Below are 72,089 nucleotides of genomic sequence, written 5' to 3' on the forward strand. Positions count from 1 at the left end.
CTTTCGAAAGCCGTGCCCGCGGTTTTGGGCAGATGGGAATTTGTTAATGTCCGGTTGTAGAAAACTTGAAGTTTATCTTAATTAAATTACATCAACCGCGTGTGTAGCCATGATGGTCTCTTCTCGGCGAGGTCTGGGAAGTGAACACGGTGTTGGAGTAATGTTTGACGTAGGTTGCTCTAGGATCACTTCTTGATCATAGATTCTCGACCGTGCTTTTGCCTTCTCTTCTCGCTCTCATTTGCGTATGTTAGCCACCATATATGATAGTCGCTTGCTGCAGCTCCACCTCATACCTTTTACCCTACCTATAAGCTTAAATAGTCTTGATCGCGAGGGTGTGAGATTGCTGAGTCCCCGTGACTCATAGATACTTCCACAACCAGCTTGCAGGTGCCGTTGAACCATGCAGGTGACGCAACCAAGCTCAAGGAGGAGCTCGATGAAGTTTTTGTTCGCTATATTGTTCCGTTTCCAGTTGATCAGTAGTGGAGCCCAGTTGGGACAATCGGGGATATGTGTAGCATTTGGGGTAGTCTTCTTTTATTTTTGGTTCCGTAGTCGGTCCTTGATTGTATCTGGTGATGTAATGCTCTATTCATGTAATTGTGTGAAGTGGCGATTGTAAGCCAACTAGGTATCTTTTTCCCTTATGTATTACATGGGTTGTGTGAAGATTACCTCACTTGCAACATTGCTTTCATTGCGGTTATGCCTCTAAGTCGTGCTTTGACACGTGGGAGATATAGCCGCATCGAGCGCGTTACAACGATGATTATCTAGATGTTTTCATGAAGACCGTGAAGGTTGGGCAGTCGGCCATCACAAGGGGTTGGACTAGAGTCGTGCGTGCCTTCTGCATGGAGGAGGGCACAATATGGGCATTCCTCTTCACCTTGTTCAGCAACCGAAATATATTTCGCCTCTTTCCTTACCGTCTTTAATAGTACAAGTACACAACTGTGGTTCATCATTCTTTATTTGGTTCTTATGTAATTCTTGAACATATGTACCTATGAATCAAATAATGCATTGGTTGTTTGATCCTGATGGATATGAATAAAGCTGTAGCATATATTCAAATTCAAATCCAAATTTGGTACAAATTGGAAAAGAAGCAATTAAATTATGGTGAAATTATGCTCTCTAGGTTGTTACAACACACATGGTTGGTAAAACAAAAACTTTTGTGATATGCACCATAATCCGAGATGGTTCACAGAGAGGAAACATGTGCAAGCATGCGCACAGTTGCTGTTTGCAAAGCGTGTGCGATGTCAGACAATATCACAAACGGTGCGGGCAAACTAAACATTTGTGTTAGTTGCCTTATCATGCACGATTTGCAACCATGAACTGTTTCTGATGAAGTATGTATCGTAAATGTTGCACCACAGAATAGCATGTGAGATAGTTGTCGTGTACAACGATGTTACGACGGTTCAATGTTCCATAATCCTGTCCAACACTCGTATGACGATGAGCTAATCTTCTTAAGGGTGAACCGTTTGTGATGGGCCGCGCATCATACACGTTCTGTAATAGTGAACCGTTTGTGATGGGCCGCGCATCGTAAATGTAGCACCACAGAATACCGACTGCGATGGCAATGCGAGCAGAAATGAGTAGGAGTACTGTAGGGGCCCTATCCCCAACGGTTTCTGGGTCGTGTGGGAAGGACCCCCCTATCGCCCACACTCACTTGGCGACGGTTCCAAATGCCGTCGCGGAAAGGGGTTTTAAACCGTTTTTTAGGACCGACGCTCACTAGTGTGAATTCTATGATGTTGAAATTAATTTGCATTCATATCTGATTCAATAATTGATGTTGTGAAAATTCATCTTCATTTGTAGTGTGTTCACATTGTGGAAAACTAAACCAGGGAACCTGTTCAAGAGGGAACTACCTCTGCAGCACGAGATCATTTCTCCGGTAACATACAGAAATCCGTTATTTTTGGAAAATGTATCCAATAGTCTGCAAATACCTTTTCTTACGCTAGACAAATGTTCAAGGTTCTAAATAAACCTCTTTCTATTTATGTCCAAAGAAAAAAAAAACATCTAACACCGGTTAGCTTGTCCTAACAGGATAAATACATGACTAATTCTGTACAAATAATTTTAGTGTCCTCAGCAACAAGCAGGGACCAACCTTTGTGGATACTATCTTTGCAGACACATGATCTCCATCTGGAAATATGCTGATAGTTGTGAAGATGCTCGCGAATTAGTACCAGTAAGTCTATCTTAATTAATATCTTCTACTCCACTCATATGGCACATACTGATCTTAAAAATACTGCATCTCATCTTAGAACCAAGGACCCCTGAACCTCTCCCCACTGGTGAATTGCTGATGGTTCGGAGATTTATCAGCGACTTCTTCTTGAATCACTACATCAATCCCACTGGTGATAATGAAGATTTCAGCATGCCTTCTCCTGAAACATTGAGTAAGAGTTAGCCGCTAAACATAAACACATGGATCCATTGTTTTCCATTTGATGAGATCTTTGTATTTTGTACACTATGATTAATTATGTAATGCATATATATGTCGACAAATCATCGGAATTTAGCTACCATTTGTTCAATTGCAATTGTTGCAAAATCTGATGAATGTTCTTCCCGTGGACACTATTTGTTCAATTGCATATTGTGGCAAATTTGCTTTTTGCATGCCGATTGAAATGGGATATTTTTTCTTTAACCTTGCAACTGCTCCGCACACGGTTCAACGAAATGAGTGTGTACGATCCACATCGAAAAGCATACGTCAATCATAGAGGAACCAGCGGTGATACACATCAGACTTCAGACGATTTGCAGCACTACTACGTGTGCATATGGGCTCCAGAACCGTTTGTGATACCACATTATCGCACACGAGAGCTCAGAGTAAACTGTGCCCAATGTAAAATACAATCTCAGTCATAAAATTGTCAGGAAACGTGTGGGATCCTAAATGAAAAGCACACGTCACTCTTATCACAATTGTCGGTGATACACAAAAAATCAAAAATGGTCTGTGACAGTTGTATGTGTGCGAAGGGGCTCTTGAACCATTTGAGATAGAAAATTATCGCACATGGTAATTGTTCGGAAACGTGTGCGATGGAGTCATGCATGGCAGACAAGTTCCACAGAAAACTCGTGTGCGATGGGGCACATATCACACACAGTTCATATGTTGGCCCGTGTGCCTTAGATACTGTTTCCCAAACGATTCATTATGACACACCGTTTGGTTTCACTGCATCATTAGAAACATTTAATCACCGATCCCACATGTGTGACGGAATTTGGTGTGTGCTGCATCGCAGATGATTACATTTTGGCCAAGTGTCTGCATCATGGCTCCCTATCCCCGACGGTTTTGGGTCATGTGGGAAGGACCCCCGTATCGCACACACTCACTTGGTGTCGGTTTAAAATGCCGTCGCAGAAGGGGTTAAAAACCGTTTGTATAGTAGCTCGCTATACCAGTGCTTGCTTCTCTTTAAATATCTTGAGCTTCACATGCTATGTTCAAGTCAATTACTCTAGTGGTTGTATTGTATGTTTGTTCGTTTAATTGATCGGCTATACTGACATCGCATACGTGGAAATTCAAAACAGAATAAAAGGGTTCAAGAGTGGTAAGTTATGTGAAGTTCTAATTTTCTATGGTAACTATGAACTTTGGTTAATCATTATAATGGCGTTCAGCTTTGCTGAAACATGTTGACTCAATTTTCTAAATGACCAGAGTTTCTTTTACCTTTAGCCAAAGAAGTCTTCGACTTGTTCAAGTTGAATACTTGCAATCTGCAAGAAAGTCCAAAGTGCATGCTCTCAGCTTTGGTATTATGAAACATATTGCGTATACTTGCATAGACGTATACCCCCTGTGTGAGCTCGAGGTGCCAGTGCCGGATCCCATGGCCCCCTCTGCTGTGCTGCTAAAGACAAAGGTGCCATCTCTAGCAATCCTACTTTTCCGTGACAGGGAGGACGACGTTGTGCTTGGCCATAGGCCTGCCCTTTCTCCCACCCTTTGGCTCGAGGAGCAACAACTGTTGGCCTGCAGTGCCGCCGTATGAAGACAGAGGAGATGGCTGTAATCCCCTTATGGTAATTATGCAGGCGAGGAACCTCCCGAGCACAAATGGCAGCCTCCTCCATCCAAGTTGAGCACTCGACGCCGTCTGAGTAGAGCATTGTGCCCCATCCAAGTTACCTTCTAGCATGTTGGATAATATACCGCTGAGCACCCTACATTTTTTTGCTTGAGTGCTATTGATAATCAGTTACATCTTCCTTTCGTGCAGCGCATGTGAACTGAAAACTATAGAAATGAGAATTTAGTATGTTTTGGAGAGCTCAATTTCCCAAGTGGCAAATTTGATCTATACCAGTAGGTACATGATTAATAGTTTAGGGTATGTGCGGTTCCAGTAAGTAAATGAGTACTATTTAGCATGTTTGATTGCTTTCGAAAACTGAAAATGTCAGCATGAACTAATGTGTTTCAAAATTGTGATGTGTGTTTTCAGGAAAAAAATATTTTTCAGGTTTTTGGTGGCCAAGTGTCATTTATATGGAGATGAATAACTATGCGGATGTGCTCCGCTGTTTTTGCATCTCCTTGGCGATGATGTAGTGCGTGCACATGAACAAAAGAGAAAAGCTCGTGTTGCAGCCTGAGCTATTCATTGCCTCATCTCATTGGATCAGAGTTTATGGAAATAATGTTTGTCATCCTATAGTAGTTATAGTCCTTAAGTTACAACAGTTTGATCACAAAAAATACATCTGTACAAAAAGGATGGAGCTTCTAATGTTGTAGCAATCTCATGTACGGCCACAAGGATCCTTCCTGGAAGGTGGTCGGTGGGTTGTGTGCGTGTTGTGCATGCATCCATGCTTGCCTACTGCGTGCGTGTATCCTTCATGTGTGTTAATCTCTACGAGAGAATAGGATGTCTAAATGAAGTTGTTCCATAAAATGTCATTGTGTTAAAAAATGTGCAAACTATTCTATTTTTGGGTACCTAAATGCTAATGCATGATGTTCTTTGGTACATGTCTTCAGTAAGAGTTTGGAAGGCCAAGGAGTTCTACTGCTAGCATATGCCAACGGAGCATTGGTCGAAGAAGGCCAAGGCGCCTCGTGCTAGCTCCGGGCGCTGCCAGAGGCCCTAACAGCTCTTCCACCTCCCTTGTGCACTCACCATCGAGCCTCTACATGCACAGCCCTGGCAGCCCGACATCACAACACACAATGGCTGGTGGAGCAGCTCCCTCCTCTCAGCTGCTCTATGGCTTGCAGAGGCATGAGATTGCTAGTAGTTCGACATGCAGAACCATGCATGTCCATGTTCCGGCACCTCCAAGCAAACTCCAGTGAAGGTGTGGCCAGCTCGGTGATAAAAAATAAGGATTTTTTAGATTATTAATTCTATGTAGTTTTGTTTGAATACTATAGTTCAACTTTTCTGTATTTGTGGACTTCTATGGTCGAAAAAGTTTAGGTTTGGGATATTTTATTGAATTGCAGTTTGAAAATGCCAAGAGGTGCCTGCCTACTTTAAAAAATTCAAATGTTTGCATTATTTAACATTGTTAGCATCCTGGGAACGGGGGTACCCAGACTTGCCTGCCTACGGCCCACGGCGTGGCTCCATCGACGTCCTGGTGCGGCCCACCTACAACATCAACAGCACAAGACCCTCGCGAGGGGCCAAGGAGGCAAGCACAGGCACGGAGTCCCGATGAATCAGTCAAAGGTTTCTATATTGGTATATTGGTGCAACGAGACCAAGACCGCCAGGACGACAGGACGGAGGTCATCACGGAGCCCACCACAATGTCACCACCAAAGCCTTTGTAGGCGAAGACTACTTTTGTCAGGATAACTTGTACTAGTTGTCTCCCTTGGAATTTGGCCATTGTGGGATCCGAGAGAGGGATCAGATCATTCAGACCATCCTCGCACCCACCAGCTCATCGAGCTCAAGAACACCTCACCTACGGAGGTTGTTCAACCACTGTACTAGTTCATCCTCAGCCCCTCGAGGCAATCCACCACAAAGCTGGAGTAGGGTATTACATCGCAAGGTAGACGGACCAGGATAAACTGCTGATTCTCTTGTCCCTTGGATTCGTCGAGCTAGGCTGTGGAATCGTTGGGCCAGCTGGTTGGGAAGAGGGAGTTCTTCGTACACACCCCAGTGTTCGAACCTCTCAAGGGTCTGCGGAGCCCAGCATTCGACATTTGCACGCCAGGTAGGGGGTGCGTCAAACTTCTCTTCCGTCGATCGACTCACCGCCGCTCCACCGTCTCCATGGCTGATGCTCGCCGAGCCCGTGCTGAGCGTCGAGCCGCTTTCGCCGTGCGCGTCTCCCAGACAACGCCCATCGGTGGGCCTCCCCATCATTCTCCATCACCTGCCGCGAACGCCATCACCGGCCCGACGAGGCACGAGCAGCAAGCTTCGTCACAACACCCCTCCGTGCGGCGGGACGGACGCACCGCTACCCCGTCGCTGACTCCGGCCGGCTCATCGTCCCACACTCATCACGGTCCGGTGAACGCGCAGGATGCGTTGTGTTGGCGAACGCAGTCATTTCAAAAAAATTCCTACGCACATGCAAGATCATGGTGATGCATAGCAACGATAGGGGAGAGTGTTGTCTACGTACCCTCGTAGACCGTAAGCGGAAGCATTATGACAACGCGGTTGATGTAGTCGTACGTCTTCACGATCGACCGATCCTAGTACTGGAAGTACGGCACCTCCACGATCTGCACACGTTCGGCTCGATGACGTCCCACGAACTCATGATCCAGCTGAGTGTCGAGGAAGAGCTTCATCAGAACTCCGGCGTGATGACTGTGATGATGATGCTACCGGAACATGGCTTCGCCTAAGCACCGCTACGATATGACCGAGGTGGATTATGGTGGAGGGGGGCACCACACACGGCTGGAAACAATCAACTTGTGTGTCCTAGGGTTCCCCTACCCCCGTATATAAAGGAGCAAGGGGGGAGGCCGGCCGTCCCTAGTGGCGCGCCAAGGGAGGAGGAATCCTCCTCCTAGTAGGAGTAGGATTCATCCTTTCCTAGTCCTACTTGGAGGAGAAGGGGAAGGAAGGAAGGGAGAGGAAGAGGAGAAGCAAAGTAGGGGCGCCCCCTCCCTAGTCCAATTCGGGATCCCTATAGGAAGGGGGCGCGGCTGCCCCTTGTGGGCTGCCTCCCCTCTTCCCTATGGCCCATGAAGGCCCAACTTTCCCCTAGGGGGGGGGTCCGGTAATGCTCCAACACTCCAGTTTCCTCCGAAATCACCCGGAACACTTCCGGCGTCCGAATATAGCTGTCCAATATATCAATATTTATGTCTCGACTATTTTGAGACTCCTCGTCATGTCCATGATCATATCCGGGACTCTGAACTACCTTTTGTACATCAAAACACATAAACTCATAATACCGATCGTCATCGAACGTAAAGCGTGCGGACCCAACGGGTTCGAGAACTATGTAGACATGACCGAGACACGTCTCCGGTCAATAACCAATAGCAGAACCTGGATGTTCATATTTGTTCCTACATATTCTATGGAGATCTTTATCAGTCAAACTGCATAACGATATACCTTGTTCCCTTTGTCATCGGTATGTTACTAGCCCGAGATTCGATCATCGGTATCTCAATACCTAGTTCAATCTCGTTACCGGCAAGTCTCTTTACTCATTCCATAATGCATCATCCCGCAACTAACTCATTAGTCACATTGCTTGCAAGGCTTATAGTGATGTGCATTGCCGAGAGGGCCCAGAGAAACCTCTGCGATGCTAAGAGTGACAAATCCTAATCTTGATCTATGCCAACTCAACAAACACCATCGGAGACACATGTAGAGCATCTTTATAGTCACCCAGTTACGTTGTGACATTTGATAGCACACTAAGTGTTCCTATGGTATTCGGGAGTTGCATGATCTCATAGTCATAGGAGCATGTATAAGTTATGGCGAAACCAATAGCAACAAACTAAACGATCATTGTGCTAAGCTAATGGATGGGTCAAGTCAATCACATCATTCTCTAATGATGTGATCCCGTTAATCTAATGACAACTCATGTCTATGGTTAGGAAACATAACCATCATTGATTCAACGAGCTAGTCAATGTAGAGGCATACTAGTGACACTCTGTTTGTCTATGTATTCACACATGTACTACGTTTCCGGTTAATACAATTCTAGCATGAATAATAAACATTTATCATCATATAAGGAAATATAAATAACAACTTTATTATTGCCTCTAGGGCATATTTCCTTCAGTCTCCCACTTGCACTAGAGTCAATAATCTAGATTACATTGTAATGATTCTAACACCCATGGAGTCTTGGTGCTGATCATGTTTTGCTCATGAGAGAGGCTTAGTCAATGGATCTACAACATTCAGATCCGTATGTATCTTGCAAATCTCTATGTCTCCCTCCTTGAATTGATCGCGGATGGAATTGAAGCATCTCTTGATGTGCTTGGTTCTCTTGTGAAATCTGGATTCCTTTGCCAAGGCAATTGCACCACTATTGTCAGAAAAGATTTTCATTGGACCCGATGCACTAGGTATGACACCTAGATCGGGTATGAACTCCTTCATCCAGACTCCTTCATTTGCTGCTTCCGAAGCAGCTATGTACTCTGATTCACATGTAGATCCCGCTACGACGCTCTGCTTGGAACTGCACCAACTGACAGCTCCTCCATTTAATAAAAACATGTATCCGGTTTGTGACTTCGAGTCATCCGGATCAGTGTAAAAGCTTGCATCGACGTAACCATTTACGACGAGCTCTTTGTCACCTCCATATACGAGAAACATATCCTTAGTCCTTTTCAGGTATTTCAGGATGTTCTTGACCGCTGTCTAGTGATCCACTCCTGGAGTACTTTGGTACCTCCCTGCTAAACTAATAGGAAGGCACACATCAGGTCTGGTACACAACATTGCATACATGATAGAACCTATGGCTGAAGCATAGGGAATGACTTTCATTTTCTCTCTATCTTCTACAGTGGTCGGGCATTGAGTCTGACTCAACTTTACACCTTATAACACAAGAAAAAACCCTTTCTTTGCCTGATCCATTTTGAACTTCTTCAAAACTTTATCAAGGTATGTGCTTTGTGAAAGTCTAATTAAGCATCTTGATCTATCTCTATAGATCTTGATGCCCAATATATAAGCAGCTTCACCGAGGTCTTTCATTGAAAAATTCTTATTCAAGTATCCTTTTATGCTCTTCAGAAATTCAGTATCATTTCCGATCAACAATATGTCATCTACATATAATACCAGAAATGCTATGGAGCTCCCACTCACTTTCTTGTAAATACAAGCTTCTCCAAAAGTCTGTATAAAACCATATGCTTTGATCACACTATCAAAGCATATATTCCAACTCCGAGAGGCTTGCACTAGTCCATAAATGGATCGCTGGAGATTGCACACTTTGTTAGCACTTTTGGATCGACAAAACCTTCTGGTTGCATCATATACAACTCTTCATTAAGATATCCATTAAGGATGAAGTTTTGACATCCATTTGCCAAATTTCATAATCATAAAATGCGGCAGTTGCTAACATGATTCAGACGGACTTAAGCATCGCTATGGGTGAGAAGGTCTCATCATAATCAACTCCTTGAACTTGTCGAAAACCTTTTGCAACAACTCGAGCTTTGTAGACAGTAACATTACCATTACCATCAGCGTTAGTCTTCTTCTTGAAGATCCATTTATTCTCTATGGCCTGCCGATCATCGGGCAAGTCAACCAGACGCCACACTTTGTTTTCATACATGGATCCCATCTCTGATTTCATGGCCTCAAGCCATTTTGCGGAATCTGGGCTCATCATCGCTTACTCATAGTTTGTAGGTTCGTCATGGTTAAGTAACATGACCTCTAGAACAGGATTACCATACCACTCTAGTGCGGATCTTACTCTGGTTGACCTACGAGGTTCGGTAGTAACTTGATCAGAAGTTTCATGATCATCATCATTAGCTTCCTCACTTACTGGTGTAGGAATCACTGGAACTGATTTCAGTGATGAACTACTTTCTAATAAGGGAGCGGGTACAATTACCTCATCAAGTTCTACTTTCCTCCCACTCACTTCTTTCGAGATAAACTCCTTCTCTAGAAAGGATCCATTCTTAGCAACGTATATCTTGCCTTCGGATCTGTGATAGAAGGTGTACCCAACAGTTTCCTTTGGGTATCCTATGAAGACACATTTCTCCGATTTGGGTTCGAGCTTATCAGGTTGAAGCTTTTTCACATAAGAATCGCAGCCCCAAACTTTAAGAAACGACAACTTGGCTTTCTTGCCAAACCACAGTTCATAAGGTGTCGTCTCAACAGATTTAGATGGTACCCTATTTAACGTGAATGCAACTGTCTCTAAAGCATAAGCCTAAAACGACAGCGGTAAATCTGTAAGATACATCATAGATCGCACCATTTCTAGTAAAGTACGATTACGATGTTCGAACACACCATTATGCTGTGGTGTTCCGGGTGGCGTGAGTTGCGAAACTATTCCGCATTGTTTCAAATGAAGACCAAACTCGTAACTCAAATATTCTCCTCCACGATCAGATCGTAGAAACTTTATTTTCTTATTACGATGATTTTCCGCTTCACTCTGAAATTCTTTGAACATTTCAAATGTTTCAGACTTATGTTTCATTAAGTAGATATACCCATATCTTCTCAAATCATCTGTGAAGGTGAGAAAATAACGATATCCGCCGCAAGCCTCAATGTTCATTGGACCACATACATCAGTATGTATGATTTCCAATATCTCTGTTGCTCGCTCCATTGTTCCGGAGAACGGAGTTTTAGTCATCTTGCCCATGAGGCATGGTTCGCAAGTACCAAGTGATTCATAATCAAGTGATTCCAGAAGTCCATCAGAATGGAGCTTCTTCATGTGCTTTACACCAATATGACCCAAACGGCAGTACCACAAATAAGTTGTACTATCATTATCAACTCTGCATCTTTTGGCTTCAATACTATGAACATGTGTATCACTACTATCAAGATTTAGTAAAACTAGACCACTCATCAAGGGTGCATGACCATAAAAGATATTACTCATATAAATAGAACAACCATCATTCTGTGATTTAAATGAATAATTGTCTCGCATCAAACAAGATCCAGATATAATGTTCATGCTCAACACGGGAACCAAATAACAATTATTTAGGTCTAAAACTAATCCCGAAGGTAGATGTAGAGGTAGCGTGCCGAAGGCGATCACATCGACTTTGGAACCATTTCCCACGCGCATCATCACCTCGTCCTTAGCCAATCTTCGCTTAATCGGTAGCCCATGTTTCGAGTTGCAAATGTTAGCAACTGAACCAGTATCAAATACCTAGGCTCTACTTCGAGTATTACTAAGGTACACATCAATAACATGTATATCAAATATACCTTTCACTTTGCCATGCTTCTTCTCCGCCAAATACTTAGGGCAGTTCTGCTTCAAGTGACCAGTCCCTTTACAGTAGAAGCACTCAGTCTCAAGCTTAGGTCCAGACTTGGATTTCTTCACTTGAGCAGCAACTGGCTTGCTATTCTTCTTGAAGTTCCCCTTCTTCCCTTTACCCTTTTTCTAGAAATTGGTGGTCTTGTTGACCATCAACACTTGATGCTCCTTCTTGATTTATACCTCCGCGGCCTTTAGCACTGCTAAGAGGTCGGGAATCGTCTTATCCATCCCTTGCATATTATAGTTCATCACGAAGTTCTTGTAGATTGGTGGCAGTGATTGAAGAACTCTGTCAATGACACTATCATCAGGAAGATTAACTCCCAGTTGAGTCAAATGGTTGTGGTACCCAGACATTCTGAGTATATGTTCACTAACAGAACTATTCTCCTCCATCTTGCAGCTATAGAACTTATTGGAGACTTCATATCTCTCAATATGGGCATTTGCTTGAAATATTAACTTCAACTCTTGGAACATCTCATATGCTCCATGACATTCAAAACGTCGTTGAAGTCCTGGTTCTAAGCCATAAAGCATGGCACACTGAACTATTGAGTAGTCATCAGCTTTGCTCTGCCAGATGTTCACAATATCTGGTGTTGCTCCTGCAGTGGGTTTGTCACCTAGTGGTGCTTCCAGGACGTAATTCTTATGTGCAGCAATGAGGATAATCCTCAAGTTACAGACCCAGTCCGTGTAGTTGCTACCATCATCTTTCAACTTAGCTTTCTCTAGGAACGCATTAAAATTCAACGGAACAACAGCACGGGCCATCTATCTACAACAACATAGACATGCAAAATACTATCAAGTACTAAGTTCATGATAAATTAAAGTTCAATTAATCAAATTACTTAAGAACTCCCACTTAGATAGACATCTCTCTAATCATCTAAGTGATCACGTGATCCATATGAACTAAACCATGTCTGATCATCACGTGAGATGGAGTAGTTTTCAATGGTGAACATCACTATGTTGATCATATCTACTATATGATTCACACTCAACCTTTCGGTGTCAGTGTTCCGAGGCCATATTTGCATATTCTAGTCTCGTCAAGTTTAACCCGAGTGTTCTACGTGTGAAAAACTAGCTTGCACCCGTTGTATGTGAACATAGAGCTTATCACACCCGATCATCACATGGTGTCTCGGCACGACGAACTATAGCAATGGTGCATACTCAGGGAGAACACTTATACCTTGAAATTTAGTGAGAGATCATCTTATAATGCTACCGCCAAACTAAGCAAAATAAGATGCATAAAGGATAAACATCACATGCAATCAATATAAGTGATATGATATGGCCATCACCATCTTCTGCCTTTGATCTCCATCTCCAAAGCACCGTCATGATCACCATCGTCACCGTCTTGACACCTTGATATCCATCGAAGCATCGTTGTTGTCTCGCCAACTATTGCTTCTACGACTATCGCTACCGCTTAGTGATAAAGTAAAGAAATTACATGGTGATTGCATTGCATACAATAAAGCAACAACCATATGGCTCCTGCCAGTTGCCGATAACTGTGTTACAAAACATGATCATCTCATACAATAAAATTTAGCACCATGTCTTGACCATATCACATCACAACATGCCCTGCAAAAACAAGTTAGACGTACTCTACTTTGTTGTTTCAAATTTTGACGTGGCTGCTACGGGCTTAGCAAGAACCGTTGTTACCTACGCATCAAAAACCACAACGCAATATAGTGATTGCTTTTTGATCTTCAGAAAGAACCCTGTTCATTGAATCCGATTCAACTAAAGTTGGAGAAACTGACACCCACCTGCCACCTGTGTGCGAACCACGTCGGTAGAACCAGTATCGCGTATGTGTATGCGTAATGTCGGTCTGGGCTGATTCATCCAACAATACCGCCGAATCAAGAATCAACTAGTGACGGCAAGCAATATGTATATACCCATGCCCACAACTCCTTTGTGTACTACTCGTGCATATAACATCTACGCATAAACCTGGCTCGGATGCCACTGTTAGGGAATGCAGAAATTTCAAAAAAATTCCTATGCACACGCAAGATCATGGTGATGCATAGCAACGAGAGGGGAGAGTGTTGTCTACATACCCTCCTAGATCGTAAGCGGAAGCGTTATGACAATGCGGTTGATGTAGTCATATGTCTTCATGATCGACCGATCCTAGTACCGAAAGTACGACACCTCCGCCATCTACACACGTTCGGCTCGGTGGCGTCCCACGAACTCACGATCCAGTAGAGTGTCGAGGGAGAGCGTCGTCAGCACGACATCTGATGACAGTGATGATGATGCTACCGGAACATGGCTTTGCCTAAGCACCGCTATGATATGACCGAGGTGGATTATGGTGGAGGGGGCACCGCACACTGCTGGAAACAATCAACTTGCATGTCCTAGGGTGCCCCTGCCCCCGTATATACAGGAGCAAGGGGGGAGGCCGGCCAGCCGTAGTGGCGCACCAAGGGGGGAGGAATCCTCCTCCTAGTAGGAGTAGGATTCCTCCTTTCCTAGTCCTACTAGGAGGAGAAGGGGAAGGAAGGAAGGGAGAGGAAGAGGAGAAGGAAAGGGGGGCGTGCCCCCTCCCTAGTCCAATTCGGACTCCCTATAGGGAGGGGGCGTGGCTGCCCCTTGTGGGCTGCCTCCCCTCTTCCCTATGGCCCATGAAGGCCGAACTCCCCCCCCCCCCGGGGGGGGGGGGTCGGTAACCCTCCGGCACTCTGGTTTTCTCTAAAATCACCCGGAACACCTCCGGTGTCCGAATATAGCCTTCCAAGATACCAATCTTTATGTGTCGACCATTTCGAGACTCCTCTTCATGTCTGTGATCATATCCAGGACTCCGAACTACCTTCGGTACATCAAAATACATAAGCTCATAATACCGATCGTCACCGAACGTTAAGCATGCGGACCCTACGGGTTCGAGAACTATGTAGACATGACCGAGACACGTCTCTGGTCAATAACCAATAGCGGAACCTCGATCTTCATATTGGCTCCCACATATTCTACGAAGATCTTTATCGGTCAAACCGCATAAAGATATACGTTGTTCCCTTTGTCATCGGTATGTTACTTGCCCGAGATTCGATCGTCGGTATCTCAATACCTAGTTCAATCTCGTTATCGGCAAGTCTCTTTACTCGTTCTGTAATACATCATCCCACAACTAACTCATTAGTCACATTGCTTGCAAGGCTTATAGTGATGTGCATTACCGAGAGGGCCCAGAGATACCTCGCCGAAACTTGGAGTGACAAATCCTAATCTCGATCTATGCCAACTCAACAAACACCATCGGAGACACCTGTAGAGCATCTTTATAGTTGATACGTCCATTTTTCATCTTGCTTTTATATCAATATTTATTGCATTATGGGCTGTTATTACACATATGGCACGATACTTATGGATATTCTCTCTTATTTTCCAAGGTTTACATGAAGAGGGAGAATGCCGCTAGCTGGAATTCCGGGCTGGAAAAGGAGCAAATATTAAAGACCTATTCTGCAAAACTCCAGAAGACCTGAAACTTCACGGTTGCACGGTTTCGAATATATAAAAAATACTGGCGAAAGAATTATCTAGTGGGGGCCCACACCCTGGCCGTGAGGGTGGGGGGCGCGCCCTACCCCCCTGGGCACACCCCCTGTCTCGTGGGCCCCCTGGCAGGCCTCCGGTGCCCATCTTCTGCTATATGAAGTCTTTCGTCCATGAAAAAAATCATAAGCAATCTCACGGGACGAAACTCCGCCGCCACGAGGCGGAACCTTGGCGGAACCAATCTAGGGCTCCGGCGGAGCTGTTCTGTCGGGGAAACATCCCTCCGGGAGGGGGAAATCATCACCATCGTCATCACAATAGATCCTCTCATCGGGAGGAGGTCAATCTCCATCAACATCTTCACCAGCACCATCTCATCTCAAACCCTAGTTCATCTCTTGTATCCAATCTTTGTCTCAAAACCTCAGATTGGTACCTGTGGGTTACTAGTAGTATTGATTGCTCCTTGTAGTTGATGCTAGTTGGTTTATTCGGTGGAAGATCATATGTTCAGATCCTTTATGCATATTAACACCCCTCTGATTATGAACATGAATATGATTTTTGATTAGTTACGTTTGTTCCTGAGGACATGGGAGAAGTCTTGCTATAAGTAGTCATGTGAATTTGGTATTCGTTCGATATTTTGATGAGTTGTATGTTGTCTCTCCTCTAGTGGTGTCATGTGAACGTCGACTACATGACACTTCACCATTGTTCGGGCCTAGGGGAAGGCATTGGGAAGTAATAAGTAGATGATGGGTTGCTAGAGTGACAGAAGCTTAAACCCTAGTTTATGAGTTGCTTCGTAAGGGGCTGATTTGGATCCATATGTTTCATGCTATGGTTAGGTTTACCTTACTACTTCTTTTGTAGGTGCGGATGGTTGCAAGAGGGGTTAATCATAAGTGGGATGCTTGTCTAAGGAAGGGTAGTACCCAAGCATTGGTCCACCCACATATCAAATTATCAAAGTACCAAACGTGAATCATATGAACGTGATGAAAACTAGCTTGACGATAATTCCCATGTGTCCTCGGGAGCGCTTTCCTTTGTATAAGAGTTTGTCCAAGCTTGTCCTTTGCTACAAAAAGGATTGGGCCATCTTGCTGCAACTTATTTACTTTTAGTACTTGGTACCCGTTACAAATTACCTTATCACAAAACTATATGTTATCGATAATTTCAGTGCTTGCAGAGAATACCTTACTGAAAACTGCTTATCATTTCCTTCTTCTCCTCGTTGGGTTCGACACTCTTACTTATCGTAAGGACTACTATAGATCCCCAATACTTGTGGGTCATCAAGACTCTTTTCTGGCACCGTTGCTGGGGAGTGATGCGCCCTTGGTAGGTGGAATCTGTTAAGGAAAAATTTATATACGGTGCTGAAATTTACTGTCACTTGTTACTATGGAACACAATCCTTTGAGGGGCTTGTTCAGGGTATCTTCACCCCGACCAGTAGAGAAAAGAGTTGATCCTCAACCTACTAAACCTACTAAAAAAATTACTTTGAAATTCCTTCGGGTATGATAGAGAAACTGCTGGTTAATCGTTTTACAGGAGATGGAACATTGCATCCCGACTTGCACCTAATCTATGTGGATGAAGTTTGTGGATTATTTAAGCTTGTAGGTATGCCTGAGGATGCTATCAAGAAGAAGTTCTTCCCTTTATCTTTGAAGGGAAAGGTATTGAAATGGTTTAGGCTATGTGATGATATGGGATCATGGAACTACAACCGATTGAAATTGGAATTTCATCAGAAGTTTTATCCTATGCATCTGGTTCATCGTGATCGTAATTATATATATATAATTTTTGGCCTCGTGAAGGAGAAAGCATCGCTCAAGCTTGGGGGAGGCTTAAGTTAATTTTATATTCATGCCGCAATCATGAGCTCTCAAGAGAAATTATTATTCAAAAAATTTATGCTCGGCTTTGTCTCAATAATCGCTCCATGCTCGATACTTCTTGTACTGGCTCTTTTATGACGAAGACTATTGAATTCAAATGGGATTTATTGGAAAGAATTAAATGCAACTCTGAAGATTGGGATCTCTATGAAGGTAAGGAGTCAGGTATAACACCCAAGTTCGATTGTGTTAAATCTTTTATGAACACTGATGTTTTCCATGAATTTAGCACTAAATATGGACTTGACTTTGAGATAGTAGATTCTTTACATGAATCCTTTGCTACTCATGTTGATCTCCCTAAGGAGAAGTGGTTTAAATATAATCCTCCCATTGAAGTAAAAGTAGTTGCACCTATTAAAGTTGAAGAAAATACTATCACTTATAATGTTGATCCTGTAGTTCCTACTGCTTATATTGAGAAACCACCTTTCCCTGTTAGAATAAAGGATCATGCTAAAGCTTGAACTGTGGTTCGTAAGAGTAATACTAGAACACCTACACCCCCTGAGCAAATTAAAGTTGAACCTAGTATAGCTATGGTTAAAGATCTCTTAGCCAATAATATCGATGGGCATTTTATTTACTTATGTGATGAAGCTGCTAGAATTGCTAGACCCGACACTAAAAATAAACATAGACCTATTGTAGGCATGCCTATTATTTCTGTTAAAATAGGAGACCATTGCTATCATGGCTTATGTGATATGGGTGCTAGTGCAAGTGCAATACCTCATTCCTTATACAAAGAAATTATGCATGATATTGCACCTCCTGAGATAGAGGAAATTGGTGTTACAATTAAGCTTGCCAATAGAGACACTATTTCACCAGTTGGGATTGTTAGAGATGTTGAAGTCTTGTGTGGGAAAGTAAAATATCCTGCTGATTTTCTTGTTCTTGGTTCCCCACAAGATAACTTTTGTCCCATTATATTTGATAGACCATTCTTGAATACTGTTAATGCTAGGATAGATTGCAAAAAGGATGTTGTTACTATTGCTTTGGGGGATATGTCTCATGAGTTTAATTTTGCTAAATTTCGTAGACAACCCCATGATAAAGAATTGCCTAGTAAAGATGAAATTATTGGTCTTGCTTCTATTTCCGTGCCTTCTAATGATCCTTTAGAACAATATTTGCTCGACCATGAAAATGATATGTTTATGAATGAAAGAAGGGAAATAGATGAAGTATTCTTTAAACAGGGACCTATTTTGAAACACAACTTGCCTGTTGAAATCCTAGGGGATCCTCCTCCACCCAAGGGTGATCCCATGTTTGAGCTTAAACCATTACCTGATACTCTTAAATATGCTTATCTTCATGAAAAAAAGATATATCCTATTATTATAAGTGCTAACCTTTCAGAGCATGAAGAAAAGAAATTACTGAAAACTCTAAAGAAGCACCGTGCTGCTATTGGATATACTCTTGATGATCTTAAGGGCATTAGTCCCACTCTATGCCAGCACAAAATAAAATTGGAGAAAGACGTGAAACCGGTTGTTGATCACCAACGACGGTTAAATCCTAAGATGAAAGAAGTGGTAAGAAACGAAATACTAAAGCTTCTAGAGGCAGGTATAATTTATCCTGTTGCAGATAGTCAATGGGTAAGCCCTGTCCATTGTGTCCCTCAGAAGGGAGGTATTACTGTTGTTCCAAATGATAAAGATGAATTGATCCCACAAAGAATTGTTACAGGTTATAGAATGGTAATTGATTTCTGCAAACTAAATAAAGCTACTAAAAAGGATCATTACCCTTTACCTTTTATTGATCAAATGCTAGAAAGATTATCCAAACATACACATTTTTGCTTTCTAGATGGTTATTCTGGTTTCTCTCAAATACCCATGTCAAAAGAGGATCAAGAAAAGACAACTTTTACTTGCCCTTTCGGTACCTTTGCTTATAGACGTATGCTTTTTGGTTTATGTAATGCACCTGCTACCTTTCAAAGATGTATGACTGTTATATTCTCTGAATTTTGTGAAAATATTGTTGACGTTTTCATGGATGATTTCTCCGTATATGGAACTCCTTTTGATGATTGCATAAGCAACCTTGATCGAGTTATGCAGAGATGTGAAGAAACTAATCTTGTCTTGAATTGGGAGGAGTGCCACTTTATGGTTAATGAAGGTATTGTCTTGGGGCATAAAATTTCTGAAAGATGTATTGAAGTTGATAAAGCTAAAGTTGATTCTATTGAAAAGATGTCGTGTCCTAAGGACATTAAAGGTATAAGAAGTTTCCTTGGTCATGCCGGTTTTTGTAGGAGGTTCATTAAAGACTTCTCAAAAATTTCCAGGCCTCTGACTAATCTCTTACAAAAAGATGTTCCATTTGTCTTTGATGATGATTGTGTAGAAGCATTTGAAATACTTAAGAAATCCTTGATTTCTGCACCTATTGTTCAGTCACCTGATTGAAATTTACCATTTGAATTTATGTGTGATGCTAGTGATTATGTTGTAGGTGTTGTTCTAGGACAAAGAGTTGATAAGAAATTAAGTGTTATCCAATATGCTAGTAAAACTCTAGACAGTACCTAGGGAAATTATGCTACTACTGAAAAAGAATTTTTAGCAGTTGTATTTGCTTGTCATAAGTTCAGACCTTATATTCTTGATTCTAAAGTAACTATTCACACTGACCATGCTGCTATTAAATATCTTATGGAAAAGAAAGATGCTAAACCTAAACTTATTAGATGGGTTCTCTTGCTACAAGAATTTGATTTGCATATTATCAATAGAAAGGGAGCTGAGAACCCCGTTGCAGACAAATTGTCTAGGTTAGAGAATGTTCTTGATGATCCACTACCTATTGATGATAGCTTTCCTGATGAACAATTAGCTATCATAAATGCTTCTCGTACTGTTCCATGGTATGCTAATTATGCTAATCACATTGTTGCTAAATTTATACCAGCTAGTTTCACATACCAGCTGTAACGCCCTCGATGCGGCTATATCTCCCACAAGTCGAAGCACGACTTAGAGGCATAACCGCATTGAAAGCAATGTCGCAAGTGAGGTAATCTTCATACAACCAATGTAGTACATAAGGGAAAGAGATACATAGTTGGCTTACAATCGCCACTTCACACAATACATGAATAAAGCATTACATCAACCAGATACAAGCAAGGTCCGACTACAGAACCAAAATAAAAAGAAGACTACCCTAAAAGCTACACAGATCCCCGATCGTCCCAAATGGGCTCCACTACTGATCAACTGACATGAAACACAACAAAGAACAAGATCTTCATCAAGCTCCTCCTTGAGCTCAGTTGTGTCACCTGCACGATATCATCGGCACCTGCAAACTGGTTTTGGAAGTTTCTCTGAGTCACGGGGACTCAGCAATCTCACACCCTCGCGATCAAGACTATTTAAGCTTACAGGTAGGGTAAAAGGTATGAGGTGGAGCTGCAGCAAGCACTAGCATATATGGTGGCTAACATATGCAAATGAGAGCGAGAAGAGAAGGAAAAAGCACGATCGATAAACTATGATCAAGAAGTGATCCTAGAACAACCTACGTCAAGCATAACTCCAACACCGTGTTCACTTCCCGGACTCCGCCGGAAAGAGACCATCACGGCTACACACGCGGTTGATGCATTTTAATTAAGATAAGTTTATGGTTTTCTACAACCGGACATTAACAAATTCCCATCTGCCCATAACCGCGGGCACGGCTTTTGAAAGTTCAAATCCCTACAGGGGTGTCCCTACTTAGCCCATCAACAGCTCTCATGGTCAACGAAGGATATTCCTTCTCCCAAGACATTCCAATCAGACTCGGCATACCGGTTACAAGACATCCTCGACAATGGTAAAACAAGTCCAGCAAAGCCGCCCGAATGTGCCGACAAATCCCGATAGGAGCTGCACATATCTCGTTCACAGGGCACACTCAGATGAGACATCCTACGAGTAAAACCAACCCTCAAGTTGCCCCGAGGTGACCCCGTAGTCTACTCGGTTCGGACCAACACTTAGAGAAGCACTTGCCCGGGGGGGTTAAAATAAGATGACCCTCGAGAGAGCGACTCCCAAGGGAAAAGTAGGTGGTGGTGAGGCAAATGTTAAAACCAAGGTTGGGCCTTGTTGGAGGAGTTTTATTCAAAGCGAACTGTCAAGGGGTTCCCATTATAACCCAACAGTGTAAGGAACGCAAAATCCGGGAACATAACACTGATATGACAGAAACTATGGCACCAAGAGTAGAACAAAACACCAGGCATAAGGCCGAGCCTTCCACCCTTTACCAAGTATATAGATGCATTAATTAAATAAGAGATATTGTGATATCCCAACAAAATATCCATGTTCCAACAAGGAACAAACTTCAATCTTCACCTGCAACTAACAACGCTATAAGAGGGGCTGAGCAAAGCGGTAACATAGCCAAATGATGGTTTGCTAGGACAAGGTGGGTTAGAGGCTTGGCTTAGCAATATGGGAGGCATGATAAGCAAGTGGTAGGTATTGTAGCATAGGAATGGAAAAAGAGAGAGCATCTAGCAAGCAAAGATAGAAGTGATTTCGAGGGTATGGTCATCTTGCCTTAAATCCCGCAAGGAAGAAGAACGAGTCCATGAAGAAGACAAATGGACGTAGTCGAACGGGTCCTCACAAACGTGACGTTACCGGATTACCGAGAAGAAGTACACCGGAAAGAAAGCAAACAACATAGTAAATGACCATCACATAAGCATGGCACGATGCACAAACAAGTATGATGCATGTCCGGTTTAATGAAGGATGGCATGGCAAAGTGCACAAACAATCCTACAAATTAAGTGGAGCACAATATGCAACTCCGTTGCATATTGACGAAACACCACGTGACTTATTTAGTTTGATCTTGTTTATGTACCCAACAATATTAAATGTTGTTAAACATGGCAAGAGGGTGAAGCAAAAGAAAACTACCTATCTTGGCAAGTTTAAATGAGGCCGGAAACAACGAACAACAATTCCGGTAAATCCCCATATGCATATATTAGGTTTGGTACTGTTCTTCCCTAAACACAATTTTATAGTTGTTAAACATCCAAAGCAAGTACACCATGTTAAACTAGGCATTTTTCTACCCCATTTTCATATAAATATTATTTACAACTGAGCTACGGTTATTTAGTTATAAAATAAAGCATTTTAATGAGTTATTTAAACAAACAACATTCTAAACATTTTAAACATAGATGAAAGTGGCAAATTATTAATCTACACAAAATTCTAAGCAAGTTTCATATATAATTTGTTTTAATCTGATGCACGGTTAATGAGGTATCATATGCATGAACTCCATGGACTTTTTCTGTAAAACTGGCAGCCTCTGGAAAAAAACAAAATCACCAGAGCCTAAAAAAAGACTCTGGGCCGAATCTGGCCGGCCCAAAGTGCACAGGGGGGTTTCTCACCCAGTGGGCCTGGCCCAGATTGGGAGGGAGGCTGTAGGAGGGGCGCTGGGCCTTGGCGACTCGAGAAACAGGGCGCAGTCAATGCGCTAGCGAAACAAGGGGTCGACGCTCATCCTCCTCTGCATCTGCTTCGATGTAGAGGACGCCGGTGATGCAGGAGGCCGCAACAGCGGGACTGGGGGCAGCTTGAGGGACTCCGGCGGCGGGGAACTTGAGGCAGCAGCGGGACTCGAGGAGCTCGGCGAGGGGCCGAGGTAGAGGATGCCGCAACCGCGCAGGTGGAAGCAGGCTCCGGCGGCTTACGCAGGGCGGCGCGGTGGGGCTTGCTCCGGCGGGAACGAGGTGGAGGCGGGGTAGGGCGACGCTCGAGACGGTGGCCTGGTCTCGGGCACAGGCGATCTCTTGAGTGGCTCGAGGCAGAGCACCATGGATCGAGAGGAGGGAGCTCGAGTTCGTCTTTCTCGCACGAAAAGAAGCGGGCGGCAGCAGAGGGGACGGCGGGCCGCGGTGGATCCCTCGAGGACGGATACGATCCGGCAGCTGCGGGCAACCAGCGACGTCGGGAAGGCCATGGCGACTTGACGGTGGCAGCGGTCCATGGCGACGGCTCCGGGCGATGAACCATTGTTCTTGTGAAGGTTCAGAGAGAGGGAGAGAATTGCGTGAGAGGGAGAAAGCAGAGGGAGGAAGGAGAAATAAGGGGAGGCGGCGAGGGCCCTGGCCTGATGGATCTGGCACCGTCGGGCGACTCTGGTGACCTGCCGGACGGAGGCGGGGCTGGACGGAGATAGGAGCTCGGCCTCCTCTCGATGCTGCGAGCATAGTGCTTTGGGCACTGTAGCGAAGCGACGGCGGCGCGGGGACGAAGTGAGGAGGCGCTCAGGTGTCTGCGCGCTGGATCGAGAGCTCGAGGAGCACCTCTCCTTTGGTGCTGGACACGCATGAGAGCAGGGAAGGGGAGGCGGCTGCGAGCTGGTTGGGTGGATCGGCGCAAATCGAGGGAGATGGTCGGAGCGAGGTGATTGGCCTGGCGCTGAAATTTAGAAGAAAGTGGGCGGCGGCGCTAGGGTAGGATCCCTAGAAATTAGCAGTTTGGTCTCGGTTTAGACTAGTATATATATCGGGTAGGTTAGGCTAGCGGCTACCTCGTCCCTCCAATCGTAATCGGACGGTCGCGAATAAATAGGTCAGGGGGGCCAATTCAGAAAATGGAGACGTTTTGTAGATGTTTGGGGATGATCCGGACACAACGGTGACGACTGCCCGGGTCGGGTCCGGGACAACTTTCGGACGCGCACGCGAGGAGGTCCGCGGACTGACGAGAGAGCCTAGGTTAGGCCTGGCGGTAGGTAGTGGACTGTGCAGAAGGTCTCAGGCTGAGAGAAGAGAAGAGAGGCCCGAGACTGTTTCCGGAGACCGAAAACGCCCGACGTGTGCCCGGCTATAATGCCGCTATAGTTTAACGGTTGGGCTATCAAACGAACTCCGAATGCGATGAAACTTGACAGGCGGTCTATCTACACTATAATAAGACCACACGCCAACTTTCAACCCAATCCGAGAACATTTTCCGGCCACTTATAAAATAATATTCCGGATGTGCCACAGGCGCGTGCAAGTGTGTCTGAGCTCAGAACGGACAACGGAAGGAACTGGGAGACCGGGACAGATGCAAGTTTTGAAAACATGATGATGCAATGCACATGATGACATGGCAAGATGCAACACTCAAGCGAATGACATGGCAAAGACAGCGAATAACTGGAGGACACCTGGTGCATCGGTCTCGGGGTGTCACAACACTCCACCACTATGAGAGGATCTCGTCCCGAGATCTAGGATGGCACCGGAGAGAAACGGAAAAGGAAGAGAAGAGGTAAAACTAAGTTGCTTCTTTGACAATTGAGTGAAACCAAAGTACCTTGCGAGGTTGAACAAATTCGAGAAAATATACAATGAAGGTGAACAAAGTTGAAACCTCCGTTAGAGAAGAGGAACAAGGAACCTTACTAGACCCTTGTAGGTTCAAAGACATAAGAAAAGTGTTACAATGGACAATAGGTACATGCAAGCACTCCGACTGAAATGAGATTTACAAGGAATGATAAGGATCAATTACCGCAACACTCCGGTTGGAATGTAAGGCAATAATAAGAACTTGGCAAATGAAAGCACTTGGATGAGACTCCGGTTAAAACAAGATATGGAAGGGAAAGAATGATATAATTTGGACAACACTCTGACTGAATGGAAAGAATTGCATATGAACTTGGGAAGATTGGATGATACTTGATGAAATCAACAACACACTGCCTCCGGAACTAATGAAAGAATGGCACAATGGGTAAGAATGATTTCAGACGGCACTCCGGTTGAGAAGGGGGCAAAAGTTGATTTAATGGGAAGAACTTGAAAAAGAGGGCATGACACTCCGGTTGAAAAGATAAGCAAAAAGGAAAGAACATGATCTTGGCAAAACGAGATGATAGGACGAAGAGAGCAACTTCACAATGCCTTCAGAATGAAAGAAAAAAGGTAGATCGCTAGCATAAGAGAACGGAGAAAGAAAAGACAATTTCTCCGACAATTGAATTTTAAAAACATGCTTGCAAAGAAGGATTGAAAGGAGTTGTTGGGAAATCAACAACGAAAAGAATAAGTTTGTTGTTGGCTTATGGAAAACATCTCAAAACTTAAGGTGAAATTCTGCCACTAACGAAAACAAGATTGGATTGATATCAACAAGGAGACGAGAAACTTATTTCACCGGGAGGATAAATGAAGAACTTGGGTCATTTATAAGCACCATAAATAGCAACAATCCTAAGGGAAAGCTTTAGGTGAAATATAACCCAAGATAACTCCAATGACGAGATTGATGGATTTAAACTACCTCATTCTTGATAACTTGTGAATCATGAAACATGAACTCAAATTTTCAAGAATGACATAATACCACCTCCAATGATACAGAAGAAAGAATTGCACTCCCGAATGCAAGATGAAGAATGCTTGAGCTCCTCTGAAAAGAATCTCAATGAACACTTCGAAAAGGAAATAAATCCTTGATAAACCATCATGTAGTGCCTCCATGAAGAACTCCGGTAACAAAGAATGATCAAACGAAAGGAAAGTGAAGTTGAAAACACAAGGTGAAACCTTGTAATGATTAGATGGATCTTCATGACAAGAAAAAATTGAGAGAGCTTGGAACTCCGAGAAAAGAAAAAGTGAAACACTAGGAACCAAGAATTGATATCGTAATGATCTCCAGAAGAAAAGAATAGAATCACCTCAAAGAAAACAAGAATAAGATTTATTGTATGTTTATCCTTCATCACTTAAATTGATGACAAACAATGGATTTAGCATACTACTTATTCTCGTAGAAAGGATTAAGATAGATATAGTGCAAACTTGAGGAGGTCTTCAACGCTCCATCGGTAGAATTGAAACAACGAATAAATTGATATGATAAACAAAGGGAGAAGAATCTTGGAAGAACCACCGTAAGAATTGAAAATGAACGTAGCAAAGGCACAAATCACCGGGTAGAATTGGAAAAGTGAATGAAGATGCTTGAGAGAATTAGATACATGAGAACGAAGAGAATCACGAGCTAATAAGGGAAAACTTGAATGATGCACCGGTAAGATTTGGAGAATGATAGCTGAAAGCTGAGAATGAATAAATCTTCTGAAATGATGGGCTCCGAGAAATCAAACTGAAAAGACTCCTGAATTGCTCCGGATAGGTGGAAAGAATTCTCACAATTGAAAACAATTATGAGAGAATGGCAATAAGCTAGAACCATGAATCTTCACGAGAACGGAGCAAGCTTTGGGAGGAAAAACTCTACTTCGGTCTTCAAAATTCGAGAATGACGACAAGAAATGCCACCAAATTGTTGAGGTACTCCGGGATGATGAATAGAAAGGTTGAGCCAACGGTCAAAAGAATTTGACAGATCTTGGAGAAAATACCTAAGACTGATGATAATTCATTCTTACGTCAAACTTTGAAATGAATTTGAGAATAACGCCGGGAAAAGAAGAGTCAGGTAAGATCCTGGGAAAAGACCTGTGGGTTAGGGCCCACTCAAAAGATACACCAATGAATGATTGCTTGAAAAGAGAGATTGCCCCGGTTGCATTAAGTTGCTTGTATGAGACAACAACCTCGATATAGCTTAAACAAATTAGCAAGGGAAACGCGAATCTTCTGAGATATCTTCAGCACCCCGGAACAAATGAATAGCAAGCGGGGAGTGGTTAAGATGTGCACCGGCATAAGAAAACATTGAAACAATGAAAGGATATGATCAACAAAGCTTGAATTGGATCCACCGAAGAAGAAAACGAACAAAGAATGATGAGCTTGTAAAGCATATTCATGAGAATCCCCGGATACGAACATTGAAAGAAAAGAATGGAGATACTTCCATCGATAAAATGGATACTTGAATAAGAAATCTGAGTCTTGAAGAAAAAGGGTGGGAGGATGGGAAAACAAAGGCAATTTGGAACGGATGAGGCAAACACCGTTGAGGAGAACTGATAATTGATCTTGCGTATGTTGAAGTGATCGGATCCACTTGAAGAGAGACACACCGGTTGAAAAGAAATTGAAATGACAAATTCGATGATCGAGAGGGATTAGTATTCACATAGGAACATGAGAACACCACTTAGGAAAGGTATGTAATCAACACTTGACTTCGAAGCAACTCGAATACCACAACTCAAAACAAAACAAAGGATTGGCTTGCAGAATAAGCCGGAACAAACATATGATAGAGATTTCGTCCGAAGTTTTCATGGTGGGGCCTACACGGGCTCGATCGTACAACACCATCATGTACAAGGCAGTGCACATGACATACGAAGCGTCCTCAAGTTAGCATAGCCAACGACTCTTTAAGACACAACAAGACCACTGTAAAACCAACCGTGGATAGGCGGACCACTAGACGTCGAACCCCAATTTCATATCATACATCTGTCGGAAAGATATCCTAAGAACTACTTGAATTCCCACTTATAAACTCCCGAAACTTTCCGGTTATGCAATCAGGTGTTAGGGATACAGGGGAAGCATAATATCTCATCCAAAACTAGCAAATCCTACATCCAGCTGTATCCATCCTTCAACACATAACCAAGAAACCTTCAGAAATCATTTACCTCAACCTTCGAAAAGCATCTATTATACGAGTTATGGCTATACTCCCGAACTCCCGCCCCAGTACTGGGTGGCGTCGAGGTTATCTCACCAACAACTGCATAAAAGAGATTTTCGATGTCGGCGAAACTCAGGTATTCGAGAATCTCAACGATAAAATTGTGACGACAACACCTCGGAGCTCAACTCCCCGGGACACTGCCACAACCCCTAAATGTCAGGAGGCACCAAGAACAATGTTCTCGTCACAAAACCATCGGAACGATTCCAAGATACCCGTGTGATCCTAAATTTTTTTAGGGAAATTTGAGAAGAGAAGAATCAAAACTCTACGTCAGGATGCCTCACCAGAGCGACGAAGGGACTGAGGAGTAAAAAGAAGTCCTACTCTCCGATATATATAATCCTAAAAGACTCAAAACTTTTTTCTAGACTCAACAACGCAAGCGATTCGATCAAGCAGGGGGCTCCTAAGTCGGGGAAGGCTCTGATTACCTACTTGTAACGCCCTCGATGCGGCTATATCTCCCACGTGTCGAAGCACGACTTAGAGGCATAACCGCATTGAAAGCAATGTCGCAAGTGAGGTAATCTTCACACAACCCATGTAATACATAAGGGAAAGAGATACATAGTTGGCTTACAATCGCCACTTCACACAATACATGAATAAAGCATTACATCAACCAGATACAATCAAGGTCCGACTACGGAACCAAAATAAAAAGAAGACTACCCCAAAAGCTACACAGATCCCCGATCATCCCAACTGGGCTCCACTACTGATCAACTGACACGAAACATAACAATGAACAAGATCTTCATAAAGCTCCTCCTTGAGCTCCGTTGCGTCACCTGCACGATATCATCGGCACATGCAAATTGGTTTTGGAAGTATCTGTGAGTCATGGGGACTCAGCAATCTCACACCCTCGCGATCAAGACTATTTAATCTTATAGGTTGGGTAAAAGGTATGAGGTGGAGCTGCAGCAAGCACTAGCATATATGGTGGTTAAGATACGCAAATGAGAGTGAGAAGAGAAGGCAAAAGCACGATCGATAAACTATGATCAATAAGTGATCCTAGAACAACCTACGTCAAGCATAACTCCAACACCGTGTTCACTTCCTGGACTCAGCCGGAAAGAGACCATCACAGTTACACACGCGGTTGATGCATTTTAATTAAGATAAGTTTCTGGTTTTCTACAACCGGACATTAACAAATTCCCATCTGCCCATAACCGTGGGCATGACTTTCAAAAGTTCAAATCCCTGTAGGGGTGTCCCAACTTAGCCCATCACAAGCTCTCACGGTCAATGAAGGATATTCCTTCTCCCAAGACATTCCGATCAGACTCGGCATCCCGATTACAAGACATCCTCGACAATGGTAAAACAAGTCCAGCAAAGCCACCCGAATGTGCCGACAAATCCCGATAGGAGCTGCACATATCTCGTTCTCTGGGCACACTCAGATTAGACATCCTACGAGTAAAACAAACCCTCAAGTTGCCCTGAGGTGGCCCTATAGTCTACTCGGTTCGGACCAACACTTAGAGAAGCACTGGCCCGGGGGGGGGGTTAAAATAAGATGACCCTCGAGAGAGCGACTCCCAAGGGAAAAGTAGGTGGTGGTGAGGCAAATGTTAAAACCAAGGTTGGGCCTTGCTGGAGGAGTTTTATTCAAAGCAAACTGTCAAGGGGTTCCCATTATAACCCAACCATGTAAGGAACGCAAAATCCGGGAACATAACACCGATATGACGGAAACTAGGGCGGCAAGAGTGGAACAAAACACCAGGAATAAGGCCGAGCCTTCCACCCTTTACCAAGTATATAGATGCATTAATTAAATAAGAGATATTTTGATATCCCAATAAAATATCCATGTTCCAACAAGGAACAAACTTCAATCTTCACCTGCAACTAACAACGCTATAAGAGGGGCTGAGCAAAGCGGTACATAGCCAAACAATGGTTTGCTACGACAAGGTGGGTTATAGGCTTGGCTTAGCAATATGGGAGGCATGATAAGCAAGTGGTAGGTATCATAGCATAGGCATGGCAAAAGAGCGAGCATCTAGCAAGCAAAGATAGAAGTGATTTTGAGGGTATGGTCATCTTGCCTGAAATCCCGCAAGGAAGAAGAACGAGTCCATGAAGAAGACAAACGGACGTAGTCGAACGGGTCCTCACAATTATGATGCATGTCCGGTTTAATGAAGCATGGCATGGCAAAGTGCACAAACAATCCTACAAATTAAGTGGAGCACAATATGCAACTCCGTTGCATATTGATGAAACACCACGTGACTTATTTAGTTCGATCTTGTTTATGTACCCAACAATATTAAATGTTGTTAAACATGGCAAGAGGGTGAAGCAAAAGAAAACTACCTATCTAGGCAAGTTTAAATGAGGCCGGAAACAACAAACAACAATTCCGGTAAATCCCCATATGCATATATTAGGTTTGGTACTGTTCTTCCCTAAACACAATTTTATAGTTGTTAAACATGCAAAGCAAGTACACCATGTTAAACTAGGCATTTTTCTACCCCATTTTCATATAAATATTATTTACAACCGAGCTACAGTTATTTAGTTATGAAATAAAGCATTTTAACGAGTTATTTAAACAAATTTAAACAAACAACATTCTAAACATTTTAAACATAGATGAAAGTGGCAAATTATTAATCTACACAAAATTCTAAGCAAGTTTCATATATAATTTGTTTTAATCCGATGCACGGTTAATAAGGTATTATATGCATGAACTCCAGGGACTTTTCTGTAAAACTGGCAGCCTCTGGACAAAAACAAAATCACCAGAGCCTAAAACAAAGACTCTGGGCCGAATCTGGCCGGCCCAAAGTGCACAGGGGGGTTTCTCACCCAGTGGGCCTAGCCCAGATCGGGAGGGAGGCTGCAGGAGGGGCGCTGGGCCCTGGCAACTCGAGAAACAGGGCGCGGTCAATGCGCTAGCGAAATAGGGGGTCGAGCGCTCGTCCTCCTCTGCATATGCTTCGATGCAGAGGACACCGGCGATGCAGGAGGCCGCAGCAGCGGGACTGGCGGCGGCTTGAGGGACTCCGGCGACGGGGAACTTGAGGCAGCAGCGGGACTCGAGGAGCTCGGCGAGGGTCCGAGGCAGAGGATGCCGCAGCCGCGCAGGTGGAAGCACGCTTCGGCGGCTTACGCAGGGCGGCGCGGTGGGGCTTGCTCCGGCGGGAACGAGGTGGAGGCGGGGTCGGGCGACACTCGGGATGGTGGCTTGGTCTCGGGCACAGGCGATCTCTTGAGTGGCTCGAGGCAGAGCACCATGGATCGAGAGGAGGGAGCTCGAGTTCGTCTATGTCGCACGAAAAGTAGTAGGCGGCAGCAGAGGGAACAGCGGGCCGTGGTGGATCCCTCGGGGACGGATCCGATCCGGCAGTTGCGGGCAACCAGCGACGTCAGGAAGGCCATGTCGACTCGACGGTGGCGGTGGTCCATGGCGACGGCTCCGGGCGACGAACCATTGTTCTTGTGAAGGTTCAGAGAGTGGGAGAGAATTGTGTGAGAGGGGGAAAGCAGAGGGAGGAAGGAGAAATAAGGGGAGGCGGCGAGGGCCCTGGCCTGATGGATCCGGCGCCGTCGGGCGACTCCGGTGACCTGCCGGCCGGAGGCGGGGCTGGACAGAGAGACAAGCTCGGCCTCCTCTCGATGCTGCGAGCACAGTGCTGCGGGCACTGTAGCAAAGCGACGGCGGCGCGGGGACGAAGTGAGGAGGCGCTCAGGCGTCTACGCGCTGGATCGAGGGCTCGAGGAGCACCTCTCCTTTGGTGCTGGACACGCATGGGAGCAGGGAAGGGGAGGCGGCTGCGAGCTGGTTGGGTGGATCGGCGCAAATCAAGGGAGATGGTCGGAGCAAGGTGATTGGCCAGGCGCTGGAATTTAGAAGAAAGTGGGCGGCGGCGCTAGGGTAGGATCCCTAGAAATTAGGAGTTTGGTCTTGGTTTGGACTAGTATATATATTGGGTAGGTTAGACTAGGGGCTACCTCGTCCCTCCGATCGTAATCGGACGATCGCGAATAAATAGTTCAGGGGGCCCAGTTAACAAAACGGAGACGTTTTGTAGATGTTTGGGGATGATCCGGACACAACGTGACGACTGCCCGGGTCGGGTCCGGGACAACTTCCGGACGCGCGCGCGAGGAGGTCCGCGGACTGATGAGAGAGCTTAGGTTAGGCCTGGCGGTAGGTAGTGGACTATGCAGAAGGTCTCAGGCTGAGAGAAGAGAAGAGAGGCCCAGCGATTCTTTTCGGAGACCGAAAACGCCCGACGTGTGCCCGGCTATAATGCCGCTATAGTTTAATGGTTGGGCTATCAAACGAACTCCGAATGTGATGAAACTTGACAGGCGGTCTATCTACACTATAATAAGACCACACGCCAACTTTCAACCCAATCCGAGAATATTTTCCGGCCACTTATAAAATAATATTTCAGACGTGCCACGGGCGCGTGCAAGTGTGTCTGGGCTCAGAACGGACAACGGAAGGAACTGGGAGACCAGGACAGATGCATGTTTTGAAAACACGATGATGCAATGCACATGAGGACATGGCAAGATGCAACACTCAAGCGAATGACATGGCAAAGACAGTGAATAACTGGAAGACACCTGGCGCATCGGTCTCGGGGCGTCACACCAGCAAAAGAAAAAGTCTTTCTATGATTTAAGACATTACTTATGGGATGACCCACACCTTTATAAAGGATTATATGGTGTTATTAGACGTTGTGTACCTGAGCATGAACAGGAACATATCCTTCGCAAGTGTCACTACAAGTCTTATGGAGGACACCATGCTGGAGATAGAACTACACATAAGGTATTGCAATCCGGTTTTTATTGGCCTACTCTCTTCAAGGGTGCCCGTAAGTTTGTCTTATCTTGTGATGAATGTCAAAGAATTGGTAATATTAGTAGACGTCAAGAAATGCCTATGAATTATTCACTTGTTATTGAACCATTTGATGTCTGGGGCTTTGATTATATGGGACCGTTTCCTTCCTCTAATGGGTATACACATATTTTAGTTGTTGTTGATTACGTTACTAAGTGGGTAGAAGCTATTCCAACTAGTAGTGCCGATCATAACACCTCTATTAAGATGCTTAAAGAAGTTATTTTTTCGAGGTTTGGAGTCCCTAGATACTTAATGACTGATGGTGGTTCACATTTTATTCATGGTGCTTTTCGTAAGATGCTTGCTAAGTAGGATGTTAATCATAGAATTGCATCTCCATGTCACCCGCAGTCTAGTGGTCAAGTAGAACTCAGTAATAGAGATCTTAAGTTAATTTTGCAAAAGAATGTTAATAGATCTAGAAAGAATTGGTTCAAGAAACTTGATGATGCATTATGGGCCTATATAACTGCATATAAAAATCCTATGGGTATGTTGCCCTATAAAATGGTTTATGGAAAACCATGTCACTTACCTCTCAAACTAGAACATAAGGCATATTGGGCCACTAAAGAACTCAATTATGATATCAAACTTGCCAGTGAGAAGATGCTTTTTGACATTAGCTCACTTGATGAATGGAGAACCTAGGCCTATGAGAATGCCAAACTGTTTAAAGAAAAAGTTAAAAGATGGCATGACAAAAGGATACAAAAACGTGAGTTTAATTTAGGTGATTATGTATTGTTATACAACTCTCATTTAAGATTTTTTGCAGGAAAACTCCTCTCTAAATGGGAAGGTCCTTACGTCATCGAGGAGGTCTATCGTTCCGGTGCCATAAAAATCAACTACTTCGAAGGCACAAATCCGAGGGTGGTGAACGGTCAAAGAATCAAACATTATATCTCAGGTAATCCCATAAATATTGAAACTAATGTTATTGAAACGTAACCCCAGAGGAATATATAATGACACTTTCCATAATGTTTTAGACTCCGAAAAGGAAGAGGTATGTGGTACGGTAAGTAAACCGACTCCAAAACAGTTCTAATAGCAATTTTTCTCCGTTTTGGAATATTTAAGAAAATAGGAAAATAAGAAGTAGTCCGACAAGGACACGAGGCTTCCACGAGGGTGGAAGGTGCGCCCCCTGCCTCATGGGCACCTCGTGTGCCCTCCGGACTCCGTTTTCTTACACGATACTTCTTTTGGTTGGTAAAAATTCATTATATAATCTCCCGAAGGTTTTGACCATCGTACCACACAAATATCCTCTATTTTTGTTTCAAGATGTTTCTGCTGTAGATTTAGAGCAAGATGTCATCTAAAGACTCCGACGGAGAGAGCTATGTGTCACACCTCATTGCTGACCCAAAGACCTACAGGGACATATCTCCTTGTGGTCGAACTACGGATGATGAGGAGGATGCTCATTTAAGAAGGATTAGTGATTCAAGTTCGAAGGAGGAGGATGTTCCTCTACCTCAACCTGGGGATATGCACGTGAAGTTCAAGAAGTCTAGTCTCCCTAAGAGGGCTAAACTGTCTAACAACCGATCTATTCCTTCTCGTTTTCGGCAGAAAAGCAAAGGAGATTTATGTGACAAGATCTTGAAGCTGGAATCGGAGGTCGATGATTTAAAGGAGGAGATCGCACTTCTCAATTACAATATGAAAAAGCTGAAGGCACAATTTTCATCATCATCACCATCTCCTTCACCTCCGAAGAAAGAGTCATAAACACATGGGTATGCGCACTCCCCTTGGCAACTGCCAAGCTTGGGGGAGTGCCCCGGTATCGTATCACCATCACACTTTTATCTTTACCGTTTTTCTTAGTTCGATCCTTTTTGTTATATCTTGATCAAGTAGAATAAAGTTTTAGTATGATCTAGTTTTGAGTTTTGCTTTATGATCCTTCTATGTAATCGAGTCCGTGAGCTATATATAATAAAGATTAGTTATGAGTAAAGGGCCTGATTATCTTGTCATGGTCTGGAGGGAATAAAAATAAAAGAGAAGAGAAAGAATAAAAAGAAATAAAAAGATCATATAGATCTTATGGAGAGTAATGACTTCACATATAAAGAGTATGATGAATAAAAGTTGTTGAGAGTTGACAAACATAGTTTTGGTCATCGTTGGAATTAATAGGAAGTAATAAAGAAAGAGAGGTTTTCACATATAAATATACTATCTTGGACATCTTCTATGATTGTGAGCACTCATTAAAATATGACATGCTAAAAAGTTGATGTTGGACAAGGAAGACAACGTAATGGGTTATGTTTTCTTACATCTCAAATAAATTATATTGTCATGGATCATCCAACATGTTAAGCTTGCCTTTCCCTCTCATGCTATCCAAATGCTTCGCACCATGTAGAGATACTAATTGTGCTTCCAAATATCCTTAAACCCAGTTTTGCCATGAGAGTCCACCATATCTACCTATGGATTGAGTAAGATCCTTCAAGTAAGTTGTCATTGTTGCAAGCAATAAAAATTGCTCTCTAAATATGTATGATTTATTAGTGTGGAGAAGATAAGCTTTATACGATCTTGTGATGTGGAAGAAATAAAAGCAACGGACTGCATAATAAAGGTCCATATCAGAAGTGGCAATATAAAGTGACGTTCTTTTGCATTAAGATTTCGTGCATCCAACCATAAAAGCACATGACAACCTCTGCTTCCCTCTGTGAAGGGCCTATCTTTTATCCTTGTCTTATACTTTATACAAGAGTCATGGTGATTTTCACCTTTCCTTTTTACATTTTATCCTTTGGCAAGCACTGTGTGTTGGAAAGATTCTGATATACATAGCTAATTGGATGTGAGTTTTCATGAACTATTATTGTTGACATTACCCTTGAGGTAAAAGGTTGGGAGGCAACACTATAAGCCCCTATCTTTCTCTGTGTCCGACTGAAACTTCATACCCATAAATATTGCATGAGTGTTAGCAATTGTGAAAGACTAAATGATAGTTGAGTATGTGGACTTGCAGAAAAGCTCTTATATTGACTCTTTCCGATGTTACGATAAATTGCAATTACTTCAATGACTGAGATTATAGTTTGTTAGTTTTCAATGAAGTTTCGGATTTATAATTGAAATTGTGAATGAATTGTTACTTTAGCATAAGAAACCATAAGACAATATATATATATATATATATATATATATATATATATATTGTTGTTCTAAGAATGATCATGATGCCCTCATGTCTGTATTTTGTTTTATCGACACCTCTATCTCTAAACGTGAAGACATATTTTTTGTTATTGGCTTCCGCTTGAGGACAAGCGAGGTCTAAGCTTGGGGGAGTTGATACGTCCATTTTGCATCATGCTTTTATATCAATATTTATTGCATTATGGGTTGTTATTACACATAATGTCACAATACTTATGCCTATTCTCTCTTATTTTACAAGGTTTACATGAAGAGGGAGAATGCCGGTAGCTGGAATTCTGGGCTGGAAAACAAGCAAATATTAGAGACCTATTCTTCACAACTCCCAAAGTCCTAAAACTACACGGGAGCACGTTTTGGAATATATAAAACATACTCGCGAAATAATTAACCAGAGGGGGCCCACATCCTGGCCACGAGGGTGGGGGCCACGCCCTACCCCCTGGGCGCGCCCCCCTGTCTCGTGGGCCCCCTGGCAGGCCTTTGGTGCCCATCTTCTGCTATATGAAGTCTTTCGTCTGAGAAAAATCATAAGCAACCTCACGGGATGAAACTCCGGTGCCACAAGGCGAAACCTTGGCGGAACCAATCTAGGGCTCTAGCGGAGCTGTTCTACCGGGCAACATCCCTCAGGGAAGGGGAAATCATCACCATCGATCCTCTCATCGGGAGGGGGTCAATCTCCATCAACATCTTCACCAGCACCATCTCATCTCAAACCCTAGTTCATCTCTTGTATTCAATCTTTGTCCCAAAAGCTCAGATTGGTACCTGTGGGTTGCTAGTAGTATTGATTACTCCTTGTAGTTGATGCTAGTTGGTTTATTCGATGGAAGATCATATGTTCATATCCTTTATTCATATTAACACCCCTCTGATTATGAACATGAATATGATTTGTGAGTAGTTACGTTTGTTCCTAAGGACATGGGAGAAGTCTTGCTATAAGTAGTCATGTGAATTTGGTATTTGTTCAACATTTTGATGAGATGTATGTTGTCTCTCCTCTAGTGGTGTCATGTGAACGTCGACTACATGACACTTCACCATTGTTTGGGCCTAAGGGAAGGCATTGGGAAGTAATAAGTAGATGATGGGTTGCTAGAGTGACAGAAGCTGAAACCCTAGTTTATGAGTTGCTTCGTAAGGGGCTGATTTGGATCCATACGTTTCATGCTATGGTTAGGTTTACCTTAATACTTCTTTTGAAGTTGCGGATGCTTGAAAAAGGGGTTAATCATAAGTGGGATTCTTGTCCAAGGAAAGGCAGTACCCAAGCACCGGTCCACCCACATATCAAATTATCAAAGAACCGAACGCGAATCATATATGAACGTGATCAAAATTATCTTGACGATAATTCCCATGTGTCATCGGGAGCGCTTTCCTTTATATAAGAGTTTGTCCAGGCTTTTCCTTTGCTACAAAAATGGTTGGGCCATCTTGCTGCACCTTATTTACTTTTATTACTTGTTACCCGTTACAAATTACCTTATCACAAAACTATCTGTTACCGATAATTTCAGTGCTTGTAGAGAATACCTTACTGAAAACTGCTTATCATTTCCTTCTGCTCCTCGTTGGGTTCGACACTCTTACTTATCGAAAGGACTACGATAGATCCACTATACTTCTGGGTCATCAATAGTCACCCAGTTACGTTGTGACGTTTGATAGCACACTAAGTGTTCCTCCGGTATTCGGGAGTTGCATGATCTCATAGTCATAGGAACATGTATAAGTTATGGAGAAAGCAATAGCAACAAACTAAACAATCATTGTGCTAAGCTAACGGATGGGTTAAGTCAATCACATCATTCTCTAATGATGTGATCCCGTTAATCAAATGACAACTCATGTCTATGGTTAGGAAACATAACCATCATTGATTCAACGAGCTAGTCAATGTAGAGACATACTAGTGACACTCTGTTTGTCTATGTATTCAGACATGTACTAAGTTTCTGGTTAATACAATTCTAGCATGAATAATAAACATTTATCATGATATAAGGAAATATAAATAACAACTTTATTATTGCCTCTAGGGCATATTTCCATCACGTTGCTCATGGCGCGTGAGCTCGTGCGCTACCCCCCCGTCAATGACCTCTATGAAGACAGTCTGGACAGCATTGCCAAGCTAGTCAGCATGGCTGGGGGCTCGCCTGCACCGTCTCTCTTGCTGCCTCGTCTGCCGCCTACTTCGGGCGACGTAGCTCATGGAGCACCTCCGCCACTTCCACATCAGGACATCGCCCTCGGCCCAAGACACGCGGCCCCGCGGCGTGACCCTCCGCGCCGGGCGCCCGTGCACGAAGAAGAAAGCTGCCGGGAGGTCCAATGGCTGCAAGAGGGTGCTCCAGCGCTCCCTCCACGGCCACGTCAAGACCGCGCGCAGCTTGCAGTGGTGGCACGCGAGCACCAAGATCAGGCTCCACCTCCGCGACGGGCTCCAGTGACCACAGCGGGCTGACGCGCCTTCACCCCTGAGCTACACAGCGTAGTCTGGCCAGGCAAGTTCAAGCCTGACCTACCTCCACGTTACGACGGCACCCCCGACCCTGCGGAGTTCCTGCAGCTCTACGAGCTGAGCATCGAGGCGGCCAGCGGCGACGAAAAGGTCATGGCAAACTGGTTCCCCATGGCCCTGAAGGTTGGCGTGCGCTCATGGCTCATGAATCTGCCTGCGGGATCGATCTCCTCCTGGGGCGAGATGCGCGAGTGTTTCGTCGCCAATTTCCAAGGCACCCGCGACCGCTTGCCTGCTGCAGGTGACCTGCAGTACATCATGTAGCAGCTTGGGGAGACCCTGCAGAAGTACATCCAGCGCTTCAACAGTATTTGTCTCAAGATCCCCAAGGTTTCTGATGAAGCCATCATCTCAGCATTCTCCGATGGCGTCCGCGACGTCAAGACGAAAGAGGAGCTCGCCATGCACGAGGACCTGTGGACGCCTCTGGAGATGTTCAACATGGCTACTAGGTGCGCAAGAGCTAAGGAGGGGCACCTCTCCCTCCTCGAGCTCCCAGCGGCTGACCCAGAAGACGAGAAGGCCAAGGCCAAGGACGTGAAGCGCAAGGGGACTGCCGTGCTTGCTGCTGAACCGAAGATTAAGCGCGGCTGTGATCACCCAGAGTCGTCCAAGAGCAGCTGTCCATTTTGCGTCTTCCACAATGTACACAACCACAACACCAGTGACTGTTAGGAGCTCAGCGCCATCCGCGACGGGCGCCTCGGTCGATGCCCCGAGCGCAATGATCGAGGCTACGACCATGGAGGAGGCAGAAGTGGAGGACGTTGGGACGAACGCGACCCCTGCCTGGAGTGGTGCGACCAGCCTCGTGAGGATCGCCGGCAAGGCTAGCCTCGCGAGGGCGCCTGGAGAGACCAGCCGTGTGAGGACCGTCATCAGGGCAATGCCGGCCTCCCTCTGCTACCACCACCTCCAAGAAGGAACGACGACCACTACTAGGACGGGGGCTGGGGGCTTCTAGGAGCCTTGCATCATCGCCTGCATCTTGGGTGGCGCTCAGGCCCCAGCCTCCCACCGCATCTTCAAGCAGTTCGCTCGTGAGGTGAACGCGGCCCTTCCTAGGCTCGAGGCCACACGTCCGCTCAGGTGGACCAAGTGCACCATCACCTTCAGCTAGTCCAATCAACTGAAGTGCGTGGCAACTGTCGGCGCCCTCCCGATGCTTTGCTCGCCCGTCATCAGCAATGTCCTTGTCACCAAGATCCTCATCAATGGTGGTGCAGGGCTCATTGTTCTTTCCACCACCCCAATACGGAAGATCCGCCTCCCTGTCACCTGCCCTACTCGTTGTCTATGGTTGGTATGAACAAATCGATGAGAGGGTGAGATCTCGCGCTGTCAGCACTCACTTTGGCCTCAAGGTGCTCGAGCAGCTCCTGGTCTGTGGGATCGAACTTGACGCCAGCCGGCATCACCGGGCAATCCTTCTTGGACTTGCATCAGTTAATTCCAGTTATATGGTACTCAATGTATGATCAATCGATTGTTTTAAGTGAATGATGAAAGATTTCAATAGATAAGTGGTACTCCAAATCTGAAGTCCACAATACCCGAACACGCCTTCGGGATTCTTGTGTCACCTCACACGCATCGTGTTCTCACGTCAATTCAATGTGTGGACATGATGAATAATTTGACCGATGTATACTAGTACTACTATTGTACTACTTACTAGTCGTATTTAGTGTCACATTTTAACCATAGGTCTAACTAGCAAGTACACACTTGAAGCCTAATTATCAGTACATCCTATGCAGGTGAGTTAGCATGCACTTGATCCCAGAAAGGTATCTATCCTTCAAACCAGAGGAGTGCTTCAAACTAACAACAGTACATAATATCCAACAAAAGAGGGTCGTGCTACAACAACATGATACATGGCTCATTCTAGATAGCAGTACGAATCAAGTTGTGCATATTTGCTGTTGGCATGAACCACATCGCCGCATGTCGGGTTTGCAAAAGCCATCCATCGCATGGAAGCTTGATGCCTTTCACACATTGAAGATTACCTGGCAACAAGCTGTGTCGACGAATCTCTGGATATGGTGATTCATGAAACCCATGGTATGATGTGTAAACACAGTTCCCCCTAGCGAATGGAAGTTGCATAGCACGGTAATCATCGCCGGTGATATGATCGATGATTGGTTGGATGATCGGATAATTGAGCCCGGGGAACATGGAGTGGTTGCCGAGGCTGTAAACCCGCCTCCAGTTGAATACGCCTGGCCCAACAGAGCTAGGATCTTTCTCGAACATGAAGCATCCATAGCCATCAATGTCACGAACGCCCCAGGCATTGTACTTCATGTGGTTTGATGTAATGGTTTGGTCAATTTGGTACGTGCGAATGAGCATCAAATGACCGCCGTCAGCTGAACCAGCGATAAACCACCACCCATCGGCTGGTATGATTCCAGGACCTGGAATCATGATGGCCAGCACATTTGCGCATCCTGCAACAATTCAAATTGGAGACCAAAAGGACAAAAATAAACAATCATGTTCAAAGTATGTGTGGAATTAAGATTATTTTAACAGTGACACATATCATAGACAGAGAATTGCAATGCCGTGGTCGGTGGTCATAATCATACCCCAAGTTAAAAAATAAGCCAATGGCTTTCATATTCTAGAAATATGTCATGGTTCAAACATCATGTAACAATGAGAGGAAAACAGCTATGACCGGGCCTACTCATATTCTACCATAGCACTTACTACTGTTCTCATATCAACTCTAAGCAATAACATGCGTTGTTATAAAAATCTTGGAAATGAGAGTAACATATAGCAATCATGAGGTTATGGTCATAATATCTATTCTAACAATCATTAGATGCCAATTGTTCTCATATCAACTCTAACAATAACATGTGTGGTCATAAAAATCTAGGAAATGAGAGGAACATATAGCAATGATGTGGTTATAGACATACTATCTATTCTAAATTTGTAACATTGAACAGGCAGTCGTATTCATAAGATAAATATGAGATTAGATGGAACAATTACACGACGATAGATTCCACCAGTATAGGCAGTCAATCTGTGCGTTGACTGCGTAAACGATGCCATCATGCACTATAGCATCAGACAGAAATGTTGCCTCAACAGGATTGACGATGAGCCATAACCATGTATGGCGACAGGATTCCAGATAGACTAATCCCATGTTGAACATGGCAATGAGCATGTAATCCATGTAGCCTTCTGATGGTGTGGGAACTTCGCAGATTACAACTTTCAGCAAACAGAGGTCGAGCCAAAAGCTCGATGCGTCTCGTGCATAGTAGGCAAGACTATCAGGCGGGCTGCGAGGCTCGATGGCGGCGATATCCAACGATGGAAGGGTGATCTCTCCCTGGGTGTAGATATCCACGAGATGCCACAGACTACCGGATTGGTGGATGAGGATGATCTAGTTGGCCTTCATGCCCGCCCAGTAGTGGCCGCACATGAAGGACATGTGGACGGGTAGTGGTAGCATGTCGAGGGGCACCACGGCAACCTCCGTAGGATCGTCAAGTCGGTGTCTGGGCCACCTGCGAGGATCGGGCATCAGCAAGCAGGGTGTCTTGAAAAGAGCCGGTCGGTTGCAGATGAGTAGATGGTACGAAGACACCGAGCATGCGGCCAGATGGACGGTGCTGAGCAGGTCCATATGATTACAGATCTGCTCCAAGAGAACATCGGGGAGGGAGTTCCAATCGCGGCTCCGCGTGTCAGTCGGTTTTGCCATAGGGTTTTTTAGGGCGCTGAGTGATTGGGGTTTTCGGTGCCTGCGAGCCAGCAGGGAAGTGGATTTGGGTGGGCGAGCGTAGAAGATGGCGTGTGTGGCCGAGTAGTGAGCGGGGGGATATGGTACGCGCGAGCTACCAAGGAAGATGGCGCAGGCGGGCAAGCAGGGAAATGGTGTGCGGCCGACGATGGGGAAGAGAGGAGGAATAAGAGTGAAAGACGGGGAAGAAAGTGCATTAAATCTCAATTCTACTAGTACTACTACCAGGATATACCGTCCTTTGGAGTGTAAATAGTTACGCCGATGACATGTGGGTCTATCTCAAGAGGGCCCATATGTCAGTTAATGGAGGAATGAGGTGCGTAGGCGTATTTGCGGAAGCGTGCTCCACTGGCAAACATGATGGTAGTACTCCTGGATAAGGCTGATTTAGTAACACCTACACGCTGGTTTAGCTTATTAATTAAGTGTCCCATCTGCTGCAGCGTTTATTGTCACTTCACTGTGAAGACTAGTTGAATAGTTCTCTCTAACTGAGATGGGGAATAATGGATTGCAAAGAATTCCTATCTACAGTATCCCTATGCCTGTACGCTCATCCTGTCCAGCAAGATGAAACATTGGCCAAGGCACCCAGCGCCAATAATGTAGGAGTACTAGTACTACCTCCTTTCCGATTTATAGGGCTCAATTCAAAAATATCATCAACCAAGGTAGATGATGAGTGGTGGAATAATTTTTGTAGTTTGCAAAAACACTCAACTAATGCACTAGTTTTCCTCAAAAAAATATGTTTACCAATGCATTAATTTTGTGTCAAACTTTGACCATCTACTCCCTCCATCTAGGTGAATAAGTCATCTTTGGTTGTGCATCATGACCAAGGAGGGGAAAACAAGAGAACTTAATGTTTATTTGCTACTCCCTCCGTTCCTAAATATAGTCTTTTAGACATTCAAATGGAATACAACATACGGATGTATGTAGACATATTTTAGAGTGTAGATTCACTCATTTTGCTCCATACATAGTCACTTGTTAAAATCTCTAGAAAGACAAATACTCCGTATTTGGGAACAAAGGGAGGATTTTACTCCGTAGTTGGGAACAGAGGGAGTATCACCATATGGAGGGAATAGAGGAAGCTTGAAATATGAACATGTCAATGGGAGGAAGTAAAAGCCTCATGCATGCAACATGCAACACTCACACGTACACATGGACACACGCAACAGTCACGCACCCATGCGGCACACATCACACGATGCAACACACATGCTCACGCTCAAGTGCTCAATCTACTCCCTACGTCCGTGAAAGACTGTACATTTAGAGATCTACACATTGACCAGGGCATAATTAACATGCAAAAGTAGCAGACTTATGTGTGCATGCGGCCATTGAGAGAAGAAGATTAAATGAAGGTTGTTGCATGCTGTAATTAAGGATAGACATGTAGCCTATAGCTAGAGCACAAGTTGGTGCATTAGTCAATCAATATTGATTTAGATTAAAGGCTAAAATGCATTAGAAGTGTAGATGTACACTCTTTGTTTTTTAGCCGATGTACACTCTTTGTTGGAAGACCGAGGGAGTACACGTGCATGCACTCACATACACATCCAGGGTGGTTCGCGCGCAAGGGTTGGACTCCTATCGCGCCTGCATAAAGTTTTGTTTAACTGATTTCTTTGCTCTGCCAACTGACAGGTGAGACCCAGAAACCAGGTCACAATTTAACCAGTCAACAAAGTGCCACGTCGACTATGTGGCCGGTCAGTAGAGTGCAAAATGGTGCTCTACAATGAGCTAGTGATCGTATAATCACCACAAAACTATATATAGTGATCGTAAAGAGCGTATTGTTACATATGCTGACCTCCAGTGTATTTTTCTCATTTCAAATTAAGCCATATTAACCAGAAAGGACGCGGTATGGACTAGTACTAGTACTGCTTTGATGTGTCCCGTCAACTCGTCGAACAAGGAGAAGCTTGCTTACTACGCCTCTTCCTCGCCCACGCGCGCGGTGGCTCGCTGGACGATGAGAGGGTTTTGAATATAGCGGCCTCTCCCTCTCCCTCTCGCTCGCCCTCGCCCTCGCGGTGGATGTGTAGCAGTTCAATCGGTATCAGATTGCCAGAAGCATATTGTACTGTAGTATCATCATTGTTGGACCTTCCAAAGAGGCGAAGAGCCAAGTGCAAGGTTCACATGAGTACGAACTGTTGAACCTCCCGAAGAGGCAAAGAGCCAAGCGCAAGGTTTTGTAGGAGTTGTCATCCTAGTAGGAGTATGCTACAACTATACAGGATGATGCGACTGTATGATGCCGCCACGTCACCTATATCCAAAGTTGTGCCACCTTTTTTACTCAAAGAGCGTGTTGGAGACCGTGCAACAACCACACAAGTTGCATGTACACACAACACATTTACTAGTAATAAATTCTAAAGGACAAATGCCAGTATGCCAGACAAGTTCATCTCCAATTCATGTGATAAATTTGTGCACGACTAGTCTACATATATGCACAGCGCTACCATTCACAATTTACCATACCCCACTTACATGTTATAGATGGGCTACATGTCCTCCTCCAGGTTCCAGTCCCAGGTGTTCTTCATGGATAGCATGATCCATAGTGGTGGGCAACGAGAATCATTGTCGCGGGTTGGCTCCACACGAAGGAGACTCATCCAAGCTAAAGCAGCATAAATCAGGGATAGCGTGTCCCAGCATGTCGTTCATCCGGCGGTGCGCACTGAAGACACAACCATGCTTCATGAACGGCAGGCCTTCACTGTCGTGCATGGAAGGTGGCATCCGCTTCACAATGGGGTAGTTGTCCCCAATGAAAAGGGAGTACTCTCCAAGAGTGTTCCTTGACACCCAGGTAGCATCACGGGGGTCGAACTCGGCGCCGTTCATATGGTACACGCGGCATCTCAGATTTGGACACATGGTGACGTACACAGTCAAGGTCCATGCATAATAATGTTGTGCTAAAATATGGCAGTCAGTAATACTGTGTAGCAAATAGTACTACTCCGGTATAGAGGAAGTAAAATAACTGGCTTATTATATATAGCAACTCTTGGCTACATGTAAGACATGGAAAAACAAAAATGGTGATAGCTAGTGGGTTCAAGTCTTCAAGGGCCTAGCTTAGCTATACGCATCCTCCAAGGTAAAAAGTACTCCTACTAGTACTAGTAATAAGTTGTATAACAACGAAAGATAAGGCGAGAGGGTTAAAAATATAATACTAAATGGAATACCTGGGTAGATGGTGATGGTACGATCGTGGTAGATTGTGTGACCATGTTGCACCTCAGTGGTACCATGGGTAACGACTGCTAAGATAGTTGATCCCAATATGCAAAAGTCAGCTGCAAGGTTCCAGGTTAGACCGAATCGCGGATGCAAATGCACATCCAGGATCGGAGATCTTATTTTGATCGGGGGATGACTGGTCCCTGCAAAATAATGGAGTACCGTTAGGGATGCAAATGATGGTTTGTGCATTCCGTTTGTAATCTCCCGTACCATAGGATGGGAACCAGATGAAACAAGTCCCCTGGCTTGTCACTGCGAAGATGCGGCCTAGATGGCGCACGATGTCTTCGAACGTGTAGGGGTACAAATCTGCCATGGCCAACATGCACCAGCCTATGTCGTTACTGCCTCTTGCATTGATGGCAATCCTTATGTCGAACACCATAATGAGATAGTAATCATCGTAGCCGTGTCGCTTTGTTGGCAGGTCCGCAATTGCTATCTTCTTCAATCTCATGTAGGCATCATCATACGTATTCAAGCCCAGCCAGTCCAGAAGGCCGATCCCAATGGTGGAGAAGGGGTCTATGGGAACGGCCGCACTGCTATGGATGTTGTGCAAAATGATGGTGGTATCCGGCTAGAGGTATGCAAGACAATCTTCGTTGGCACCGACCAGACCTATATATAAGATAGTGGGCAACGGAGAAATTACGGGATGGAAATGGAATAACTAAGTACTACATGATCAAACTCCATGACTGACCTGCTCATTGGACAAAATCCGACTACCTCTCAACGTCGGCAACTCTAGCGGAGTCAACGTGCAACCATGGCCAGGGAGCGGTGGACTGTTCGAAGGATTGTCCCATAGAAGAACCTTCTCCACGAGGATGCATGGAAGACCAACAAGCATGGCCTTTTCCCAAGCATGTTTAAGCATTGTCTTGAAAAAGTTGGTGCAGGAAGCACCCAGTCTTGTGGCGGTGAGGACGTCGGAGCGGCGTGTGATTTCTCCCAGACGATCATCGTCCAAGGTCTCCCAGCCCCGACGAGGAGGAGAACCGCCTGGCGAATCCATGGGAGCAGCGATGAACTGCCTTCTCTTCGGGGGGAGGGGAACTAGCGAGGAGGAGATAAGAGCGTAGTAACCGTAGGGCCTCTTCCTTTCCAACTGTAGCTCCTCAATTGTTCCTTAGCGAAGGGGTGAGGCTATTATTTACTACGTACTTGTACTGTAGCAATACTAGTACTACTTTCTCAACTAGTAGTGCGATGTATTGTACTTCTAGTATAGTGCACCAGTTTTGAACTCTTGAATCTCAGGGCCAAGGAGCTACAATTGGAAATGGAGGGTAGTACTGTTCTCTAGAACCATCGTCGTACTATCAATCCAGGGAAAGTACACCTGCGTAGTGGGTACTCTTGTTGCTCTATTCAAGCGTGTAGCTGGCTTACTCAACCGCTCCTCTCACGCACACACTAGCAGCCTGTTTATCAGCGGCGGTTACTACGGGGGCAGAACATTTGAGTTATTTGATACAGCGAGACTAAGCTTTTCGCTTCCATTTGTAGAGGTGTAATGGATCTCATCAAACTTTGTTAGTAGTTCCTTCTTTATGAATGAGATGAGGCAAAGCTTTTGCCTCCGTTTCAAAACAAAAAAAATCACGTCAAGAGGAATTTCTTTTATAGAGCCAATAATGGAGTGAAGTCCATGCGTGTAACGCCACAAGCTATAGAGTAGTAGAGTACTAGCACTTTACGTATAGAGCCATATTGCACAGTTCCCAATGCCGCGCTAGGCTTTTCCGGCTCCTCGGGCTTAATTGGGAGGCGCTAGTTTAAATATGCTAGTACTAGCTGATGAGGAAGCTGCAAGCGAGGTGCAGCTAGGGCGAGCATGTGAGCCATGAGATGATGGGAAGGAAAACCCGTTCACGTGGATGGGCTATCCAGTGCACCCAGATTGTGGTGAGACACGTACGCTTGACTTCAAAACTCAAACTACCTTGTTTTGTGGAGTACTATTTAAAAAAAGGCCGCCGTGCATTCGGCCGGGATCGAACCCACAAAATGAGGTATACACTCCCGCGACCACTAGTAGTACTCGTTGGAGTACAGCGCAACCTAGAATCGCCTTTTCTCACTAGTAGTACATTGTTCTTTACAAGAAACCACTAATAATGCCAAGAAACCACTAATAATGCCAAGAAACCACTAATAATACAATAAACTACTACCACTTGCATACGTGGCAGACTTAAGATAAGACTACCTTATCAACCATTGTACATGCCCTTACTAACCAGCCCTACCAATAAACGACTACTCTACAAAGTGCCATTATAGGCACATTTCAACCCATGTCGCCCCTTAAGTCAACGCCTTCTATTCGACCGGCAACTTATGCGTTATGACTTGTGGGACCTACATGTCAGTCTGCACAAAAATCCCCGAGTGACCTCCTACCTCCGGCCCGTCCACCTAGTCATCCTCGGGCATGGGACGCAGCTACCGCCGCCGGCAGAAGGCGAGGTCAAAACTACCGGCGGTGCGGAGCTCATCTTGCGGCATCCCAGATGCCAGCTCCGTTTGGTGCTCGCGACCGCTAGCTAGCCAAGATAGCTCTGTCTAGCCGCTTGTTTGCAAGGTTTGCTAGCTAGATTGGCACGGTGACGCGAAGGCTTGCTCGCACGCGCCACGCTAAGGCTACCCATCTGGCTTGAGCGAAGGCCAGCACGGCGGCTTGCTCGCGCGTGAGTCACACTCGGGCCAGCTTGCCAACCCATGCGGAGGCCGGCGCGGCGTCCGGCCCGTTCGGCAGAGCGGCGGCCATCTCGCTCATCACCGGCGCCACCGACGAACACGCTCAGGATAGAAGGTTAGATGTGGGTCCCTTGTGTCAACGGCCAAACAAAATATGTTGGTTTAAGCTGTCTCGTCAGCACGGACGTGTGGGCCAACCCTATCATAAACGGGTTTAAACGAACCTAATCGGCACTAGGTAGTAGTTTTTGGCACGGATTAAGAAATTTTGGGTATGTTTTTGCTATTTTTTGTACAATAGTTTCTTCCTAGGGCTGGTTGAAAATGGTAGTTTTTTTGTTAAATACTCTACATATTGTAATAGGAGTGAAAGTTAAGCTTTGGAAGCCAATAAGCAAGGCTAGTTACATAGTGCCTATGTTTACGTGATTGAAAGTAAATATCAACCATGAGTGACTAATATCTTGATGGAAAACTCGAAACTATGGAAATACTAGCATTTTTTGCATGGTTGGAAATACTAGCAATGTTCACGTGCGTTGCAACGGATCATAATTAGAATAATACTTATTCACAAACTTGATGCAAAACACTCTAATTATGATATACATATATCACTAGAGATATATTATGTTTCAATCAGAAAATATTCCTTGGGCTGTTTTGGTGAGGTGAGGGAGGGATGTGGTTTGTTTTAAGATACTAATTATGGGTTTTTCTGCAAATTGGTAGAGAAGTGGGATGTTGGTGAGAAAAGGTAACAACTTACCTCACAATCATTAGCTGTAGATCTCATGGTCAGAAATGACAGATGGCAGACACACCATCATCACCAACTTAGTCTTCTATAGGAGTACTAGCAAGATGTCCGTGCATTGCACGGAACATCAAGATGCATTTTTTTATAAAACACTTGTTGTGGTTGACCCATGCGGGAGTAACCCCATGTGTAAAAACTAATGATATACCAAAATGAGGAGATAAGGTGAAGAGGAGTGGTGCGTGGTGGTGATTGATGGTCGGACTTAGCGGAGGCAAGGGGATGGACGGTGCCGGCAGCGGCCACCAGGCCAGTTTGTTCTAGAGGCTTCCTTTTTTAATTGCTCAACAATGAGGTTGTTGGAGATAAGGATGAACGAGGGAAGGCCTTGTCTGCAAATGTGAAGAGAGGTGCGGGTATCTTTTAGTTTAATTTCCATCCGTCGGATATAGATCGGACGGTCTATTGCAAGATGGAACGCATACCATCATCACCAACTCGGTTTTTTTATAAGAGAAGAAATATAAGTGTGGAGATACAAACGTATTATCGATACTTGTTTCCGTAAACTAGGATCTACATTCTATTCAACGGCTCAGCATGTGGGGCCTTAGCACAATGACTTCTCGACTGTGTAAAAGAACGGTTTTCACGTCGCCGATAAGGAGGGGGTGACGGAGGCGCGCTTTCGGCTTGCTCTAGTCCTAGTAGTCATACTAGGTGGTCTATGCACGTGTAGGTTTATTCTTTTTCACGTCTCGTGTTTGCCGTATTGCCACGACTGTTGATGAATAGACGGTAAGTTATTCACGGGGAAACCCTTGTTGAGCGTGTTTGCGAGAGAGAGAGAGAGTGATATGTCTAGAGAATGAGGCAATGGTAGGAGATTATTTGTGTCTATGTGTGTGGAGGATAGAGAGAGACATGTACATGGGGCTTTGTGTTGTGTAACGTGGAGACACATAGACATAATCAGAGAGTGAGTGTGTGAGATAAACATGCGGACATGGGGAGAGATGTGTGAGTTAGAGAGATGGAGAATTTTGGTGTGCATCTGAGCTAGAGAGGAGGGGGATATATACATACCTAGAGTTGGAGAGAATATGCAAGGGTGTGTGTCTTAAAAGAAGGATCTAGATAGATTGGTGTTTGTGCGTGTCTGTGTGTGTTTGTGCGCGCGTTTGTGTGTGAGAGGGAGTGTGTGTATGTGGAGTAGAGAGACCACTAATTATGTAAACCTAGTATAATTGAAGGGGGAATGTGTGTCATGTGTGTCAAAGAGAGACAAAGGCATGTGTAGTAGCGGGATAGCATGGGTGCGGGCGGGGAGCAAACTATTTGGAAGAGACATCGAGTGTGTGTGGGAGAGGGGTGTGAGAGCGATATAGAGAGAGCTAGAGACGGAGAGAGAGAGAGAGAGAAAGAGAGAGAGAGAGAGAGAGAGGAAAAGAGGGGGAGAGAGGGGTCGTTTGTGTCCATAAGTGGCGTATAGATAGGGAGACAATGTTGATGTTGTTTGAAATTGGCCTATGTACGGAGACGCAAGGAAAGCGAGTCATCATGTGTGTGATAGGGACTTCATGAGAGATCTAGAATAGATGGTGTAGAGAACAACGTGCGAGATTGAGAATGATGGTACATTAGGGAGCTATGGAAAGAGTCACGGCATATATGTGTACAGGGAAGGAGCTAGGGCGGGTCCGCATGTGTGAGAGTAAATAGAGGAGAGTGGTGCACAAGGAGAAAAAGTGTGCTTGTTTGTAGTGGGGGTGGTGTGTGAGGTGAGTGTGCGAGAACCACATAACTAGGAAGATAGACGTTTGGGGGTGACGTTTTGTGTGTATGGGAAAGATACACTCTACATAGTGCATGTCCTTGGGAAAGAGAGATGCTGGGAGACCTAGAGAGTGGGGGAAGAGATGTGTGCATGCCCGAGAGACAAAGTGATAAGAGACCTATATTGGGGTCCGGATGGACTTTAGAAGAGAGGGGGGTGTTAATGTGCTCGTGTGTTCATGTCTGGGGGAGAGAACGATGTGTGTGGGGGCAACGGAGGGGGTGGGGGATTGGCTTCAGATAATGAGTGAGGTGTCTATATGTGAGGGACTTTAGCGTGATTGAGATATATATGGTCAATAGTGTGTGCACTCATGGTTTATCAATTTGTTTCATAGTTTAGACTATGAGATAATGATAGTTTTGAACATGCGTGATATACCTTGATGTACTAGAATTACAAACCTAAAATTGGAATTTTGGAATTCGACTCCATCATTAGCTTTTGTAATTCATTTAAATGGAGGTACATTTTTAAGCCGAGATTTCGTGATTTCAAATTCATATATCAAACCTAGAGATATACACATACGGTCATGTTCAGACTTTATAATCATCCACTTTATTCATACACATACACATTTTTTCTTTTGTCATCATATTTAGGATAAACACATTTGGAATTTCATTTGAATTGGACCGTATGATGGTATTTGCTTATACTAGCTCAATGACCCATATTTGAATTGAATGGACAATCTAAGTTTCGAGTTGGAGACATTGATTTTCAAAACTTGCACTTCTTTTGGGTGCAAAACAAATAAATTCTCGGCCATGATATCATAGTCGGTCGTACAAGAGCAAAACACTTATAATTTCACGCGCCAAAAGCTTTCAAACTTCCCACTCACATCGAAATATCTCACGCTCGAAAGTTTAGCCCTGCGATATTCCTGTTTTACCCTTGCCACATGAACGAAAAAGGGCTGCTTTGGTAACTCCATCGTTTTCCCCTCTTTGCCCCCAACATTCTTCCCCAAAGCCCCTCCCCTCCCCTTCGTTTCCCCAACCCCCCCCCCAATCCACGGCAAGCCGCCAAATCTTGTCCTCCGCCGCAGTGGTGGACCTCACACCCCGCCGGATCTACCTTCCACACCTTGGAACCCCCAACTGCCAACTCACCACTTCACCGGAGCCGCTTCAACGACTGGCTTGTCCACCGCTCCAGATCTCCTTGACCGCCATCATGGTCCACCGCACCGGATCTTCTTAACCGGCGCCCTCGTCCACCATAGTGTAGGCCCTTCACTAACTCCCTCGTCCGCCCAATCGCTAGCCCTTCATAGAAGCTCTCGTACGCCGCAATAGATCCGCCTCATCGAAAGCACTATACACCGCACCCGCCGAAGCGTTCGTCCACTGCACCGGACCCGCTCCACAGATGCCATATTCAACTCCACCGGCCCTGCTTTACTGATGCCGCATCCTCATCAGGTTATTTTGATTTGTACTCCTTCAGTTTTTCTCTTCTTTATCGTGCAATTGTTCACTTACCACAGATGAGCTTTCTTGTATGTCGACAGGCGCCGCAATCGAAGCACCGGAGCCACTTCAGTGACGGCAACAGCCGACCCAAACTCAACCGCAATACGAGCACCATCGACGATCCTTAGCTATCAAGTATGACAACGATACCCATATGCCACCGAGAATCAGGTACTATTATCCAACAGCTGGCGCCTACGTTCACTTTCTTAGCATAAACACCGCACCTTTGAATTTCTTCAGGGCATCGTTCAATTTTTCATGAGACGCGTTATTCTGCTTGCACTTATAGGGCCATACTTCTAGCAATGAACATGTTACATGTGCTAAATTACATACCAGTGCACATATAGTTAATATGCTTTAGTTTTGTCCTAAGTATTACTGTACTTCCAAGATATCACTGCCTACTATTTTACTTCTTGCATGCTATATTTATGATAATGGTGTTGCTCTGAGGCCACCTATTGGTTTCATCAGACTGCTTCATGTTCTCTATGCTTAATTACACATCAGCAAACTAGCATGTGGTTCCGCTGCTTTTTGTTCATTTTACCCTACATTTTCTGATGCTAGCTATTACATCACTGCTCTGAGCCTCTGTTCATTACTTTTTTGTGTGTTCTTGATCTTCCCAAGTTGCATAACTAATTTGATGCTTCTTTTAATTATGGAGCTGCAAGCCCATCAAGCAAAATACTTGTTCTTTTGGGGCTGGCACCTCGAACAAGCATAAAAATAGAGTGATGCAGATATATTGTCGTGTAAGCACACACCCTTCTTTCATTAGTTTAGATGAACCATTGATGATCAATTTGAACCAGTGCATGCGATTAAAATTAATTTTACCTAAATAGAGGGTGCAGAATAAACTACAACACCTAGATTTGCAACCACGGGATGCTGACGATATCTTCAAAGATCATTGCAACAGCAGCGAGGCTTCACAACAACATATGGTAAGCCAGTGTGTTTTAGTACATGTGAAATGTAATGCGTGTGGGCTGCTTCCTTGGCTTGTGCCCTAAACCTTCAATCCTACAGAATTACAAATAGTTTAGTTGTCTGCTTTGCTGTATTGCTTGATTTGAATGCTTGTTTGTTAGTTGTTAGGCTATACCTGAGTTGGCCAATATGTCAGCAGTGCCTGTTGTACTATCGTAAAGAAATGCATGCCTAGTTCATTGGAGTCCTTAACTTCTCCTCTGAACTTCACCACAAGACTTTCTTCGTAGTTTATATGAGGCCATGCTGTTAAGTGCTTTCTCTGATTATTTGAACTGCTTAGATGCCTTGGCAACTTAAATATAGCAGTGGTACACTCCCTTTCAACTAGGGATGTCAACTGGGTCCCATTTAATCCCAATTAAAGTCCACTAGTGGTATGATAGTTCAAAAGAGTTTTTGTTTTTTGAGGAAAATGAACTAGGGAGCTAGCAAAAACTAACTAGACGGGACTGGCGGATGTCGTTTATTTGCCACTTACATCCCTAGTTTCATCTTACCATTTTAATTTCTTTTCGGCTAATGCTGCTTCGAACCATTTAAATATAGCTTGCCATGCTCGGCAATAATTCGTATGCCGTTTACCATGTAAGCTTACTGCCTGTATCATGCGATAACTATCTCTTACTTATGTCCAGCGGAAACCTTTCAGGATGCCATTCACACTAGGACACAATGTACAACCTCAGAATCTATTTGTGGAAGCAGTGCGCCATCCATGTTACCAGATGGTAGAAGTTCAGAGGCAACACCGCCGGTGAGCAGTCTGAGCACAGATATTATAGTTCTTGAGGCTCTACTAGAGGCAGAAAGAGATGGTGTAGCTGCCATGAATGAGGTAATCTTGATCTTGAGGCTGGAAATTATGCAATTAGCTGCACACATTATGCAAGCAACCCAAGAATTGGAGGAAGTAAGAATGTTGCATTTGAAGACGGAGGAGGTCCTGCTGTTTTTGCTATCTGAAGCCTAGCATAATCCCGTTCTTCTTTAGACACCAGTTGAAATTGTTAATAGATTATTGTACTTGCATGTTGTGTCATGTCTTTGAATGGATTATGTTGTAAGACCCCCTATGTTTTCCATGTGTTGTAATGATCCGAAATTTTTAGGCAAGGTAATCCTCAAAACTTGTATAATTGACATAAGGTGAACTGTTTTTCGTGTGAGCATATTGTATTGGATGAAATAACTATTTGACACAAAGTGTATCCAACCTACTGAATTCGAAGATCACGGCGTTTCTAAATCATAATCATATATAAAGGTGGAATAAATCTTTGTTGTGGTTTTGAAGAAATACATAACAAATGTAGAATTATCTATGGATATTCGTAATTGAATACAAATTGGATTTGAATTTAGTTGCCAGAGCCCAGGGCAAACGTGAGTGCTTATTCTCCCAAGTTTTGAACGAAGTGGCTAAACACCCACTATCATTTGTGGGCTGCCTGAAGCAAGTGTTTGCGAGATGAAAATTACTTTCTACTGATAACCCACAAGTATAGGGGATCGCAACAGTTTTCGAGGGTAGAGTATTCAACCCAAATTTATTGATTCGACACAAGGGGAGCCAAAGAATATTCTTAAGTATTAGCAGATGAGTTGTCAATTCAACCACACCTGGAAACTTAATATCTGCAGCAAAGTATTTAGTAGCAAAGTAATATGATAGTAGTGGTAACAGTGGTAAAAGTAACGGTAGCAGTTTTGGTTTTATAGTGATTGTAACAGTAGCAACGGAAAAGTAAATAAGCGAAGAACAATATATGAAAAGCTCGTAGGCATTGGATCGGTGATGGATAATTATGTCGAATGCGATCAATCATGCAACAGTTATAACATAGGGTGACACAGAACTAGCCCCAGTTCATCAATGTAATGTAGGCATGTATTCCGAATATAGTCATACGTGCTTATGGAAAAGAACATGCATGACATCTTTTGTCCTACCCTCCTGTGGCAGCGGGGTCCTATTGGAAACTAAGGGATATTAAGGCCTCCTTTTAATAGAGTACCGGACCAAAGCATTAACACATAGTGAATACATGAACTCCTCAAACTACGGTCATCACCGCTAAGTATCCTGATTATAGTAACTTCGGGGTTAACGGATCATAACACATAATAGGTGACTATAGACTTGCAAGATAGGATCAAGAACTCACATATATCCATGAAAACATAATAGGTCCAGACCTGAAATCATGGCACTCGGGTCCTAGTGACAAGCATTAAGCATAGCAAAGTCGTAGCAACATCAATCTCAGAACATAGTGGATACTAGGGATCAAACCCTAACAAAACTAACTCGATTACATGATAAATCTCATCCAACCCATCACCGTTCAGCAAGCCTACGATGGAATTACTCACACACGGCAGTGAGCATCATGAAATTTGTGATGGAGGAAGGTTGATGATGACGATGGCGACGGATTCCCCTCTTCGGAGCCCCGAACGGACTCCAGATCAGCCCTCCCGAGAGAGTTTAGGGCTTGGCGGCGGCTCTGTATCGTAAAACGTGATGAATCATTCTCTCTGATTTTTTTTCTCCCCGAACACGAATATATGGAGTTGGAGTTGAGGTCGGTGGAGCACCAGGGGGCCCACGAGGCAGGGGGCGCGCCCAGGGGGGTAGGCGCGCCCCCACCCTTGTGGACGGGTTGTGGGCCCCCTGGCCTTGATTCTTTCGCCAATATTTTTTATATATTCCAAAAATAATCTCCGTTGATTTTCAGGTCATTCCAAGAACTTTTATTTCTGCAAAAATAACACCATGGCAATTCTGCTGAAAACAGCGTCAGTCCGGGTTATTTCGATTCAAATCATGCAAGTTAGAGTCCAAAACAAGGGCAAAAGTGTTTGGAAAAGTAGATACGACGGAGACGTATCAACACCCCAAGCTTAAACCTTTGCTTGTCCTCAAGCAATTCAATTGACAACCTGAAAGTGATAAAGAAAAACTTTTACAAACACTGTTTGCTCTTGTTGTTGTAAATATGTAAAGCCAGCATTCAAATTTTCAGCAAAGATTATGAACTAACCATATTCACAGTAAAATTTAGGTCTCATGTTTACTCATATCAATGACATAATAAACTAGCGACCAATAATAATAAATCTCGGATGACAACACTTTCTCAAAACAATCATAATATGATATAACAAGATGGTACCTCTCTAGCCCTTTCTGAGACCGCAAAACATAAATGCAGAGCACCTTTAAAGATCAAGGACTGACTAGACATTGTAATTCATGGTAAAAGAGATCTAGTCAAGTCATACTCAATGTAAACTAATGATAATACATGCAAATGACAGCAGTGCTCTCCAACTGGTGCTTTTTAATAAGAGGATGATGACTCAACGTAAAAGTAAATAGATAGGCCCTTCACAGAGGGAAGCAGGGATTTGTAGAGGTGCCTGACGGGGTTCTAAGTCTGACAGTAAAGTAGGGGGGTAGGAATGTAGAGGCAAGATCCTAGCTACGGTGAGATTATGCACGCAAGATGTACGAGTTCAGGCCCTTCGCGGTGGAAGTAATAGCCCTACGTCTCGGTGCCCGGAGGCTCGGTCGATTGGATTATGCGTGAAGTTGCAGGGGGTGCAAACCCTTGTGCTAGAGGAGGGGGTGGCTTATATAGAGTGCACCGGACCCCTCCAGCCCTCAGTTACACAGGGTTTAAGGTACATAATGCTGGGGCGTTACTGATAACGCCAGCAATAAAGATACATTAATGACTATTAAGTCTACAGGGTAACGCCTGACCGCTGCCATACAGAGTGACTTTAGATCTTCTATCCGTCGAGTGATTCTTGTTACGGTCGAGTGAGTACTCCCTGGTCGAGTGAACATGAATCTTCCAAGTGGAATGTTTATGGTCGAGTGAATGATGGTATCCCTTGAATGCTTCTGACTTTAGGTCAATGTACTTGGGGAGGGTGTCTAGGTCAGGCCTATGACCCTAACCTAGGTACATGTCATCGTCATTAGCCCCCGAATGGTTCAGGGTTCGAGTGGAAAAAGGAGTGGAAGTTGGTTCTGACTCTGTTACATGCTGCGGAAGCGTTTTCCTTAGACTGATGAGTCATGCGACAACTTTGACTTCATTTTCAGTCGCCTTGATCCATTCCAAAGTAGTCGAGTGAACTTTTGCTGATAAGCTTCGAGTGTTGATATGGAAGAAACCTTCAGTCTGACATGTTGCTCTGCTGCTCCCGGATCTTGCACGATTCGAAATTTTGGGAAGCGCGCGGGACGGAGGAGGCCGCAGTAATCGAGATGGATTAGGCAGGGGCACCTCAATCACCGCGCCACCTTTTTCACCACGTACCGAGCGAGCGATTGTTGCGGGATTTGACATGATTGCCCGGCCCCAGTCGTCAGTCACTCGGCAATGACTCCATATAAGGTGTTGGGTTGGGGAATTTTGCATAGTGCGCCCCAATTTCTCCTTCTTCCTCCTCTCCTTCTCCACCGCTACCACTTCCGCTCTCGACGCCGCCTCCCACCCGTGTGCCTCTTGCTGCGATGGCAAAGGACAAGACGGCGGCACTGGAGCATGCAAAGAAGGGGGCGGCAAAGGGGAAGGGCAAGAAGACCGGCAGGAACGGGTCATCGTCGAGATACGCCTTGCTACGCGGCTGGGTTCAGGGCGACTGGATCTAGTACACAATCGAGCTGGATGACTTGCAAGGTCTGGCCGAGAGTGGGCTGATTGAGCATGGTTCCTGCAGGCTCCCGGGGGATGAAACTGAGCTGCAGCCTCAGGAGGGTGAGTGTGTCTTACTCGCCACTCACGTCGACTGTGGTTTTTCTTTGCCCCACATCCCTTTTTCCGTGCATTCCTGAACTTCTTCGGAGCTCAACTCCACCATTTCTCTCCCAACACTATCACGTACCTCGCTGCCTATGTCTCGTTGTGTGAGAATTTCCTTGGCTGCCGACCGCACTGGGGGTCTGTTTAAGCACATCTTCACATGTCGCTCGCAGACTGCGAAGAAAGCTAGCCCAAGTGACGAGAAAACCCAGGTGATCCAGATGTGTGGGGGCTTAGGTATCCAGATGAGGGGGAAGAGCGCTTTTCCCGCGATGACTCTCCCTGACTCGGTTAGAGGGTGGCAGTCGACTTGGTTTTATTGCAAAGACAAGTCAACCCCTGGTCATTCGACTGGTCTCCCTCCCTTTTCCTTGGAGCGAGTCCAGAAACCTACTTCCTTGAGAGTGACTCCAGCAGAGAAGGTGGAGGTGACCATGTTGATGGAGCGAGTAGTTCAGCGGATCCATGAGGGTGTGACTGGTATAGATCTGCTCGAGTTATTCCTCAGTTGACGTATCAAACCACTCCAGCCTTGTGATCACTCCATGTGAATGTACTCAGGGATTGAATATTCCACTCAGATCCACCCAGAGGACGTTGATGAGAAGACGGTGGCTCAATGGGTGCAAGGCATCACAGGAAACAAGGATAACCCCAGGGGGTCCCGAAGAGTTTTACCATTCGACACCAACAACCAACCAGACCAGGTCTATTCTTTATTTCCGAGTATTTTTCATTCTGACTTGTGGTTGTTTATTGAGTCGACCATCCTTTGGTCACCTCTTTTGCTTCGCAGATTTATACGGAGACGTACTCAATGCCGAACGGGGAGCAAGAGCAGTACCAGGAAGGAGAAGAAAGCGGAGGCAAAAACATGGATTGGCAGTCCGATGGAGGATAAGAGGAGGAGGAAAGCAAGGACTCGAGCAGTGGTGAAGAAGTCGAGTCACCACCTCGCAACGAAAAGCGTTCTAAGCATAAGCACGACCCAACAAGTATTCGTGGCAAAATAGCTAAGCCGACCGGACAGACTTCCAAGCGCACTCGGACCTCTTCCCATGTGCCGACTGAGAAGGCTCCAAAGCAGCCCAAAGTTGCAGCACCGAAGTCTCGGAAGACCCTGCCCAAGATCAAGATCGATGTCCCCGTCGCTTCTGCGTAAGTGTCTTGTCCTCACTTTTTGATCAAGGACTTGTGTTGTCGACTCTCTTCCTCACATGACCGAGTGAATCTTGAAACTTGCAGAGCTGCTAGTTCTAGGACTTCTACTTACAGGGATGATGACAAGGATGTGGAAGACGCGGTCACTTCTAACCCGGGTATGACTTTTGCAAACTTGTCTTTGCTTTCTCAGCCATTTTGTTGGTCGACTGAATTCTGGCGGTTAATTCTTTTTGTAGCTCCTCCCAATGTCATTGATCTTCTAGATGACGACGAGGATGTGCCGCTGAGGCCCATGGGAGGGAGAAGTAAGAAGACATCAACTGGCAAGGTGCCCTAGTCGATGCCAGTGAGGGAGCCGGTGATCTAGGAAACCGGCGATGCCAACCGAGCTTCTGTGAATTTTACCGTACCCATGTCGAGTGCTCAGCCTTCGGCGTCGACTGCACAGATTCCAGCCGATACATCGTCTTCACTCTTCACTGCGCATCATGTCCCGGAGGACCAAGTAGGTGCTGCCAAGGAAGCTATACGCCAGGCAAGCATCATGATGGAGCAGATGAAGGTGGTTCGGGGGGCCAGTCAAGCTGCTTATGATGCCAGCTCAGCTCTCCAGAGCAACGTCCAGGTTGGTTGATTACCGATTGATCCCTTAGCTTGTCGCTTGTTCTGTGAGGATATGCTACCCGAAAATTTTCCTTGTGCATCTTTTCGTCAGTCTGCATTTTGCATTTGTACACCCACTGGATGTTTAATTTATTGCTGAATAGTTTTGCTTCTTGAGTCGACTAGCTTGTGTCGATTGAGTCTTTGAACCAATGGGGGCACGCTGAGTGCACCCACTGGGTGTAGTCCCCGAGACCATAGTTGACTGCGGGCAGTCGGCTATAGTCCGAGAATCAAAACTTTCTCACTAGGTCCGAACAGATCATGTCGAGTGTAACTTGAACCAGTGGGGGGTACGCTAAGTGCACCCACTTGGTGTAGTCCCCGAGACTACTGTTGAAAGCGCAACTATCCCTAGGTGGTTTTGGTAATTCATAACAACATATAGTTCATTGAGCTAATGCTATTCCAAGATGATTATTTCAGGAAAGCTCAATGATTGGCATGGCATGGATGTGAAAGTGGAACCCTCAAAATGCTAAGGACAAAGGATTGGCTCAAGCTCAAAAGCTCAAGACTCTTCATTTTATATTTTAGTGATCCAAGATCACATTGAGTCTTTAGGAAAAGCCAATACTATCAAGGAGGGATGAGGTGTTGCTTAATGAGCCTCTTGCTTCATGTGCTTAATGATATGCTCCAAGACCCTCAACTACTTTCCCATATCCACATATGACCTAAACCCTAAGCCAAACTCGGTCCTACCGATTCTTTCTATCCGGCGCCACCGAGTTTCACTTGTCATAAGCCACTGCCAAACCCTAGCAATTCGGTTCTACCGATAGGGATCTCGGTCTCACCGAGATGGGATTGCAAACTCTCTGTTTCCCTTTCGTAACTTTTCGGTCTCACCGAAAGAGCGAATCGGTCCCACCGAGATTGCAATGTAAACTCTTTGTTTCCCTTTTGTAACTTTTCGGTCTCACCGAAAGAGCAAATCGGTCCCACTGAGTTTGCCTGACCAACTCTCTGGTTAGCTTATTACCAAACTCGGTCTCACCGAGTTTGTGTAATCGGTCTCACCGAGATTACGTTATGCCCAAACCCTAACCATATCGGTCCTACCGAGTTGCATGTTAGTCCCACCGAAAATCTCTAACCGTCACTAGGTTTACCTTTTCGGTCCGACCGAGTTTGTTGATTCGGTCCCACCGAGATTGGAAAACAGTGTGTAACGGTTGGATTTTGTGTGGAGGCTATATATACCCCTCCACCTCCTCTTCATTCTTTGAGACAGCCATCAGAACACATACACAATTCCAACTCATATGTTCGGAGAGAGAACCACCTACTCATGTGTTGAGACCAAGATATTCCATTCCTACCATATGAATCTTGATCTCTAGCCTTCCCCAAGTTGCTTTCCACTCAAATCTTCTTTCCACAAAATCCAAATCCTATGAGAGAGAGTTGAGTGTTGGGGAGACTATCATTTGAAGCACAAGAGCAAGGAGTTCATCATCAACACACCATTTGTTACTTCTTGGAGAGTGGTGTCTCCTAGATTGGCTAGGTGTCACTTGGGAGCCTCCGACAAGATTGTGGAGTTGAACCAAGGAATTTGTAAGGGCAAGGAGATCGCCTACTTCGTGAAGATCTACCGCTAGTGAGGCAAGTCCTTCGTGGGCGATGGCCATGGTGGGATAGACAAGGTTGCTACTTCGTGGACCCTTCGTGGGTGGTTGCTTCTTCGTGGACCCTTCGTGGGTGGAGCCCTCCATGGACTCGCGCAACCGTTACCCTTCGTGGGTGGAGCCCTCCGTGGACTCGCGCAACCGTTACCCTTCGTGGGTTGAAGTCTCCATCAACGTGGATGTAGGATAGCACCACCTATCCGAACCACGGGAAAAACATCCATGTCTCCAATTGCGTTTGAATTCTCCAAACCCTTCCCTTTACATTCTTGCAAGTTGCATGCTTTACTTTCCGCTGCCAATATACTCTTTGCATGCTTGCTTGAATTGTGTGATGATTGCTTAACTTGTCCTACAATATCTAAAATCTGCCAAGAACTAAAATTGGGAAAATGTTAAGTTTTTATTTGGTCAAGTAGTCTAATCACCCCCCTCTAGACATACTTTCGATCCTACAATTGGTATCAGAGCTTTGGTCTCCATTTGCTTTGATCTCCATAGCTTTTGGTGGTCATAGCCTTGGTTTCACAACCTAGGAGAGTATGGCGTCTAGCAAGGGAAATTATCACCGTAGAGGTCCTTACTTTGATGGTACTAATTTTGCTAGTTGGAAGCATAAAATGAAAATGCATATTCTTGGACATAACCCCGCCGTTTGGGCTATTGTGTGTGTTGGTTTGCAAGGTGACTTCTTTGATGGGAAAGAACCAAACCGTGAAGCTACCGCAGATGAGTTGAAGATGTTGCAATACAATGCTCAAGCTTGTGATATTCTCTTCAACGGATTGTGCCCCGAAGAATTCAACAAAATCAGCCGTCTTGAGAATGCAAAGGAAATTTGGGACACTTTGATTGATATGCACGAAGGTACCGACTCCGTCAAGGAATCCAAGTTGGATGTGCTTCAAAGTCAACTTGACAAGTTCAAAATGAAGGATGGTGAAGGTGTCGCTGAAATGTACTCTAGGCTTGCTCTCATCACAAATGAGATTGCCGGCTTAGGAAGTGAAGAGATGACCGATAGATTCATCATCAAGAAGATTCTAAGAGCCTTGGATGGAAAATATGATACCGTGTGCACATTGATCCAAATGATTCCCAATTACAAAGATCTCAAGCCAACGGAGGTGATTGGAAGAATTGTTGCTCATGAGATGTCACTTAAGGATAAAGAGGAACTTCACAACAAATCAAGTGGTGCCTACAAAGCCTCATGTGGAGCCCCTACATCATCAAGTGAGAAACAAAACTTCAATGAAGAATTGAGCTTAATGGTGAAGAACTTCAACAAGTTCTACAAGAGTAGAAGCAAAGATAGAAGCTTCAAGTCAAGGTCCTACAATGACAAAAGATCTTCTAGTCGAGAGCGAAACTGCTACAGTTGTGGAAGACCCGGACACTATTCCAATGAGTGTACGGCTCCCTACAAGAGAAGAGAAGATTCTCCAAAAGGAAGAAGCAAAGAATCACCACCAAGAGAGAGAAGGAGTAGAGATGATCGTTATGAACGAAGATACTCACGGAGAAGCAAGGATTCGGAAAGGAAGGAAAAATCATCAAGGAGCTACACAAAACAAAGACATCAAGCTCATGTTGGTGAATGGGTATCCGGCTCCGACTCCGACAGCCACTCCGAGCGAAGTTATCACTCCGACTCCGAAGATACTCAAGATGAAGGTGTTGCCGGTCTAGCACTTGTGTCAACCAACTCCTACGACATATTTGACTCACCAAATGAAGGAATTGGAAGATGCTTCATGGCCAAAGGTCCTAAGGTAACACACCCCGAGTATGTTGATTTCAATAGTGATGAAGATGACTTGTTAGGTGATGATTTGCTTGTTGACAACTCTAGTGATGAATACTATGATGAAACGTCAATTAATCATGCTAATCAAGATAAAACGAATGACAATGATACGGAGAATATTGAGGCTCTAACTAAAGAACTAAACACTCTTAAGTTAGCTCATGAAACTATCTTCGAAGATCATCGAGAACTTTTAAGATCTCATGAGAAATTACGCTTTGAAAAGCTCAATATTGAGCAAGAGCATGAGTTCTTAAAAGCAATCAATCATGATCTCCGCAAGAAAAGTTCTTCTTACATTGCCAAGCATTTACTCTTATCCACTAACATGCCTCAAGTCAAGTCTAGTAAAAAGAACAAGAAAGATTCTTCCTCTAGCAGTAACAATGATCATGCTAAATCCAATATTGTTGCTTCTAGTAGTTCTCTTGATTCCACTAATGATTCTCTTAGCCAAGTTACACTTGAGCAAGAAAATAGCTTATTGAAGGGAATTATAGAGAAAGGAGTGTACAAAAGCCTTGCCGGGAGTAAGCAATTCGAGGAAATTGTGCGCAAGCAAGGAATGCACCGGAAGAATCAAGGTGTTGGTTTTGAACGAAAGTTCAATGCCAATGGAGTTGAGTGGGAAGAATATCAATACCCCATGACAAAGTTTTTTCCTCAACAAGAGAAGTATGATACTTCTTTCAAGGGGACACAAGCTCAAGATGATCTTCCACCACAAGACTACAAGCTTTAAGAGGAAATTGATGCATTTGAAGAAGCTCCTAAGACCTTAGTCAAGTGGATTCCCAAGACTACTTCAAGTTCCACTTCATCAAGTACGACTACAACTCCAAGGATTCCCATCAAGATGGTGTGGATCCAAAAGAAGAAGAACTAGAGAGTTCTTGAGGGTGACTCCGCCAACATACTTCACTCTTATCATTTTGGCAAGAACAAGTGCAATCAACTTCCACATCTTGCACTAGTTCAAGGAGTCACAAACCCTCTTGTTGGTAAGACAAGGGACAAGGTAACCTAAAAGTTTTCATGGACATCATCTTGTGTGTGCATCACTCTATGTCTATGGATATCCTTGTTTGTTCCTTGTGGGACTAACCCATGTAGGTATTGAAAGTGCAATTCACTCAAATGGATAGCTCCAGGTGATCTACATCAACATTGAGCATCCACATCTTCAACATCTACATGAAGTTATCATCGACAAAACCCGAGGTTAGTTCATCCCTCTAAGGGGGGATATCACATCTAGGGGGAGCTTTACTCTAAGACTTGAGCTAAAGCAACTCTAAAGATGTGAACACAACAATACTTTATGTAAAAGTGGTAACCCCACTTGAGCTTAAACGATGAGTATGACCTATGATCAAGTGTTCTCACTTGACTCCTAAGTCAATATACTCATATATAGATGACCTTGTCATCGCAAATTGCTTGATAGATGCTAGAATTGGTTGTGCATGCCTTGTCACATATTTCATTTGCCATCTTATTGTGTGAGCATGCTGGTTGCATATTTTACTCATTCGAGGACATCCACTTGTTGTTTTGATTGTTTGGTTTTATTTCCTTTTGCCAAGTGGATGGACAAGAATGCCTAAGAACCTCCTCTAGCTATCTATGCTTTTCCCGTCTCAAACTCTATTCATGCTACATCACAAAATTTGATCAAGTCAGATTCGAACCACTCTGTGTGAGGAGCGCTCGGAGTCCCCGATTCATCATAGACTTAAACTTCCAAAACTTCTTTATGATTCTCGGTCTGACCGGTACCCTACTTTCGGTCCTACCGAGATCATTAAGTTGATCTAGGTTTTCGATCTCAGTGCAACTAATTTGAACCATTTGGTCACACCGAGTTGCAACAACTGTATACAGTTTTGCATCTCGGTGCCACCGAGTTGTTCCACTCGGTCACACCGATAGAGTCGGGCTATATATAGTCACGGGCAAAAATTTGGAAATTTCTCCGAACCCCTTCGCCCGCGCGATAGCCTGCTCTGCCAACTTGGTCTCCGGATCGTCTCCTCACCGCCAGCCGCCTCCAGCCGCTGGTCTCCGTCGCCGTCAACGCAAATTCAACCCCGCCGTTGCCGCCGTAGCGAGTCTCCGCCGAACTAGGGTATGGACTCGATCTTTGTGCTATTCCCCAATCCGATTCTTAGCACATTGTGATCATCATGATTCTTGCCACGTTTGTTAAACTTCTATCCAGTCAATGAACTCGTAGATTAGGTTTAATTCGAAAATTTTAGGGTTAGGTTTCCGCCGAAACCATCTCGGACCCACCGAGTTGAAAAACTCGGTCCCACCGATTTGGATTATGCCATTGCACAAGTGAGACTCAGTCTGACCGAGAATTACTTATCGGTGTGACCGATTTTGGAACTCTGTGAAACCCTAGCAGTCTCGGTGCCACCGAACTGTGACTCGGTCTGACCGAGTTCACTAGTTTAGGTGCCAAAACTGCTTCGGTATCACCGAGTTTAGAAATCGGTAGATCCGAGATGCTTTCAGTGGGAAAGTAAAACTAAGTTTTTGAATTATTCTTTTTGCGAAAATCTCTGCATTTTGTGATGCTCATCTATTCTACCTCATCTATAAACTGTTCACAGGGTCAGCAGTCAGCTTGTTCATCATGTCAGACCAGAGTGATAGCCAGAACATGTCAGAAGAGCAAGTGCAGATGAGTGAGGGCACTAGTCCCTCAAGTTCTTCAAATGATGGCAGCAGAAGTACTCCTAGCAATCTGCCAAAAGCTGCCACCAGACAGAGGAAGAAGAGAACCTCAGAATCAGAGGATGAGGATTATGTGGCAGAAGAGGCAGCAACTTCAAAGAGAGTAGTGCTTGAGAAGGAACATGGCTCAGCTCAAGGCACAAAGCCAGGGATGAAAATCAAAAGGCCAGCAGGCAGGCAGCCTATGTCAAAGGCCAGAGCTTCAACTGAGAAACCCACTCCCATAGAGCCAGTTGCTGCGGAAGGCAAGAAAAGGAAGGAAAGGGTCAAGAAGACTGTAGCCAGAGTGCTTGGCAAGGCTTCCATCATGGAAGATGAGGAGGAAGAAGAAGAGGTAGCTGCACCAGCACCTAAGGCCCCCAAGCTGATGGGTGATGCCATAAGAACAGGGGCAGCTGCTTCCAAGGCCAAGCCAGCTCCAAAGCCAAAGCCAAAGAGGAACACAAGAAGCATCCCAGCTACTGAGAAGAACAAGGCCCCAGTGCCTGAAGCTGCAGAAGAAGATGAAGAGAATGTTCTTAGAAAGCTCAAGCCCAAGATCCCAGACCACAACGATGCTCATCCTGTGGCTGAGGATATGAAACTTAGGAGAGATTCAGGGCTCCGGAAGTGGAGAGAAGCAGACCCGTATGCTTCAAGGAGAAGGACTGCAGTTGACTACAGGTTTCACACCAAGGAGCAGCAAGACTTTTATGAGATAGTGCTGCTAGACAAGAAGCCAATTATCTGTGATATGAGATGGGTTGATTGGCAATACATCAAGGACAATGAAGAGTACTACCCTGGAGTGCGGGACAGCTTCAAGGCATGTGGAGTAGAGGACTTTGTTGTGCAGAAGCTCACAAAGTGGAATGAGGAACTCATCATGCAGTTCTACTCCACAGCCCATTTCTATCTAGATGGCAGGATTGTATGGATGTCAGAGGGTACGAGGTACCAGTCTACAGTTGTTGAATGGGCTCAGCTGATTAATGCCCCTGAAGAGCATGAGGATGACTTGGATATCTATGCCAAGAAGAAGATGGACCACAACTCAATGTCAAACATGTACAAGGAGATTCCAAATGAAGCACTTGATACATTCAAGTTTCGCTCAGTACACTATCTTCTGTCAGGGCTGCCAACCATTAACTGGATCCTTAGGCACACTCTATTGCCCAAGTCAGGTGATCACAAGATGATCAGAGGCCATGCAATCAATTTTCTTCATGTATTTGATGTGCCTCAAAAATCCAAGGTCATGAGCCTCATAGTAGAAACTATCAAGAGGACTGCAGCAGATTAGAAGAGGAGCTGTGGTTATGCCCCTCAGATTCAGGAGTTAATCAACTCGAAGATGGGCACAGGCATATACTTGTTGGACAAGTAACACTTGCCTATTCATCCAGACTTTGAGGACAACCAAGTTGTGATGAATGAGAATGAACCATCATCAGTTCAAGCACAAGCAAAGAAGGAGCAGGCAAGGAAGGAGAAAGCTGCCAAGATGCCAACTCAAGAGGAGGCATCTGAATATTTCTTGAAAACCAAACAAGAGCAGCTTGGTTACCTGATTGCATCCACCCTGCAGATTGAGAAAGGACTAGCCACCCTAACTCAGAATCAGGCAAGCCTAGAGAGGATCGTAGAACAAAATTTCTATGACTTGGATATCAAGGTAACAGAGATTCAGACTGCAGTGGAGCAACTTCAGGATGACATGCAGGAGAGGAGAGGAAAGACTACAACTGATGCATTTGCCAGAGTGCCAAGAGCTCAGAGATCACATGCAGTGCCAGTTGCTGACACCAGAGCCACCACTTCTGCACCAGCTACAGCTTCAGTTCCACCAGCTCCAGCATCTACTTCAGCCTCAACTCCAACCACGTCTACAGAAGGCTTCGTCCTTGGAGTGCTCCGGACTCCACCACCACCTGAAGATCAAGCCTGAGTGTCGACTTAGCACTATGCATTTTCTAGGAACTTTTTGGTAACTTGTTGCCAAAGGGGGAGAAAATGTATAGATCATAGGCTTCGAGAGAGAGTGTTGCTTTTATTCTCTCTTGTTTTATTTGGTGGTTTTTCGAACTTTGTTTGCTTTTGCTTGAGATACAATGTCATTGCTCGTGAGACATTGATGATCATGTGTTTGATCATAAGCTACACTTAATGTTTGCTTAATATTATCATCTTATCTATCTTATGTGATCATTCACTATTCTTGGTGATGAGTGCATGTATTTCATTCTTATCATTTTAAGCGCTCCACCAAGATGTATGTGACATGGAAGAGTAACCCATGACTCTAACTCTTTGTGCATTTGTAGTCCAAAGAAAATTTTAAATATGCACAAATTTAGGGGGAGCTCTTACTTATCACATACTTCTCAAAGCAACGATATACTTCATGCTTATTATCATTTGTCGAAGCTTTGATCTATATGTTGTCATCAATTACCAAAAAGGGGGAGATTGAAAGTGCAACTATCCCTAGGTGGTTTTGGTAATTCATAACAACATATAGCTCATTGAGCTAATGCTATTCCAAGATGATTATTTCAGGAAAGCTCAATGATTGGCATGGCATGGATGTGAAAGTGGAACCCTCAAAATGCTAAGGACAAAGGATTGGCTCAAGCTCAAAAGCTCAAGACTCTTCATTTTATATTTTAGTGATCCAAGATCACATTGAGTCTTTAGGAAAAGCCAATACTATCAAGGAGGGATGAGGTGTTGCTTAATGAGCCTCTTGCTTCATGTGCTTAATGATATGCTCCAAGACCCTCAACTACTTTCCCATATCCACATATGACCTAAACCCTAAGCCAAACTCGGTCCTACCGATTCTTTCTATCCAGCGCCACCGAGTTTCACTTGTCATAAGCCACTGCCAAACCCTAGCAATTTGGTTCTACCGATAGGGATCTCGGTCTCACCGAGATGGGATTGCAAACTCTCTGTTTCCCTTTCGTAACTTTTCGGTCTCACCAAAAGAACGAATCGGTCCCACCGAGATTGCAATGTAAACTCTTTGTTTCCCTTTTGTAACTTTTCGGTCTCACCGAAAGAGCAAATCGGTCCCACCGAGTTTGCCTGACCAACTCTCTGGTTAGCTTATTACCAAACTCGGTCTCACCAAGTTTGTGTAATCGGTCTCACCGAGATTACGTTATGCCCAAACCCTAACCATATTGGTCCTACTGAGTTGCATGTCAGTCCCACCGAAAATCTCTAACGGTCACTAGGTTTACCTTTTCGGTCCGACCGAGTTTGTTGATTCGGTCCCACCGAGATTGGAAAACTGTGTGTAACGGTTGGATTTTGTGTGGAGGCTATATATACCCCTCCACCTCCTCTTCATTCGTTGAGAGAGCCATCAGAACACATACACAATTCCGACTCATATGTTCTGAGAGAGAACCACCTACTCATGTGTTGAGACCAAGATATTCCATTCCTACCATATGAATCTTGATCTCTATCCTTCCCCAAGTTGCTTTCCACTCAAATCTTATTTCCACAAAATCCAAATCCTATGAGAGAGAGTTGAGTGTTGGGGAGACTATCATTTGAAGCACAAGAGCAAGGAGTTCATCATCAACACACCATTTGTTACTTCTTGGAGAGTGGTGTCTCCTAGATTGGCTAGGTGTCACTTGGGAGCCTCCGAGAAGATTGTGGAGTTGAACCAAGGAGTTTGTAAGGGCAAGGAGATCGCCTACTTCGTGAAGATCTACCGCTAGTGAGGCAAGTCCTTCGTGGGCGATGGCCATGGTGGGATAGACAAGGTTGCTACTTCGTGGACCCTTCGTGGGTGGTTGCTTCTTCGTGGACCCTTCATGGGTGGAGCCCTTCGTGGACTCGCGCAACCGTTACCCTTCGTGGGTGGAGCCCTCCGTGGACTCGCGCAACCGTTACCCTTCGTGGGTTGAAGTCTCCATCAATGTGGATGTAGGATAGCACCACCTATCCGAACCACGGGAAAAACATCCGTGTCTCCAATTGCGTTTGAATTCTCCAAACCCTCCCCTTTACATTCTTGCAAGTTGCATGCTTTACTTTCCGCTGCCAATATACTCTTTGCATGCTTGCTTGAATTGTGTGATGATTGCTTGACTTGTCCTACAATAGCTAAAATCTGCCAAGAACTAAAATTGGGAAAATGTTAAGTTTTTATTTGGTCAAGTAGTCTAATCACCCCCCCCCCTAGACATACTTTCGATCCTACAACTATTGAATGTTTGATTCGGCAGTAGTCTGAGAATTATTTTCACTCGGAAGTGAATAACTTTTGATTCTGTCCACTGATGTAACATTTGTTGACTTCAGAAATCCTGTGAGCTCATCTCCAAATTTTCCAAATTCAAGGAGAAGCAGAGACAGCTCAATCTTGACTTGGAGCTGGCTAAGCAGAACTTGCAGAAGGCCAAAGACGAGACAACTGGTATGGAAGGTAACAACTGGTCGACTGTTTAACTTGGCCGACTCACAAGTCATCACCTCGTTCTTCTGTGTGACCCGAGTGCATACCTTTCAGAGAAAATGAAGCAGGCTCTGGTGAAAAAGGACCTCAATCTTGCTGCTGCACAAAAGGAGGCTCAGGAGAAGACTGCGCTTGCTGACAAGAAGCTGGCCTCAGTCAGGGCGCTGGAGGAAGAAAATGCCAAGCTGAAGGCATCTCTTAATGAATCCAACCGAGAAGTGACCCGTCTGAAGAAAGACAAAGTGGCTTTGAACGAGAAGGTTGAAGGCATTTCTCGTAAGAGAAATGACCTGGAAGCTTATCTGGGGGCACTCGCCAAGAAGCTATTCCTTATGCTAGAAGGTATTCTTCCTTGTCCAACTGTTTAGCTATCGCCGATTCACCATGCAACTGTCGACTCATTATTTCTTTGCGTTTGTAGAATTCTGCTAAAACTTTGAGGAAGAAATTGGATGGATCGAGACAGGCCTGGACCCCGTCCATTCCCCTATTGGTGATGAGGCTGCCATGAACGTGCTCCGACTAGAATCCTGTGTTGCCAGTGTTACGGACTACCTTGGGCCTGAAGGTTGCGGTGTCGTGGATTGACTCAATGCTTTGGCCACGGGAGACACTCCAAAATGACCTCGAGTCTTTGATGACTCGACTCAATGAGATCCCTGGCCGAGTGCAGGAGTGGAAAAAGTCATCTCCTTGCTGCGGTGCTGACGTAGCTCTGTCGCTAGTTTGAGTCCACTGCAAGGAAGCCAAGGAGGAAAAGCTAGCAGTGATCAAGGTTGTCAATACCAGAAAACACGACTTCCAGTCCTTCATGGAAACCTTTATTGCCGCCGCCACTCGAATTGCAGATGGGATCGACCTGGACGAATTCATCGAGCCTGCCAGTCCTCCTCCCGCGGAGTGAACAAACTTTTTATGATCCGATTAAATTTGCCTCGGTATGCCTAGTGGTTTTTGTAACCGTTTAAACTCCTTCCGGCCTGATGCCCGAGTACATTAAACTGCGATCTGGAACCTCGTAGGATTTATCTGTACTTGGTTGCTTTTGGATCTTTTGATTCTTTGAGTAGAACTTGTTTCTTCAGTTTGAGTTGCTACTGACTTTGTGATGCAGCTCAGTCGAGTGAACCATGGACAAAGGTACTTAGTGTTGCCCATGGCCTGCTCCTCATCATACTTGTGGATCAGGATGGAGCGGACGTTGTATTTGTGTCGCAGCTCCGAGGATGAGGTCGTAGTTGACCTGCACCTCGTTGTCCTTGCGGATCGGGATGGAGCGGATGTTGTATTTGTGTCACAGCTCTGGGCGTGTTTGAAACTTAGGCGAGTATTGGACTAAAGCTAAGCCCCCGAGTGGGGGGGTTGCTCACCACTCGGTAGGATTTTTTAAACTTAGGCGAGTACTGGACTGCAGCTAAGTCCCCGAGTGGGAGGGTTGCTCACCACTCAGTAGGATTTTTTAAACTTAGGCGAGTACTGGACTGCAGCTAAGCCCCCGAGTGGGAGGGTTGTTCACCACTC

Source organism: Triticum aestivum, chromosome 4A (assembly GCF_018294505.1).
Source record: "Triticum aestivum cultivar Chinese Spring chromosome 4A, IWGSC CS RefSeq v2.1, whole genome shotgun sequence".
Lineage (NCBI taxonomy): Eukaryota > Viridiplantae > Streptophyta > Magnoliopsida > Poales > Poaceae > Triticum > Triticum aestivum.